The 72,089-nt window shown below is 42.4% G+C and overlaps 1 protein-coding gene across 1 annotated transcript; it reads left to right on the plus strand.

Moving 5' to 3' along the window:
• Positions 1 to 12,449: 12,449 nt before the first annotated feature.
• Positions 12,450 to 50,865, plus strand: LOC115123011 (zinc finger protein 618-like). Its single transcript, XM_029652307.2, is given in 16 exon segments — positions 12,450 to 12,807; positions 17,472 to 17,562; positions 23,619 to 23,884; positions 24,576 to 24,653; positions 25,524 to 25,568; positions 34,512 to 34,601; positions 36,265 to 36,348; positions 41,519 to 41,608; positions 41,781 to 41,876; positions 43,086 to 43,163; positions 43,583 to 43,627; positions 44,048 to 44,131; positions 44,334 to 44,411; positions 45,051 to 45,221; positions 45,409 to 46,142; positions 46,145 to 50,865. Coding segments are annotated over 14 exon segments (2,802 nt in total). The 5' UTR covers positions 12,450 to 12,807; positions 17,472 to 17,562; positions 23,619 to 23,649; the 3' UTR covers positions 47,039 to 50,865.
• Positions 50,866 to 72,089: the final 21,224 nt, after the last annotated feature.

Here is a 72,089-nt window from a genome sequence, read left to right on the forward strand (position 1 = left end):
CTTTTTCCACATTCTGTTACGTTACAACTTTATTCTAAAATTGATTAAATAAAACAAATCCTCATCAATCCACACACAATACCCTATAATGACAAAGTGAAAACAAGTTTTTAGAAATGTTTGTACATTTATTAAAAATAAAAAACAGAAATGCCTTACTTCCATAAGCATTCAGACCCTTTGCTATGAGACTCGGTGGTAAATTCAATTGATTGGACATGATTTGGAAAGGCACACACCTGTCTATTTAAAAGGTCCCACAGTTGACAGTGCATGTCAGAGCAAAAACCAAGTCATGAGGTCTAAGGAATTGTCCGTAGAGCTCCGAGACAGGATTGTGTCATGGTACAGATCTGGGGAAGTGTACCAAAACAATTCTGCAGCATTGAAGGTCCCCAAGTGGCCTCCATCATTCTTAAATGGAAGACGTTTGGAACCACCAAGACTCTTCCTAGAGCTGGCCGCCCAGCCCAAACTGAGCAATCGGAGGAGAAGGACCTTGGTCAAGGAGGTGACCAAGAACCTGATGGTCACTCAGACAGAGCTCCAGAGTTCCTCTATGGTGATGGGAGAACATTCCAGAAGAACAACCACCTCTGCAGCGCTCCACCAATCAGGCCTTTTTGATAGAGTGGCCAGACGGAAGCCGCTCCTCAGTGAAAGGCACATGACAGCCCGCTTGGAGTTTGCCAAAAGGCACCTAAAGGACTTTATATGTTATGTTTGTAAAAATACAATCAAGTATATGGCAATATCTGTTAGATTACAGATTGCAGCTGTTAACCTTCAAGCAAATGAAGAAGCAGCATACCCACAAATGTGTTTTTAAATGGCAAGAGCACATACTTTAGAAGGCTTTCATCTACCTTGACATATTTCAGATTTAAAGACATATCTGACAGAAGGAAGACTCCCAAATGTGATGATTTAACTGGGTAGTCAAAAAAGTATGTGACAGAAGTGAACTCATTATATACAACATAGGAACCCCATTATGGGCTATTGTGTGTATATTGATGAGTAAAAAAAATGATGTAATCCATTTTAGAATAAGGCTGTAACGTAATAAAATGTGGTAAAAGTAATGTGGTCTGAATACTTTCCAAAAGCACTGTATATGCTGTATTCTAGTCATGACTCATCCTATATAACTACAGCTGTACACACTGTTCATACCCTCTATATATTTATATACATTATATGTATATATAGATATATTTATATTCCGGTGTCTGACATTTTTCTGGATTATGTGTGTATAGTTTTATTTGTAGGAGTGCTAGGTATTACTGCACTGTTGGAGCTAGAAACACAAGCATTTCGCTGCTCCTGTGATAACATTATGCAAATCTGTGTACGCGACCAAATGTTGATTTGATTAGATTTAAGGAGTCCCAGGAATAATGATATAATCAAACACAGGCTTGTATCAAACACAAGAGAGTATGAGATGACAACAAAGAGATACAACTTCTCGTTGTATCTACACCTGCATTGCTTGCTGTTTGGGGTTTTAGGCTGGGTTTCTGTACAGCACTTTGAGATATCAGCTGATGTACGAAGGGCTATATAAATACATTTGATTTGATTGGATTTGATTTGAAGTAACCCACTCAGGCTGCAGCTATATGGGAGTTAACATGGATTTCTTCAGTTATCATGGCAGAGCTACAGGCTTTTGACCGGAGAGCTGATCCTCGTAGTTGGAACTTTTATAGTTTGCTGCTCTCTACTGGGCAAAAACTATACTAGCTCAGCTGGATTGACTTGCTACAGTACTAAGGCCAAGTTGTCAGCTCTGAGGCCTTAAGATGAATTCCCCACCATTTACACTAGCATTGCATCATGATTATTCACTGTCAAGCCATTGACATGCTTTCATAGGTTTGATGTAATCATTTCAATATTACAACCGATGGTTTAGGAAATCATAGTTGACAATCTAAACGGTGCTGTGATTTGGAATGAGCAATTCAAAGCATGTCAGCCGTAGTAATGTGCCATGACCATATGGAAACGTGACTTGTGTGTGTTGATACAGTCCTATTTCAGAACATGACATACTTGGGTTTCTGGATTTTACTTACAGGATTTGAACATACCTGGTCTACAGTAGATAACATGACAGAAGTATGAAGTTCTTACCTCAAAACGATTCTGGAGGTTCTGGAAGTAATGTTTTCTTAGACAGAGATACTCCTGTGATGTACACTTCACATCCTGGAAAAAGACAAGACATGCAGAATCATTTCAGAGACTGTTTTGATTGCCTATGTACTGTATGATATTTTATATTACCTTATGTTATTGACCCTAATTGTCATTGGCTATTGAAGCCAATACATGCATGGCTGCTTATACATTTGTCCCCCATTGTAGTACATTTATCAGCCAAAACATGACACCTACCCTGTATTCAAGAGCATGTTGTGTCTCAGCTGATGCCGGGCACAACAGAAAAACCTTCCATGATGTAAAATAGGTTCTACGCGGTTTTGCTTAGTAGCCATTGATTCATGAATAATATAACTTATAAATGTCTCATGAGCTTAGTTCAACTGCAGAGTCGTACAGGACCCAAAATATAAGCTTGTTTAACTCCAATGTTTGTAAACAAAGTAAATGTATACAAATACTATATAGCCTCAAAACATGGTTTCAACTATAATTTTGAGATGGTCAAACCATAGTTTACAAGTTTTTAGATAATTGCCATTAAAGGTAAAAAATATATATATATATAATTTTAATAAAAATATACATATTTCTAGAAATTCTAAAATAGTTTGACTAGCTAAGTGTTGCACATTAGTAGGGCTAACTAGCCAATACAGTAGCAGAAGGAGAGAGATTTTTCTAGTTAGGACCCACCTGGGTCTGAGCATGGCACAGCATCACCACACGGGCAAAACAACAACACACGACAATCAATGCAGCAGAGATGGGGAACTGACGAATATAGTGGAGGTAATAACAGGTGATTGAGTCCAATAATACACTGACGCGCCTGACGAGGAAAGGCAGGTGTGCATAATGCTGGGGAGCCTGGCGCTCAAGCCAGGGATGGGGAGTAGGCGTGACACAGAGGTACGTTTAACCCTAACCTTAAACCGACACGGTTCTTGTACTATAAAGCTACAAACATTTAAATATATTTTGTTCTTGAAGAAAAGTTTAAGATTTCAAGTCAATTTTCTTCTGATGTTCTTTTCAGCATAATGTCACTGCAGGTATACCTTTCAGTCAATCACCTGCATTCTTATGCCACAAATATCACATCAGGCAAACCATTTGGAACATTGAGATTGTTGAATATTATTGATATATTGAATATTGTAGAAATGTCCTTTTATCCAATAAATCGTAGCAATTTGACCCAATCTACCCATACAATGCAGACTTGATTGTTGAATTATGGGGAAGCAGTCCTGATCGCAGTGAGGTAATCAAGTCCCTAAACCTCAAATCCAACTAAGTCCCTAGTGTTTGAGTCCCGAGTCCTATAGATAGAGTACCAAGTTGAGTCGTAAGTCCCTTGAAAGGCTAAAGATGTGGTTCAGCAATCTTTGAAGCTACATTTCATAATGTTGAAGGCTAGCTGACTTACAGTGATGCACATTAGTAGGGCTAACTACAGTAGGTACTGTTTAACAAGGGAGAGGTTTTCTGATAAAATCACTACTGGTTGAGTTCGAGTGACAACTGGTCGAGTCCGAATCGAGTCACGGGAAAACTGAATTAGATCTGAGTGAAATCTGATTCCTGGAGTGTATTCATTAGACCAAGACCGTAGCAAAATGTTAAAAACAATTGCAAAAAGTTTTGTAACGGAAACCGGTTACTACAAAAACGGTTCATGTTGGACAAATGCAGGTAGGTCCCTCCCCGTTTCGTTACGTTTGCTTCTGCTGGATTCCATTTGGTTCCTAGTGAATACACCCCTGTGGTGCGTTCAGTTTGGTTCAATGTTTGGACGTAAAACACAAATTCCCCAAAATGGTTCGCACTGTTATACAATAGCTTTTGAAGTATGTTTGCTCCCCGTGGGTGTGGTGAGGTATGGCCTGATCAATATGGGTGTGACCATTTGAAATCGCAAAACTAGTGAGGCACACCATACACCATCTGGGTTATCATTATCACGCCATTCTTCAACTAGTCGTTCAGTACGGTCTCTGTTGAATTGAACATGTACTAAACACACCCCAGGGGTTTGCTTAATATAAGGAAGTTGAAAGGGTTTATACTTTTACTTTTGATACTTAAGTCGTTAACGCGTTTGGGCCAGTAACTTGAAGTCTGCTGGATCGAATCCCCGAGCTGACAAGGTAAAAAATCTGTCGTTCTGCCCGAGCAAGGCAGTTAACCCACTGTTTCCCAGGAGCAGAAGACGTGGATGTCGATTAAGGCAGCCCCCCGCACCTCTAAGAATTAGAGGGGTTGGGTTAAATGCGGAAGACACATTTCAGTTGAATACGTTCAGTTGTACAACTGACTAGGTATCCCCCTTTCCCTTAAGTATCAAAAGTAAATGGAATTGCTAAAATGTACTTAAGTATATTTAAAACCAAATACTTTTAGACTTTTACTCAAGTAGTATTTTACTGGGTGACTTTCCCTTTTACGTGAGTAATTTTCTGTTAAAGTATCTTTACTTTTACTCAAGTATGACCAATTGTTCCAGATGACTGTGCGATCACGCTCTCCGCAGCTGATGTAAGACCTTTAAACAGGTCAACATTCACAAGGCCGCGGGGCCAGACGGATTACCAGGACGTGTACTCCGAGCACGCACTGACCAACTGGCAAGTGTCTTCACTGACATTTTCAATCTCTCCCTGTCTGAGTCTGTAATACCAACATGTTTCAAGCAGACCACCATAGTCCCTGTGCCCAAGAACACTAAGGTAACCTGTCTAAATGACTATCGACACGCAGCACTCACGTCTGTAGCCATGAAATGCTTTGAAAGGCTGGTCATGGCTCACATCAACACCATTATCGCAGAAACCCTAGACCCACTCCAATTTGCAGACCGCGCCAATCCCTATTGCACTCCACACTGCCCTTTCCCACCTGGACAAAAGAAACACCTATGTGAGAATGCTGTTCAATGACTACAGCTCAGCGTTCAACACCATAGTACCCACAAAGCTCATCACTAAGCTAAGGACCCTGGGACTAAGCACCTCCCTCTGCAACTGGATCCTGGACTTCTTGATGGGCCGCCCAAATGTGGTAATGGTAGGTAATAACACATCCGACACGCTGATCCTCAACACGGGGGCCCCTCTGGGGTGCTTGCTCAGCCCCCTCCTGTACTCCCTGTTCACTCATGATTGCACGGCCAGGCACGACTCCAACACCATCATTAAGTTTGCCGATGACACAACAGTGGTAGGCCTGATCATCGACAACGATGAGACAGCCTATAGGGAGGGCAAAGACCTGGACGCGTGGCGTAAGGACAACATCCTCTCCCTCAACGTGATCAAGACAAAGGAGATGATTGTGGACTACAGGAAAAGGAGGACTGAGCACGCCCCCATTCTCATCAACAGGCTGTTGTGGAGCAGGTTGAGAGCTTCAAGTTCCTTGGCATCCACATCACCTACAAACTAACATGGTCCAAGCACACCAAGACAGTTTTGAAGAGGGCACGACAAAACCTATTCCCCCTCAGCAGACTGAAACGATTTGTCATGGGTCCTCAGATCCTCAAAAGGTTTTACAGCTGCACCATCGACAGCATCCTGACGGGTTGCATCACTGCCTGAAATGGCAACTGCTCCGCCTCCGACCACAAGGCACTACAGAGGGTAGTGCGTATGGCCCATTACATCACCGAAGCTAAGCTTCCTGCCTTCCAGGACCTCAATACTAGGTGGTGTCAGAGGCAGGCACTAAAAATAGTCAGACTCCAGCCACCCTAGTCATTAGACTGCTCTGTTTGATAACGCACGGCAAGCGGTACCGGAGCACCAAGTCTAGCTCCAAGAGGCTTCTAAACAGCCTCTACCCCCAAGCCATAAGACTCCTGAACAGCTAATCAAATGGCTACCGAGACTATTTTAGCTATAGGAATGTTTGTTTGCAGGAAAAGGATTGTCCTGACTTTCAAGAATGTCTGAATTGTTTCACTTTGCTTTTCTGGTGGGCTGTCAAGTTTCACCATCCAATGAATTCAGATCTATAAGGGTGCATGTCTTACCATGGAACAGACCTTGGTGATATGTTGGCATGTGAGATTTATTAGCATATGGCAAATATTTGTAAATGATTGCATTCTATCCATGCTGGCTTTCGTGGCTACCTGAGACATGAAACAAATGCATGGGAGGCCTTACAGGTTGTCGCCAATTTATTAATGTGTAATTTGTCTAAATGGGTAATGGAAACACTTCAACCACTACATTTTTATTCGACACTAGCTAGGTTTTCCTCCATTTGGCGACACATTTTCATGCAAATATTAAAAAATCTGTATATAGAAAATGTTCCCATTTTCCCCATCAGTGGTGTGTTTCCACCAAACTGACTTGTTGCAGATAAAAATCAGTGTGTGATGACGTGGTGCACACAATGTACTTGTTCACTTAAGTTTTCATGTACTGAATAAAAATCTAAAGTTCAATGTATTTCCATTGCATTTTCAACCCTACTGATTTACTTTTGTCACACAAACTGTTGCATTAAATAGCTAATGTTCCTACTCTGGTCTAGCCAACAGCTCAAAGACGTGCAGGTAGACTAGTCTACATGATGAGACTCTTATGGATGAGAGGAATTATATTTTTATTTATCAAACCGCAGTCAAGCATCAATCATCATGCCACCAGAATAAAACCCTCAATATTTATTGGAAAGGAGCATCAAGATCACCGTGCACTTTCACAACTCTGTGAAGTTCATAACTTATTTCATCTGTTGCCCAATAACCTGAATGGTTTCCCGAGCCGTAGTGGGAGGACTACATACACCGTGTTATCTCGTGGCTCCCAATTTTACTTTGATATGATGGTTGTTATATCAATACCATATCATTTTTCGCATAATTCATTTTACAGACACAAAAGGATCCTGCCATGTCGAACAAACAAATGATCTGACTGCATTTATAACATCACAGCTGTCATGTTTTATTTATCTGGTATGACTTTACTTGCATTAATACATCTGGATGGAAACGTGGTTACTGTAGGTTGTGAAAAATCATTTTCTGTCCATCTGTTTTTATCGATACAAGATAGTGAAATGGACAGGCCTCCTAGCAGACAATTGTCTCATCTATTTTCTATACAAACTTTCTGTTGACAAAAACAATCACTGGGTAACTTTTTTTTCTTTTTACCTTTATGTAACCAGGTAGGCCAGTTGAGAACAAGTTCTCATTTACAACTGCGCCCTTGCCAAGATAAAGCAAACAGTGCGACAAAAACAACAGAGTTACACATAAACAAACGTACAGTCAATAACACAATATAATTTTTTTAAATGGAAAAATAGCTAGTGTTAGGGAGGAGATGGGGCTGCTGCGATGACCCTATTACCGCCACACCGGCGGTCACGAGTCATGAAGGCAGTCAAATTACAATTAGGCTTCTCCAAGCTCTGATGCTGCTGATGGTCATTGGTAGCCTACCAAACTTGCTAACTGCCTCACTCTATTGTCCCTCTAATCACATCAATGCAAATGTTTTCGAAAAATCTAATCAAACAAACCATTAGAGCCCATGAGCTCATGTTGCGCAACATTTCTATAGGCTATGCAATTGTGCAAGAAAACAGAGTGATGACCTCTACTAAAAAGAGGAGACTCTCATCAGCTTTCTATAGGCTAGGCCCACTACATATTTATTTATCTACTTCCCTAATATTAAGCACATTGTTTATCGTTACAACAGGAGTGTAGCCTACCTGGCTGGCATGAAAATGAACCATGGGAAAGGTGTCCTCCATTTGCTAATTAAGTGCATAGATGACATTGATTTTTTTCCCCTGCTGCCCCTGTTTCGAGGTATATGTAAAGACGAGATTACATCAAGAATAGTCTGATGGGACAATATTAGCCTATCACTTGTGAATGAAATATTACCACTTGTGAGTGATGCCAAGCATAAAACTACCTTTTTTTGGCTATTTTTTCTAATCATAGTCACACACCTCATGTAGCCTAGCCCATGGGCTTATATGTTTTTATAAGGTTTGTATCACAACTAAAGTGGTCAATTAACTTCTTCAAATTAAACACATTAGTCTGCTTTACAAGGGGTTTAGAGCACACATAAGGCACAAATAAGCAGCGAGTGAGTTTCAAGTTTGGTGAAGATCATTTTCACCATACAAATGCACCTTTATAATAAAAGCATTACATGCATAATTGCATTTGCAGTCACATTTCATAATGGTGTTTTCCCGCTAGTGGAACATTTGCATTCATAGCCTCCTGCCATGTGTGCATTGCTGCGCTTATAATGTGAAGAAATATCCTAATAGTTTATCAAAATTGTAATAAGCTAAATGTTCTGATCTGTTGCGTCAGCCACATTGCGTAAGAAATATTTTTTGATGCTAGTGGTTGTATTAATTTGGGATCTATTACATCCCACAACTGTCCCAGACTGTTTGAAATATTTATTTCTCGCATAGAATAGAATAGGTTAACTTTTGTACTGACATAGGCTAGTGCTTTTGCTGTTCGTTAGGCCTACTCATCTTGTTGGCTAACGAAAAGTAAATGTGGACAGTTCTTCCAAGATCTTCAATATGCACCTCGGAATTGGATCGTAGTACGAGCGTAGTTGCATCACCGATGTGTCTGTCTTCACTTGTAGCCTGTGAGAAAGACCCGATCACATGATGGAGAGGCATGTGAGTGAGAGGTGCTTAGGAGGGCGTAGCACTCAGGGAGAAGGGCACAATGCAGCACTCCGGGCCAAGGGCACAATGGCCACTGGGTGCAAAAGGCATGGATTTTCTTAGGGTGCATTACGGCCACAAAGGGGATGTCGCCGTGAAATTTGAGGCATTATCAACTGCTTGTCAAATTGTGAATGAGAGGCTGATGAAGTGTGTACAGCCTGCGCAAAAAAACAAAGCAGAGCTCATGCCTTTCAAGCGAGTCACATCGTGCAGCCTTACACTGTGTTAAAAATCAAAACATATAGCCCAACAAATTATATTAACAACTCTAAATTAAATGTGGAAGCCAGAAGATGATAAATGTGTTTATGTTAAGTAACGGTCAATTACTGTGAGACTGACAGTTATTTGCTTGACAATCACCGGCTGATTAAATTTCATGATCTCAAATGTGTTCAACATGGTTGAGGTCAGGGCTCTGTGCATGCCAGTCAAATTCTTCCACACCAATCTCGACAAACCATTTCTGTATGGACCTCACTTTGTGCACGGGGGCATTTGTATCAAGACTTACCAAATATGCCTAATTGGTATATTAATACATTTTCAAGTTCCTAACTGTGCACTCTCCTCAAACAATAGCATGGTATTATTTAACTGCAATAGCTACTGCAAATTGGACAGTGCAGTTAGATTAACAAGAATGTAAGATATCTGCCCATATCAGATATGTCTATGTCTTGGGAGGGGGGTCCCATAGAGTTATAAAATGCTAAAATTAAGCTAATTAATGTAAACGCTGATTTGTTTGTCCTATAATTGTATAGAGTGGTTCTTCATGTTTCCAGGTCAAAGATGGTGACAGGCAATCGGAAGTAAGTTTGAGAGCTCAATACACGTTTTTTTGGTTGATGCCAACCTTTTGATTGACCGGGTGGAATTGAAATGTTGGTATGTTCCATAGAAAATTATAGAGGCCTCTAGTGGCCAAAAGGCTGTATTAGCATGGGCAGTGCAATTGAGGGCTTCCACCATTTTAACTCAGTCAACTGAGTGGGACTTCCTACTTCATTGGCTGATCCCTCCTGGTGACCCTGTTGGAGTCTTGTCAAACCGGGTGGGAGGGATCAGCCAATCGTTTAAAATGCTGTCACAGATGCTATAATGGCACAGATACAAAGATGAGTCCTCTAGCTCTAGGGTATGTTCCATTCTGAAATGCATTATTGGTAAAAGGTCTTAAAATAATTCAAACCCCTCATTTATCTGGGGTGTAACCATTACTCCAGACTAGTGTTTCCATTGAACAGGTTCAGCAAACAGGGAGGGACCTTTTATCAACAGTTTGGAGTAATGATTACACCCCTGTAGTGGCCAGACAGGGAAGGTTGGGTTGTTCCTGCTGCTGCAATTACTAAGGCAATGGTTGCGTTCTCCTGCTCAGATGTTGCATGCATCAACCAATGGTTGCGTGCCATTTCATCGACTGTGTCATCAACTGACTGATCGATACGATGTGGTTAGCTGCTACCTAAAATACATTCCAGACGTTGTAAGATGTAGCAGACATCAGCAACTCCTGTGCAGAGGAACGCTCAACTTGGCATTACTGAGGCCTTGCTAAGTTAGTTCAGTGCATGGATATGAAGCGAAATCAGTACCAACATAAATTGAATTTAGTAATTTTGAATTTGTTATGTGCAAATTGAATCATTGAGTTAAAAAATTTAACTTGTATTTCATGATTTGAAACTTAACTGAAAGAATATTGCATTCAGTTTTAACAAGTAATTTCAAGTTAATCGAATATTCAAATTCAATTAAATGTATATACTCAGTTTCAATATGGTCGATATTACATTAATTCCAGGGTTTGAATGCAACATGTTGCCTGTGGTTTTGAATCTGAATTTAGAGAACTGAATTAGAAAACTGAATCTGAAAGCATGCATATTTAAAATTGTGGAATTCAAATACAATTTCTGTTGACACTGAAATCGCTCCATACTCTGACTTATTACATTAAATTTGTGTTGATTTATAGGTTTCAGGTTATTTGTCATATTTATTGTAAATATTGTACTGTAAGTACTGTTGACGCAGGCATAGTACTTTTAGGCCCAATGCTTTTAGGCCTATTTTATTCTTCATTTTGCAAATAAAAGCCCTCAGAGGTAGAGGAAAAAGTGAGGGAATGGGATGGGACAGAAACAGATAAGAGGATCAGTTGATCACACAATAGTGAAATCAAGTTTTTAACAATGCTGTGGTATAAAACAATGTGCATTAGTAATAATAACAATAATAGGGCTATATAGTGCCATAATAGGCTATATGTTTTTTTTGTTTTGTGTAAAGGGTAGGCCTATTGTTAAATTGGGTCTTATTTCAGTTACTTCCTGAAGTATGCAGCGAATTCCGGCTAAGCATGACTAGGCTGGTATATTACAAAGCCCTATGAGCATGACATCCTGGCATTTAAAGCACACAATATTTTGCAGAACAGCCTAGGCCTACTACCCTTGTACATTCCTGTGTGGCTTAGTTGGTAGAGCATGGCACTTGCAACACCAGGGTTGTGGGTTTGATTCCCATGGGAGACCAGTATGAATGAATTTAATTCACTCACTACTGTAAATTGCTCTGGATAAGAGTGTCTGCTAAAATGTATTTTAAAAAGTACATGTACTTAGCCTAGGACATTGTATGAGCATTTGGACTGAAACTAATGCAGCATTCATAACTAAGTGGGAAGGTGGAACTTACCAGTTGGATGTATTCTCAAGCTTTAAACTTGTTGACTAAGGCTGATTGGCTTTGGACAAGCTGTCATTCATCAACTAAAAGTACATGCTTGTAAAATGAAAAATGGCGTTCAAAAACAATATTGATATATTGGGTTTTATAAATAATATTATGTTGCATTTAACTGCCTAAAATGCTGTTATCAAGGTAATTTCCTTAGTAGGTGATGTCAGCATGTGGGAGAAGTCGGAGCTCAGGGATGTAATTACCAGTTGGGGCGTTCAAGTGGATTTTCAGTTATATGTTACAAATATCACCTTCCCACTTGATTATGAATGCAGGGTCAGCATACTCTTTGAAATGGAAATCTTCTAAAGTGTTGGCCAACCAAGAAGTCAGCAATTCTCATCTAGTTTCATTAGCCTAGCAAGCTAATAGTGGGGTTTTTTTCAACAACAGTCTGAAAAAATACATCACTACACAGATGCATATACACACGTGTGTATGTATGTCTGAATTATATATATATATATATTTATTTCAGACATAGTTAACTTTATTGACTAAAAAAATGGCGTGAGTGACAAAATATACAACATAATATCCTCATCTGTCTTATGGACGTATAGACTATAATTTGGGAAAAACGGACAAAGTGTGCATTTCACTGAATATTTAGAATGTTCAACATAATTTGTAATCATGTGTGTCATGAAGATGTTACTTGTTTCAACTCCAATTCAACTTTCACATTATTAGATGCAGAAATGTTATTCTGCATGTGATTTCTAGTCTCTAATTCCCTGCGCAACTTTACAGTCGTTCGACCTTTTTTCGCTCTGCCCAGAATCATTTTGATATAACTAGCAGGCGTAGCAATTTCGGAATCTGTCCTTGTATGATGGCGGACGACGAAAATTTCCACTGGAGAAACCGCAACGCATAGCCTACCCTGAATACTGGAAAAGCTGAGCCTGGGCGGACTAGCCTGCACCTTCGTCAACACAATCATACATTCGAGTTCATGCCGGAAGATGTCAAGGTTGCAATATCGAAAATAAAGCAGTTTTAGTTAAGATAATTTGAGAATTAATAACTAATTTTTATTTCAAAGCGCTAGTTGTGCAGTCACCTTTGGTGTCCGAGGAGGATTTTGGAGCTCGAGCTATCCTACTCGCATGTGCTGCATCATTTTGGGAGGTAACGTCAAACCATTCTTAATCGTTTTTTTCTGATTTAGAAATCCAAAATTTGTAAATTTTATACAGGCCGCGGTTGCTGATAGTTTTTTCGACTCTCTCTTCATAATTAGTGAGGGTGTGTGTTTTCACCATTTGGCTTTCACGCTAATGCATGTTTGGTGAGCTTTATCAAAAGCAAGGGTGCTGGCTTTAGTTTCCGTCGCAAATAATCTGTTGATTTTAGACAGCGATTTCGAAGAAAGTTTGAGTAAACTCAGTTGTCTACACTGGCTAATTAACCCAGTGATACTTTGTAAAATGTAGCTTTAAAAGCGCGTGGGAAATGAGCAGTGGTGGTTAAATGAAGGACGAAGAACAATCTAAAAACACAACCTTGCAGCCATGTTTTGGGAATTTGCTTTAAATTTCTGTCAACATGTTCTAATCGCACCAATTGAGTCGTCCTTGTTTGTTGTGTTAAAGCGAAGGTAGGCTATTTGGTTCCGTTTCAATCGGTCGATATGAAGAATTTCCCCATTTCGAATATAATTTCTACTTCTGTTTTCAAAATGGTTGTAGGATTTAAATTAATTTCATTTTGAAATTGGCGCCACCTGTTGGCGGTTATTTTGTGAAATTAAGAAATTCCAATTAATTTGACTTGTTTAAGCATTTTATTCTAACCTTTTTTAGTTTTGTGACTTTGTTTTTGTCGAACGTGTTTGTAAATATAAGTAGGCTACATTGGTAGCCAATGATAAGATCCCTTGACTGTGGACCCTTTAGAGGATAATTAGTAGATTGCAGGAGCAGCTCTGTTTGAGTGCATGAAAAACGATAAAAATTGATACCAGTTACAAAATTACCTCCGTTTAGAAACAGATTAGTTTTATCACCATGCGCTATTTGATGTTGAATGTGAGCAACGATAGGACTAGGCTACAGTTTGAAACCGGGTGTGTAGACTCATTTGAATGTCTTATCTCAGTTTGGACTATTTTGTTTAATAGTAACAATATGTCCTTAATTCAAATACTCTACTAATTAGCAGGCTCCTACTTAAAATAAGCCATTATAAACTCATTATATTACAGTGAAACTGTTTTACCCAATCATAACCCAAGATCTAGGCTGTATTAATCCATTGATGTTTTTGTCATTTGACAACAATGTAGGCTATAGCTTCAAAATCAGTTTAGAACTAATCCTTGTTTCCACAGCTTAGATGCATTTGAGTGGTTACATTTACCCAGCCCCACCCAGCTGTACCAAACAGTGGCAGGCAGGGCCTGGCTGTTGGAATGGTAGATTTAAGCAATAAGGCCCAAGGAGGTGTGGTATATGGCCAATATTCCACAGCTAAGGGCTGTACTTACACACAAAGCAATGCAGAGTGCCTGGACACAGCCCTTAGCTGTGGTATATTGGCCACATATCACAACCCCCAAGGTGCCTTATTGCTATTAAACTGGTTACCAACATAATTAGAGCAGTAAAACATATTGTTTTGTCATACTGTGGTATACGGTCTGATATACCATGGCTGTCAGCTAATCAGCATTCAGGTCTCGAACCACCCAGTTTATAATATGTCTTTGATACTACTAACATCCTCTCTGATGTTGCTGGTAACTGTGAAGCGGTGTTTAGTAGGCTACCAAATAAAGTAACAATCAGCCTAATCTGTCGGCTTGTTGTGCATTTCCATAATATTAAAGAAATGATGACCGGGTATGACACATCTAAGCCCTTAGATGTACATTAGAAGAGAGGGTAAAGAGATGGAAAACACCACTGTACATTCAAGTAAGAGATTCTGCATGTCACCCATTCTAAGATTCTTCTATAAGAATTCCCTTTGCAATAAACAATAGAAATGCAGTGTTTGAAAGGTCAAGGTTGGTCATCTTCAATTAGTTTTTTTTGTGTATTTTGAGAAATGATAGAGTGAATTCATGGCCTGCTCAAATGGTGAAAAAAGGAATGCACCGGACTTGTTATGTCTAAACTTAGGGTGGAAGAAAACCCTGACCAAACAAAAGGGAACAGTACACGAAAGAGGACAAATGCAGAGGAGGACAGAGGTGACACATTTTAAGAAAAGGAAAAACAATCATTACCAATCTCTGCTTTTTACAATCTTGTAGACGCAAAACAATTTTCTGTCTTGCATGGTTTGTTATTGTATGTAGATCTCGCCGAGCCATTTTACTTTGTTAATTTTGAAGCTGACCTTCAGAACTGTAGTATGAATTTGAAGTGTTTGTGGAATTTATTTGGTGTGTATGCTAAATTGGAACCCTGACCTTTTCCCTCCACATTCAGTGTAATCAAATGCAGGCTATGAATTACATTAGGAAATTCCATGTTTTTAATAGAAGAGCATGAATGCATGAATGACAGAATGTTGTTTATTATTATTTATTATTAAATGTCAGAGCAGCCAAGTAATAAAATGCATTTAGTATTTGTTTTGGAGGAAGGTTGCATTGAAGTGAAAGGTGCATATAGTACCAGTCTCAGAAGTTTGGACACACCTACTCATTCAATGGTTTCTTTATATTTTACTATTTTCTACATTGCAAAATAATGGTGAAGACCTCAACTATGAAATAACACATGGAATCATGTAGTAACCAAAAACGTGTTAAACAAATCAAATATATTTGAGATTCTTCAAAGTAGCCACCCTTTACCTTGATGACCGCTTTGCACACTCTTGGCATTCTCTCATCCAGCTTCACCTGAAATGCTTTCCCATTGCAGCACTCCATCACTCTCCTTGGTCAAATAGCCCTTACACAGCCTGGAGGTGTGTTGGGTCATTGTCCTGTTGAAAAACACATGATTATTCCACTAAGCGCAAACCAGATGGGATGGTGTATCGCTGCAGAATGCTGTGGTAGCCATGCTGGTTAAGTGTGCCCTGAATTCTAAATAAATCACGACAGTGTCACCAGTAAAGCAACATCACTCCACCTCCATGCTTCACAGTGAGAACCACACATGTGGAGATCATCTGTTCACTTACTGTGTCTCACAAAGACAGGACGGTTGGAAACAAAAATCTCAAATTTGGACTCATCAGACCAAAGGACAGATTTCCACCAGTCTAATGTCCATTGCTTGTGTTTCTTGGCCCAAGCAAGTCTCTTCTTATCGGTGTACTTCAGTAGTGGTTTCTTTGGAACCATTTGTCTATGAACGCCTGATTTGACGGAGTCTGCTCTGAGCAGTTGCTGTTAAGATGTGTCTGTTACTTGAACTCTGAAGCATTTATTTGGGCTGCAATTTCTGAGGCTGGTAACTAATGAACTTATCCTCTGCGGCAGAGGTAACTCTGGGGCTGTGGTCCAAACACTTAAAAGACACACCCTTTTCCACTTACCCTCACCTTCTGCCCTTGGGGAATCCCTGTCGCCATCTTGGAGGGCAGTCCAAATGATTAGTCAAGCAATGGAAATTTGCAATGTATGCCCTCAGCCCTCGTTTTTAGTCGGCTTTGTGAGTGTACAATTCTGTTCACTCCGGGGCCTGAAACTCCCCATAATTCAGTTTGTGCCGATTGTACATCCGCTAAGAAAAGTCGGCGAAAACTTAAACAACATCAATGGAGAAGTCAACATGTATGTAAGTAAAAACAAATGCAAATAAGTTAAATTGTGCTACTAATGCACATGACTGCACGAACACGTCTCGTAAAAAGCAAAAAAAAAATTGTTTGGTCATCTTTTGGAAATTGTAGAAATAAAACATTTTCCTTCAGAGGTTCCAGCTAGGCAGTCTAATGTTAGCTAATTTATTTGCTAGCTATCATACAGTAGGCGTATATTTACTATAAGTAGATATGCATTCATAATTGACTAGTGCATATAAAGCACCCACAAGCTACCGGTAGCTGAAAAAACAATCATCGCGGGATGGACGAGTGACGAATTTCCGGCAAAGGGTGGTCCATTTAAAAAATAATAATAATAATTCCTTCCTTCCCTTGCCCTACAAGTATATACTCGTCAGACGTCATGATACGTCATCAGAAGTGTCCCCTCTAATTTGAGGGATAGGGTGTGTCTTGAAGTGTTTTGACCGCAACCTGGGTCTTCCTTTCCTGTGGCGGTCCTCGTGAGAGCCAGTTTCACCATGGCGCTTGATGGTTTTTGAGACTGCACTTTTTTGGGGGGGGTTGTCTGACCTTCATGTCTTAAAGTAATGATGGACTGTTGTTTATCTTTGCTTATTTGAGCTGTTCTTGCCATAATATGGACTTAGCCCTATTTGGTAAAATACCATCTTCTGTATACCCCCCAACACAACTGATTGGTTCAAACGCATTAAGAAGGAAAGAAATTCAACAAACTAACATTTAACAAAGCACACCTGTTCATTGAAATGCATTCCAGGTGACTACCTCATGAAGCCGGAGAGAATGCCAAGTGTGTGCAAAGCTGTCGAGGCAGAAGGTGGCTACTTTTGAAGAATCTCAAATATAAAATATATTTTGAAAAAAAAAAACGTTTTATTTGGGGGGTTACTACATGATTCCATATGTTTCGTAGTTTTGATGTCTTCACAATTTTACAATGTAGAAGATAGACACAATAAAGAAACCCTGTGTTCTAACTTTTGTGTGTGAATTCATAGTAGTTTGACACCTTCTCAGACCTAAACACTCTACCCACCCAGGTCACACTGGCTTGCGGGACTCTGCAAGAGGGGAGACTGAAGACTGAGCAGGACAGGGCTATTTGCACCTTCAGACACTGATCACCAAGAGGTAGGATGTCCTGGTCTGCTTGTGAACCAAAAAATATCTGCCACCCCAATTAAAACAAAACTCAATAGGTCTGGAAAGAATGATGGACAACAAGATGGTAAACCATCTTGTCAGTTCATAACAATCCATGAAGGCTTCCCTAGACCATATATGTCACTAGCCAGGACTTGGTGTCATTTATTTCTATTGCCTAGAGTGCAGTCACAAACATTATGTAGGCATACCTGTCGTTCAGTAGACCTTGTTGAAATGCAGATAGATGTAATCCTTATGATGTTCTTGCTGAGACCTGCAAAAGTTAAGCAATTGTAGTTTATAGTGTGTATTTATTGGGCTTCTGTCCAAATCTGCTAAATGTATCAACATTTACCTTCCTTATATAAGCATCGTTGTCCTGATAAATCTCTGAAAATCATACCACTCAAATTAGGGCCAGCAGGATGGTAATTTCAGGTTTGGATGGCTACATGAAGAGCTTTTGGCATTTGGGGGAATATGTGCATTCTGTGCATATTTCCTTCCCCTTCTCTACTTAAAATGGACCTTATTGGTCTCATGAATAATGCACAGGGACGTTCAATTGCTGCAGCAAAGATGATTTAAGGGCCGTCTTTGTGGTTATATGCACATAGGGTGTTTTTGTCAGTTTTCTAAACGTTTCAGAGCTCAGTTTGCCTTTTCAAAAAATATACATTTTTACAAAGGGAAATCTCATTTCTGTGAAAGGGGAGGGGGGGTCTTCTTGCTCTAATGAATCCATAAATCACAAAGGAGCAGGTTTACCAGACCTGCCTCAGACTGCACTGCAATTTAGATGTTCACTAAAATAAAATCTGCTAGTGTGCAAGGGCTTAGCGGCAGACCGGATGCTGCCCTGAATTTCAAATTTTAGGGCTGCTCTTTCAGGATTTATTTTTTGTATAATTCAAGGCCACTTTTCAATATCTAGTTATTAAATTTTAATTCACAGCATTAACATATAAATTGAAAAGATTTTATGGGGTTTCGGACTGCATGCGGATGTAATTTCAAGAGTTGACACAGTTCTGTTTCTATACCATTCCGGCTAATAGAAGGAAATGTAGAAAGGGGAGGGGGGTAATTCTCCCATTTCTCTGCATTATTGCTTTTTTGAAATCGTTGGTTGGAAGCAATTTTGAGAGACATTACACAGAGGAGGCTAGGAAAATGTGCTTCTGATTTTAAGGAGCGGGGGAAAGCATTCAGGCTGAAATAGGATTTGTTCATCCCTGTGGCAGATAATATTCTACTCTGATACTCCCCTCTGCATAGCAGGAATATAGCAAACCAATGTATTGATCTAATTTACATTAGTATTCACACCCTTTTGCTATGACACTCCAAATTGAGGTCCGGTGAATCCAATTTCCCTTAATCATAATTTTTAGATGTCTCTGCACTCTTGATTGCAGTCTACCTGTGGCCAATTTAAATTGTTTGGACACGATTTAGAAAGGAACACATCTGTCTATGTAAGTTCCACAGTTGACAGTGCATGTCAGAGCAAAAACCGTACCACGAAGTCCAGGAACTGCCCATAGATCTGAGAATTGTGGTGAGGCATATATCTGGGTATGGGTATAAAACAATTTCTAGAGTGTTGAAAGTTTCCAAGAGCACAGTTGTCTCAGTCTGTGGGAAATGGAAAAAATTATGGAACTACCCAGACTGCCAAGAGCTGACCATCTGACTAAACTGGGCAAGAAGGACCTTGGTCAGGGAGGTGACCAAGAACCCAATGACTACTGACAGAAGTGGAGTTCCTTGGCTGAGATGGGAGAACCTGCCAGGAGGACCACAGTCTCTACAGCACTTCACCAATCTGGGCTGTACAGGCGAGACGGAAGCCACTCCTGAGAAAAAGGCACATGACAGCACGTCTGGAGTTTGCAAAAAGGCATGTGAAAGACTGAGATCATAAGGCATAAGATTCTGTGGTCTGATGAGACAAAAATGTCAATGGCCTGAATGCAAAGTGCTATGTCTAGAGAACCAGGCACAGCTCATCACCAGCCTAACACCATCCTTACTGTGAAGCATGGTGCTGGAAGCATCATGCTCTGGGAATGCTTTTCAGCGGCAGGGATTGGGAGTCTGGTAAGACTAGAGGGAACAATGAATGGACCAAATGCAGGCAAATCCTTGACGAGAACTTGCTTCAGAGTGCAAACGACCTTAACCCCCCCCACTCTATGATCCAACAGGACAATGACCCTAAGCATACAGCCAAAGCAAAACTGGAATGGCTTTAGAACAAGAATGCGAAAGTCATTGAGTGGCCCAGCCAAAGCCCAGACTTGAATCCCATTAGAAAATCTGTGCAAAGACTTGAAGATTGCTGTTCACCGCCGCTCCCCATTTAACTTAACAGAGCTTGGGAAAATCTGCAAGGAACGAGGGGAGAAAATCCCCAAATCCAGATGTGCAAAGCTTAAACAGACATACCCAAGACGACTCAAAGCTATAAATCACCGCCAAAGGTGCTTTACCAAGTATTGACTTGGGGGTGTGAATAGTTCTGTTTCATTTTCTATAAATGTGCACAAATTTCTCAACATGTTTTCAATTTGTCATTATGGGGCATTGTGTGTAGATGGGTAAGAAAAAACATATATCTAATCCATTTTGAATTCAGGCCTTAACAACAAAATGTGGAATAAGTTAAGGGGTATGAATACTTTCTGAAGGCACTGTAATTTGTTATCGTATTAGCCAATGTACATTCCACATATTGCCTAGTATTTTTACAGTATCTTAATAAATCAGTACTGTTAAAGAAATATTAATTCATTTATTTCCCCTCCAATGTTGACCTTTCCGACATCGCTAGCATTGAGACTGATTCGCTTAGGGCTGTAGTCCAGCACAATATGTTTAATATCCATGCAGTGACATTAACTGAACCACTGCCCTCAATCTTAAGGAAAGCAGTCTATTCAAATGGGTTCGTTTCAAACTATTTTCATAACATGCAGTCTCACATACACACAGGGCCTATTGCCCCCCAAAAAACCTTCAGCTTGTATTAATGCTGATTTTATCCAAGGAATAATAAAATGTTCAAATTACTATTGTATTAGGGCTGGGAACTGCCAGGGGCCTCTTGTTTATTTCTTTTGTCAATACATTTTCAGAAGGATCTGGTCATGTGTTCCTATTTCATAGACATTTTTCCTATCAGCCATGGAATGGGAACATTTTAACCATGACATTCATTTTAACGTTTTTATTAAATAGGAATATCATTGACGTTTTGTGTCAACAAGGTTGAAAAACATTTTTTTTATAGATGCAACATAAATGATTTATGATCAATGAAAGATGGTGGTTTCACATTTTCAATTCAATAAAAGATACAGCAAGCCATTTTGTTTGCAGAGTATCCATTCTATATACATGAAAGTTATACTCACTGGAAACATTCTATGGGTGCCAAAACAATTCATTGAAATTCTGAGATTCCTGACAGAATTTGACCTAGTTAGAAGCCCAAAGCAAGCATTTGTTCAATAATTTGAATAAGTAAATTCTTTAGTTTTTATTTGATTTCCTTTTTCTCTCAGGGTAAATTTACCATTTTTAGTCTCCATTTTAGCAAAACCTTATGTAATGGGCTGTACTAAGGCATGAGAAATGTGCTCAATACCTGACCTTTTGGCCATTGATTTTTCATCCATTTCAACCAAATTGGGGGGGGTTGGGATCAATGCTGCCTTGCCTTCCCAGAATTCATTTGTCAATGTCCATGAATGCTATTTCCAGGCTGTGTTCAGTGTTGTGCTTACCGACACCATGTTAGAGTTAGCTTCAATTCTGTTTCACCGCATTAGATTATTTGGACACATTCTGTGGTATGTTTTTGTTCCTGGTATTGAATCTTGGAAAGGATATTGTCAAATTCCATGATGTGAATAGCAAGAGGTCTAAATCCTCCATTTTGAATGTAGAGGAAAAAATGTCATGTGACTATCATGCCTCTGTAGTTATGTGATGGAATTATTTAAACGGTGATGAAATGGAATAACCAAATTAGGCTTACATGAGGCCTATAAATTAAGTTATTTCTCATTTATATATGCAGGTGAAAATAACTATCATTGTATGGCTTATGAGAGAAATTCCCTGAAACGGCACAATGTTTTCTAAAATATGGTTTGTTTGCTTTTTCCACCATGAGATTTCACAAGCTTGATTAGATTTATTACATGGTGGTTCCAGCACAGAAGCAAACACACAAATAGACGGGGCTAACTCACAATCGCATAGCAGCCGACCAAGCAGCACAGCATTAATGCCTACGTGTGCTAAAAGGAATTTTGTGGAGAAATTAATCACATTCTGCCATTAGGGTATGAAATCCAATCATGTCCAGCTCTGAGAGGGATTTCACTTTTCTGCTTTTTCCTCTCAGCTGATATTCCCCTCCATGTAGCTTCCTACCCCCACCTGTTCCTGATGGGGCTGTTTTTGTAAAAAAAAAAAAAAAAACTCTTGTCATAATTTCCAACACAACATGGCGCATGGCGGTGACACGGCTGCTGCTGAAATGAACACTCAGCCGTTCCCTTCGCTTCCCAAATTAGCTTTTATGGCCTCCAATCTGCCCAGGCTTGTTGAATTGGCCTCTTTTGAGGGAGATTAGAATTTTCAATATTTAGATTGTCGGCTAGCTATTTCTTTGCATGCATCATTTTATCAAGTAGGCTAATAGATGTCTGAGGTGGTTAGTCGTTTTGCATGTATTCTAATGCTATATGAGGTTAGTATAGCATCATCCCCTTAAACTGTTGCACCCATGCTGATATGAAAACATGGAGGTTCTGCCATTGTCCATTTCTCTACCAGATTAGGAATGTTTTCTCTACCACGACAAGCCAATGTAGGCTAGATTGCAGAAATGGGGCATGAAACAGTGGAGCAGGTAACACCTTTTTTTAAAAATTAATATTTAACAAAGTTGGAGTAACTGGGAATTGTTTAATGTTTTAATGACCTGCCTACTTGCAATGAGCTTCTTCCCTTTTACGATGTTGCCAGCTTTCTAAGTAACTCCTGACTAACTAATTGCCATCCAGAAATACTCCCTCCACAGCTTAGGAATGTAAAAGTTCTGCACAATTCATATTTAGGGTGACAAACAAACATAGTAATGCTGTATTTTTGGGAACAACAGCTGTCCATGTATCCATGATCTGTTTTAATCATTAGTGCCAATGTCAATCAGTAATCCCTTCCAAGAAAAGGTGTTGCCCATGAAAGGTCATTTCTCTTTACACCAAATCCTGGTTATAACTCTGTTTTGCTTGGTTGCATTTGACTTTATTTGAGCCCCCTCATTATAGTCCTAGTGTACAATGGTACTTACTGTAGAAGGCTGGGTAATTTGGATTTTTCTGGAATTAGAACACCTGGGTGCTGTGGATTTATTGTCAAAGGTCACCCATACAAAATTAATCACTGCACTGTAGGGCAAATAATGGGTAATAATGCATATCTCCCATCTATTCCCCTCCTATTTTGGACAAACCCCATTTGTCACGAGTAGAGATGGTATTGAAATATTCTTTGTTTTTTAAAAGTATTTAACTAGACAATGTCCTAAATAATGTCATTATGGAGACAATTTATAGACTCATTAAATTGCACTTTCTCTCATTGGTATGCCGGACTACCTCTAACTTTTTGATGTACCTTGGTCAGGCATATGGCAATCTGAGTGTCAAGTGCCTTGCTTTAGAACTGGCTAAAGATATGGTTTGGCAGAGCTCTCTCTGCTTTAGAACTGGCTAAAGACATGGTTTGGCAGAGCTCTGCTTTAGAACTGGCTAAAGACATGGTTTGGCAGAGCTCTGCTTTAGAACTGGCTAAAGACATGGTTTGGCAGAGCTCTGCTTTCTTGATGTTATCCCTTGCTATATTTGAACTGCACCCGTTTCAAAGGTGCTGTTTCTTGAGAGTTGTATTAGTAATTCTGACTTGTTTTGTTTCTTCCTCCTTCTACCTTTTGCCTGGCTGTCTGTTGCACTCACTCGCAGTCCCAGGAGCGCTGGCCCTGAGCAGTCAGTCATGAGTGCTCAGGAGGTGCCCACCAATCCTGGACAGGAGCAGGTTGACGCGGGGGGTGGAGTCCCAGATGGCCCCTCTCCTACCACCACCACCACCACCACCCTTGCTGTCCCGGTCACAATAAAGAAGGAGCCTGACATGCAGGGAGCCAGTAACGGGAAAGATGTGCCAGCCGAGATCTGTGTGGTCCTCGGAGGAGCAGGAGGAGGAAGGTCGCGCAATGACCAGACCCAGGGTACGACCCCCCCCCCCCCCCCCCCCCCAACACGTCACCTCCCACTCCACACACAACGGGCATGTTCATTTTGCATCGCCATCTGTGCTCCAGGTTGTTGGAGTTTGCACATTTTAGACCATGATGGAAAAACGGGTGATGCAAATCGAATGCATCCACTCTCTCCATCATGCACCTGTCGTTTTAACTTCTCCCTCTGTATCTGTCTTCTTCCAAACCTGTGCACCTGCACCTGGCCATGCAAATGTCCTCATCTCAGCTGCTTCCTTTTTACCTAGTCCCAACATCTGGGTTCGTTACACAAAACTGTTTTGCACCGGTGAGCAACTACCTCACCCTTTTCACAGACTGCCCTCATTCACACTGGCCCCCTGACATTGAACATTAACTATCTCAGCTGGTATTTACTGTGAAATTACAGGCTAGGAAACCGGTACATTTCTGTACCTAATACATTTCTGTACCTATTTACAAGAAAAGGTAATCATTAGGATATTATGTCGTAACTGTCTGACCATGTAATATATTGATAAATACATGTGAATCTGGACTGGTCACCTATTTTACAGTCTTAAATGATTGCACAAGGTTTGTCTTAGTGAAGTTCCATGTTACACACCAATGATATCGATGCAGTTAACTCTTGTAGCTTTTGCAGCGCTCTCTATTTAGCTTTTCCTCTCTCATACAGGCTCCTACGTTTGCGGGATTTGTGGGAAGAAATACAAGTACTACAACTGCTTTCAAACACATGTCCGTGCACACAGAGGTAAGGAAGGCCTACCCTGAAACACTAAGGCTTTGTGTGACGACATGGGAATTGTTTGATACACAACATGATCAAAGGTATGCGGACACCTGCTCGTTGTACATCTCATTCTAAAATCATGGGCATTAATATGGAATTGGTCCCCCCCTTGGCTGCAATAACACAATAACAGCCTCCACTCTTCTGGGAAGGCTTTCCACTAGATGTTACATTGCTGCAGGGACTTGCTCTCATTCAGCCACAAGAGCATTGGTGAGGTCGGGCACTGATGTTGGGCGATTAGGCCTGGCTCGGAGTTGGCATTCCAATTCATCCCAAAGGGGTTCGATGGGGTTGAGGTCAGAGCTCTTTGCCTGCCAGTCAAGTTCTCCCACGTCGATCTCAACAAACCATTTCTGTATGGCTCTTGCTTTGTGAACATGCTGAAACAAGAAAGGACCGGTGATTTTCAAAACCTCCAATGAGTTTCTAGCCAGATGGAGGGTATTTTCTTGCTCCCCCACGTCACAGGGAATATCAGTGTTTGAACATTTGTTTGAACATTTGATGTCATTGGGTAGAACCTTTTTTACTTTTATATTTTGTTCTACAAAACATAGAAATGTGGGGATTTCACATATTTAGACACTGGCATGGTGAATTTGAGGTTGAAAAATGGTGGAGTTGCCCTCTAACTTGTCAGCTGCATTCATCTGCTAATACTTGTCAAGTAGTCTCTACTTTCCTGACATCCATTATCTTTCATGTGATCAATGCCAAATGTTGTGTGTGTGAGAGATCTGAGTGAGTCGAGTTGTTAAGCGTTGGCGCCACGCCAACAGCAGATCTTTTATGCATGTGCCTTTCTATCTCTCTCCCCCCCTCCCGCAGAGTCCGACAGCATGCCAGGAGAGGGGGCACCAACAACTCCCAACAGTGAGTACACAGATGTGTATGCACACTAGGGTTGTGAACGTTTAAATGAAATGTAATAGTTAACGTTAAGAAAAATCCCTAACGGAAAAACCATGTCGTCCCCTCACGAAATGTTAATCACAGTGCAGTTATCAAAAAGGTACACCATCCTCACAAATGGGAAAAAATAAGAAGTAGGCCTACATAATAGGCTTGGACGGTATACCGAGGTATTTGGGAATAGCCATGGGTATGTTTTTCTACATCTTCAAAGTTTTTCAATACATTTTAATATTTTTAGCTACTTTTTTAAAGTAAATACCTGCAGTCAACTTGTGCATACACTAGGATAAAGCATATTGTGTTCATCTACCCCCCAAAAAGGATGCATTTTTCATTTGACCTGTCACATTATTTTACATTATGAAGCTTACTGTAGTTCCCCAGAACAGTTGAGCCAGTCACGTGTGTGTTTTGTAAATAGCACAATGGGAGAAAGCAGGAGCAGGTGTGTCCAGCTGTGCAGTGTTTCTATTTTTTTATATTTTTTATATATCTATATCTTTTTTTATTAATAGAGTTATCAGAGATGTGCTACTGTAGTTTTTATTCAAAGAAAATACATTAGTGCAACACATTCTACAAAAAATAGCATCATTTTCATCCGATGACAACAAAGTGCAACGCTATTTGGCTGGCAGCCACACGTCAACTCTTACGTATTAGCAAGGTCTTGTTTATCATAGAAAGAATGTAGCCAGCTACATTTCCTTAAAGTAAACTTGCATTTTACCGGTGAAAAGTAGGCTGGCTAAACCTAGAAAAGTAGCTACACATCAGTCAGTGCTCTCTGCTGATAGAATGCGCATTCGTGAGTTTAGGAGTGCAGCTGAAGCATGAATTGAGTCTGATTCCGAGTAGAAATTACTATAAGAAGCATTTTACGTCTGCTTTTACAAAACGCAGCAAGATATTTCTTGGTTGGTATTTTTTTCTTATTTTTTGTGAAAAATGCAAGATTCTGCATTAACATGACCCCTAACTTTAACTTGCTAGTTAATTATCTGAGTAAGTGGCTGAAATAATGTGATTGCATCATATTGTCTTAGCTTTCTGCTGTGTTTTAGAAGTCAAAGCCCTTTAGATGCATTATTTTGTACAGCTGCCTCTCTTGATTTCTTTTCCTCTCTGGTTCTCAACCCCCTCAGTCTGCTCCTCCCCCCCTCTTCTCAGAGCAGGCAGGCCCGTTGCCTTAGCACAGCATTCCCCAAACATTTTGGTTTTTGCCCTTGCACTACACAAGTGATTTTTAAATAATCAACTAATCAGCTAGCTTTGATTATTTGAATCAGTTGTGTAGTGCTAGGACTACGTGAACGAGGCGTTGTATAACGCCTCGTTCACGTTCGCTTGCAAATGTCCGAACTCACCAAAAATGACATTCGGTTGTGTGTGTGTGCTCAGTATAAAAAGAAACGTAACTTTTTCAGGACCCTATCTTTCAAAGATAATTCGTAAAAAATCAAAATCACTTCACAGATCTTCATTGTAAAGGGTTTAATCACTGTTTCCCATGCTTGGTCAATGAACAAACAATTAATGAACATGAACCTGTGGAATGGTCATTAAGACACTGACAGCTTACAGACTGTAGTCAATTAAGGTCACAGTTATGAAAACTTAGGACACTAAAGAGGCCTTTCTACTGACTCTGAAAAATACCAAAAGAAAGATGCCCAGGGTCCCTACTCATTTGTGTGAATGTGCAAATTAGGCATGCTGCAAGGAGGCACGAGGACTGTAGATGTGGCCAGGGCAATAAATTGCAATGTCCGTACTGTGAGACAGGTACAGGATGGCAACAACAGCTACAACTGCCCGAGTTACACCAGGAATGCACAATACCTCCATCAATGCTCAGACTGTCCGCGGTAGGCTGAGAGATGCTGGACTGAAGGCTTGTAGGCCTGTTGTCTGGTGAGGACCTGCCTTACATCATCCGGCAACAATGTTGCCTATGGGCACAAACCCACCGTCGCTGGACCAGACAGGACTGGAAAATAGTGCTCTTCACTGATGAGTCGTGGTTTTGTCTTACCAGGGGTGATGGTCCGATTCACGTTTATCGTCCAAGGAATGAGCTTTACTCCGAGGCCTGTACTCTGGAGCAGGATCGATTTGGAGATGGAGTGTCCGTCATGGTCTGGGGCGGTGTGTTACACCATCATCGGACGGAACTTGTTGTCATTGCAGGCAATCTCAACTCTGTGCGTTACAGGGAAGACATCCTCTTCCCTCCTGTGGTGCCCTTCCTGCAGGCTCATCCTGACATGACCCTTCAGCATGACAATGCCATCACGCACAGAACGAGCAGTATGGCTGATTTCCTGCAAGACAGGAATATCAGTGTTCTGCCATGGCCAGCGAAGAGCCGGGATCTCAATCCCATTGAGCACGTCTGGGACCTGTTGGATCGGAGGGTGAGGGCTAGGGCCATTTCCCCCCAGAAATGTTTGGGAACTTGCAGGTGCCTTGGTGGAAGAGTGGGGTAACATCTCACAGCAAGAACTGGCAAAACTGGTGCAGTCCATAAGGAGAAGTTTCACTGCAGTACTTAATGCACCGGATACTGACTATTACTTTTGATTTTGCCCCCCTGTTGAGGGACACATTATTCAATTCCTGTTAGTCACATGCCTGTGGAACTTGCTCAGTTTGTCTCAGTTGTTGACTCTTGTGTAAATATTTGTATTAACACAACATGTTAAGTTTGCTGAAAATAAACGCAGTTGACAGTGGGAGGACGTTTCTTTTTTTGCTGAGTTTTTGTATGCATATACGTGTGTGTGTGTGTGTATAGGTATAACTTAATGAGTTGTATTATCGGTCTTTTCAATTTCTTTATTTTCATTTGCGCTTGTTAGAATATTTAGCTAGCAGCCTCTATTGAAATGTTCTCTTACTTGGTAGCATTCTGGTAATAGACGCCCAATGTTTTTTTTTGTCCCTTTTGGTCCCCCCTTGTATACTAAGCTGGTAATTATGTATATCCCGGTATGAGAGAAGGACAGTATGATGAGTTGAATCTGCATACCGCCCAGCCTTACTACCTAACGCTACAATTCCTGTAAGGTTAGTAAGAGGGGATATGCATCTTTAAAATTCTATAAGCACATTGTCATTAACAGTTGGAAAAAAGTGTTAATTACAGAAATGATTATAGTTGAAATGCAGCCACTGTCATTGGCCTACTTGAGTTGCGAGGTAATTTGCTAATTGAAAGACTGCAAGTGCCATTTGAGCCGCGACTCACTACTGAAACAGGTGCGTCTTTCTCACCAAAAACACTTCAAATCAAATCAAATCAAATTTATTTATATAGCCCTTCGTACATCAGCTGATATCTCAAAGTGCTGTACAGAAACCCAGCCTAAAACCCCAAACAGCAAACAATGCAGGTGTAAAAGCACGGTGGCTAGGAAAAACTCCCTAGAAAGGCCAAAACCTAGGAAGAAACCTAGAGAGGAACCAGGCTATGTGGGGTGGCCAGTCCTCTTCTGGCTGTGCCGGGTAGAGATTATAACAGAACATGACCAAGATGTTCAAATGTTCATAAATGACCAGCATGGTCGAATAATAATAAGGCAGAACAGTTGAAACTGGAGCAGCAGCACAGTCAGGTGGACTGGGGACAGCAAGGAGTCATCATGTCAGGTAGTCCTGGGGCACGGTCCTAGGGCTCAGGTCCTCCGAGAGAGAGAAAGAAAGAGAGAATTAGAGAGAGCATATGTGGGGTGGCCAGTCCTCTTCTGGCTGTGCCGGGTGGAGATTATAACAGAACGTGGCCAAGATGTTCAAATGTTCATAAATGACCAGCATGGTTGAATAATAGTAAGGCAGAACAGTTGAAACTGGAGCAGCAGCATGGCCAGGTGGACTGGGGACAGCAAGGAGTCATCATGTCAGGTAGTCCTGGGACATGGTCCTAGGGCCCAGGCCAGTTGAAACTGGAGCAGCAGCATGGCCAGGTGGACTGGGGACAGCAAGGAGTCATCATGTCAGGTAGTCCTGGGGCATGGTCCTAGGGCTCAAGTCCTCCGAGAGAGAGAAAGAAAGAGAGAAGGAGAGAATTAGAGAACGCACACTTAGATTCACACAGGACACCGAATAGGACAGGAGAAGTACTCCAGATATAACAAACTGACCCTAGCCCCCGACACATAAACTAATGCAGCATAAATACTGGAGGCTGAGACAGGAGGGGTCAGGAGACACTGTGGCCCCATCCGAGGACACCCCGGACAGGGCCAAACAGGAAGGATATAACCCCACCCACTTTGCCAAAGCACAGCCCCCACACCACTAGAGGGATATCTTCAACCACCAACTTACCATCCTGAGACAAGGCCGAGTATAGCCCACAAAGATCTCCGCCACAGCTCAACCCAAGGGGGGCGCCAACCCAGACAGGCCGACCACAACAGTGAATCAACCCACCCAGGTGACGCACCCCCCCAGGGACGGCATGAGAGAGCCCCAGTAAGCCAGTGACTCAGCCCCGTAACAGGGTAGAGGCAGAGAATCCCAGTGGAAAGAGGGGAATCGGCCAGGCAGAGACAGCAAGGGCGGTTCGTTGCTCCAGAGCCTTTCCGTTCACCTTCCCACTCCTGGGCCAGACTACACTCAATCATATGACCCACTGAAGAGATGAGTCTTCAGTAAAGACTTAAAGGTTGAGACCGAGTTTGCGTCTCTGACATGGGTAGGCAGACCGTTCCATAAAAATGGAGCTCTATAGGAGAAAGCCCTGCCTCCAGCTGTTTGCTTAGAAATTCTAGGGACAATTAGGAGGCCTGCGTCTTGTGACCGTAGCGTACGTGTAGGTATGTACGGCAGGACCAAATCAGAGAGATAGGTAGGAGCAAGCCCATGTAATGCTTTGTAGGTTAGCAGTAAAACCTTGAAATCAGCCCTTGCTTTGACAGGAAGCCAGTGTAGAGAGGCTAGCACTGGAGTAATATGATCAAATTTTTGGTTCTAGTCAGGATTCTAGCAGCCGTATTCAGCACTAACTGAAGTTTATTTAGTGCTTTATCCGGGTAGCCGGAAAATAGAGCATTGCAGTAGTCTAACCTAGAAGTGACAAAAGCATGGATTAATTTTTCTGCATCATTTTTGGACAGAAAGTTTCTGATTTTTGCAATGTTACGTAGATGGAAAAAAGCTGTCCTCGAAATGGTCTTGATATGTTCTTCAAAAGAGAGATCAGGGTCCAGAGTAACGCCGAGGTCCTTCACAGTTTTATTTGAGACGACTGTACAACCATTAAGATTAATTGTCAGATTCAACAGAAGATCTCTTTGTTTCTTGGGACCTAGAACAAGCATCTCTGTTTTGTCCGAGTTTAATAGTAGAAAGTTTGCAGCCATCCACTTCCTTATGTCTGAAACACATGCTTCTAGCGAGGGCAATTTTGGGGCTTCACCATGTTTCATTGAAATGTACAGCTGTGTGTCATCCGCATAGCAGTGAAAGTTTACATTATGTTTTCGAATAACATCCCCAAGAGGTAAAATATATAGTGAAAACAATAGTGGTCCTAAAACAGAACCTTGAGGAACACCGAAATTTACAGTTGATTTGTCAGAGGACAAACCATTCACAGAGACAAACTGATATCTTTCCGACAGATAAGATCTAAACCAGGCCAGAACATGTCCGTGTAGACCAATTTGGGTTTCCAATCTCTCCAAAAGAATGTGGTGATCGATGGTATCAAAAGCAGCACTAAGGTCTAGGAGCACGAGGACAGATGCAGAGCCTCGGTCCGTTGCCATTAAAATGTCATTTACCACCTTCACAAGTGCCGTCTCAGTGCTATGATGGGGTCTAAAACCAGACTGAAGCATTTCGTATACATTGTTTGTCTTCAGGAAGACAGTGAGTTGCTGCGCAACAGCCTTCTCTAAAATTTTTGAGAGGAATGGAAGATTCGATATAGGCCGATAGTTTTTTATATTTTCTGGGTCAAGGTTTGGCTTTTTCAAGAGAGGCTTTATTACTGCCACTTTTAGTGAGTTTGGTACACATCCAGTGGATAGAGAGCCGTTTATTATGTTCAACATAGGAGGGCCAAGCACAGGAAGCAGCTCTTTCAGTAGTTTAGTTGGAATAGGGTCCAGTATGCAGCTTGAAGGTTTAGAGGCCATGATTATTTTCATCATTGTGTCAAGAGATATAGTACTAAAAGACTTGAGCGTCTCTCTTGATCCTAGGTCCTGGCAGAGTTGTGCAGACTCAGGACAACTGAGGTTTGGAGGAATACGCAGGTTTAAAGAGGAGTCCGTAATTTGCTTTCTAATAATCATAATCTTTTCCTCAAAGAAGTTCATGAATTTATCACTGCTAAAGTGAAAGTCATCCTCTCTTGGGGAATGCTGCTTTTTAGTTAGCTTTGCGACAGTATCAAAAAGATTTGTGAGATTTATTTGATTTGCTGCTTTTTAGTTAGCTTTGCGACAGTATCAAAAAGATTTGAAAGATTTATTTGATTTGTGACCTTCTACTTGGTGGACAGCTTTTGTTAAACATGAAACAAAGTATGTCCCTAGACTGATAAATCTGTCGTGATTTGGCAAGGAATGTAGTGGTCGGATCGAAATTGAATGATACTCGTAACTGAGGGAAAAGAGAATGTAGGGAGAAGAGTTGTGATCACTTGGCTAAGTTTCTTTTTTGTTGTTGTGAGTTGCTAATGCGCATAAAAAATGGAACACTGAAGTCGACGTGAATTAAGGGTTGGCTTTGGGACAATTTCAGCTGTATGTTCAGGCAGGCACAAAGCAGATTGCAGATGCTTAAGCCTACTGTATGACTGACAACTAGCCTTACTGTATGACTGACAACTAGCCTTACTGTATGACTGACAACTAGCCTTACTGTATGACTGACAACTTCATTGTCCCTTACACTTCAGCTCCATTATAAGTGTTTTGTTGCTTTGCCATCAGCATTGTCAATCGTCGTAGGGGTGTTGAGGGTGCTGCAACACACCCTGAAAATGAACAAAATTATATATAAACGCGATTTATGCATATCGGGTCCGGGTGAAAAAGCACCAGGTCCATTACGGAACGGGACCATTTCGAAAGGCATTTGCACCTTCATCCTCCAATTTACACCAGAGATCTATATATGATGAGATGCTCATGTCTCCGCCCTAACAATGGGAGTCATTGTCCCAAAGGTGGGAAGGCAGGCAACAAGCTTACGTCCAAAATAAACCCATAGAAACGCATTGGGCTTGTCTTTGGACAGATTTTGGCGTGAGTGAAACCTCTTCCTCTCTGTTAAAACACACACACACACACACAACAAGCCCCTGCCACTCACAACAAAGTTGTCACTTCTTCACCTCTAACAAGCTGTTTCAGCTCGCTATTTGCAGTTGAGGTTTGGTCCAACAGAATGGGTCACATGGACACAAACACAGAGACATTATTTTACTGTAATAGAGAAGTTACCTTTTTGAACCATACCCTTTTTATTGGGTCTCAGCTCCTTAAATTGCTCGCAGAGCAGACAATACTAAAACAGTAGTATCAATGAACATTGATTCTGGAAAATCAATGCTCAGTTTGTCTTGTGCCCATTGCTGTACCATGCTCCGCTAGCAGCATTTTAGTAAAGGATTCTTATATTAGCTGTCTAGTCTGTTTTTATAAATAAGCATAAAACACTTTATAAGGAGTTGGCAACTCATTCTCATTCTGAGAAATAAGGTAGCTAAGCCACTTGATTTCAACATCTGAACAAAGTGGACAGGCCAGCATGTTGTTCAAACAGTTGGAGACGGACAGAATGCTGTGCAGATAGAGCCAAGTTAGCTCAACTTGAAATATTAAGGTTAGCTGGCTACTCACTAGCTCGTGGGCTTGTGCTTGAAAATTGTTTGAGACCTGTGCTCATTTTCTATAATGCCTTCTATAAAAAGTTAGTCATTATTAGTGAATGTGTTCTATGCATGGTTCTGGTTGAATTTGTAACAAAAAGGTCATTTTCGTAGACCGACTTGAAAGCCAGATCGGTGATTATTGCAAAAAATCAGGTTAAACTACTGTATTATGATGATACAAAATATATTATGATTGGGTCTTATGGTTGTGGAAGGCTTATATTTACCCTATATAATGTCACAAACCCAGAATTCAATAGATTACTCTTGACTGTTTGAAATGCAGTGTATTTGACCTTTTAATTGTACAGTATAGCTTATTTAGAGAGAACATTACAAAAAAATCGACACGTATTGTGAATCGCCCATAAGTTTGGTGGGGGGGGGAATAAAACATATTATTTTTAGGCCCTATCATCCAGCCCTATCCAAAACACCATCTTAATCATTTTGCCAGTAAGACATAGGGCTGGGAATTGGGAGAGACCCCTGATACAATATTATCACAATATTTTGGTGCCGATACATACAGAATGGCAATACCTATCATATCACAATTTATCAGGTACAAGAGAGAGCAATAATAAATGCTGGGAGTCATGGAAATAAAAGTGCTGAAAGCATTTTGTCTCAGCTATAAGATGAGAAATACTGAAGTCTTGGTGCAGTTACAGCCAATTAGCGCAAACTAATGTTAACTACCTGGCAATTTTTTTTTGAGAGAGAATCTGTACTTTGAGTCAGACTCGATATGTTATAAAAAAAATACTGCAATACTCAACTGTGTTGATTCCATCCCTAGTAAGAGAATAGGTCTACATGCCAACACTACACACAAGCAAAGTCGATGGACCCATAACACAGCAAACCATCCACTGGTTTTTATACCTTACTGAGTGATATGAAACAAATCGGTGCTGTGCGCTAGACTATGACCAGCAGGATGTGATGTCATTGAATGCCAGTGTGCCACAGACCAGACAATGCGATCTCTGTGTATCCGAATGCAGATAGCTTCCGCTACTCCTGTGACATCTGCGGGAAGAAGTACAAATACTACAGCTGCTTCCAGGAGCACCGCGACCTGCACGCTGTGGACGGTAACTGACTACCTACCTACCTACCTACCCTCTTCTCATTTACTCTCCATTATTGCATTCCTACTAGGCCTTTTCTATTCTTTGTCTGTTTGGATTCGAATGGTAGCTTGTTCTGCCTTAGACCTGGCACTGCAGTCGGCGTTCCAATTAATCCCAAAGGTGTTCGATGGGGTTGAGGTCAGCTCTTTGGAGGCCACAGTCATGTTCTTCCACACCGATATCGACAAACCATTACTGTATGGACCTCGCTTTGTAAATGGGGGCATTCTCATGCTGAAACAGGAAAGAGCCTTCCACAAAGTTGGAAGCACAGAATCGTCTAGAATGTATGCTGAACCGTTAAGATGTTCCTTCAATGGAACTAAGGTGTGGGGGGAAAAGCAGCCCCAGACCATTTATTCCTCCTTCACTAAACTTTACAGTTGGCACTATGTGTTGGGGCAGGTAGCGTTCTCCTGGCATCTGCCAAACCCACATTTGTCCGTCGGACTCCCAGATGGTGAAGCGTGATTTGTCAATCCAGAGAACGCGTTCCCAGTCCCATGGCGGCAACCTTTGCACCACTACATCCAACGCTTGGCATGGTGATCTTAGGCTTGTGTGCGGCTGCAACCTTTCGGTTACTGGCCCAATGCTCGAACCACTAGGCTACCTGTCTCCCCTTACAGTTGACCGGGGCAGAAATCTGACATACCGACTTGTTGGAAAGGTGGCATCCTATGTAGGTGCCATGTTGAAAGCGACTGAGCTCTTCAGTAAGGCAATTCTACTGCCAATGTTTGTCTACGGATTGGCTGTTAATACCTAGCACTGCCTAGCCTGCTTTCTAGCACCTACCTGATGGCAACGCTAACGTGGCTATCCAAATTATCGTGTTGTGGAAATGTACTGTATACCGGACACAAACGCACCAATCGCAATCACAACACGCAGGTTGAAATATCAAAATAAACTCTGAACCAATTATATTAATTTGGAGACAGGTTGAAAAGCATTGAACTTGTATGGCAATTTAGCTAGCTAGCTTGCAGTTGCTAGCTAATTTGTCCTATTTAGCTAGCTAGCATTGTTGCTAGCTAATTTTTCCTGGGATATAAACATTGAGTTATTTTACCTGAAATGCACAAGGTCCTCTACTCCGACAATTAATCCACACATAAAACGGTCAGCTGAATCGTTTCTAGTCATCGCTCCTCCTTCCAGGCTTTTTCTTTGAACTTTGTGACTATTGGCAACTTTCATAATAATGTGCATTACCACAACCGACCTCAAGTTCATCTATCAATCACCCACGTGGGTATAACCAAAGAGGAGATGGCACATGTGTATATGCTTCCAAAAGCCAATAAGGAGTGGGAGAGGCAGGACTTGAATCGCATTCTGCATCACAAATAAAAGCGACTTCTATTTTTGCGCCTGGCAACGCTGACGCTTGTTGGCGCCATGATTGAATAACATGCATGTGTACATTTATTTTGAAATGCTCGCGCATGCGACCTGAGCGGTCTGGTCAGCATGTAAGCATAAGTATCATTGTTGCCCTAAGAAAAACAGATTTCATTAACTTCCACTCATGGTTACTGCTGCTTTAAATAAAGTAACCTCTGTCAATTAACTTGACCTCTCTCTCCATATATCTTTGTCGCCCCCCCTTTCACCCCAGACCCATACGAGCAGGTTGTTCTAGGACCTGTGGAAGACGTCAAGGAGGAGGAGCCAGTGGAACCCTTCCAGAAAGTAGGGCCAAGTAAGGCTGCACTGTATGCTGGTCTACTGTTGCTTGGCAGATTAGGGGTTTGTGACTGGGCACATCGTACTTTGCTTTATATACACTACAGTTCAAAAGTTTGGGGTCACTTAGAAATGTCATTGTTTTCCATGAAAACATACATGAAATGAGTAGCAAAATGAACAGGAAATATAGTCAAGACGTTGACAAAGTTATAAATAATGATTTTTTAAAATTGAAATATGAATTGTGTCAAAGAATCCTCCATTTGCAGCAATTACAGCCTTGTAAACCTTTGGCATTCTAGTTAATTTGTTGAGATAATCTGAAGAGATTTCACCCCATGCTTCATGCAGCACCTCCCACAAATTGGATTGGCTTGATGGGCACTTAGGTTCCATACGGTCAAGCTGCTCCCACAACAGCTCAATAGGGTTGAGATCCGGTGACTTTGCTGGCCACTCCATTGTAGACAGAATAGCAGCAGACTGCTTCCCTAAATAGTTCTTGCATAGTTTAGAGCTGTGCTTTGGGTCATTTTCCTGTTGTAGGAGGAAATTGGCTGCAATTAAGCACTGTCCACAGGGTATGGAGTGATAGCCTTCCTTCTTCAAGATCCCTTTTACCCTGTACAAATCTCTCACTTTACCACCATCAAAGCATCCCCAGACTATCACATTGCCTCCACCATGCTTGACAGATGGTGTCAAGCGCTCCTCCAGCATCTTCATTAATTTCTGCGTCTCACGAATGTTCTTCTTTGTGATCTGAACACCTCAAACTTAGATTTGTCTGTCCAAAAAAATTTTCCAATCTTCCTCTGTCCAGTGTCTGTGTCCTTTTTGCCCATCTTAATCTTTTCTTTTTATTGGCCAGTCTGAGATATGGCTTTTTCTTTGTAACTCTGCCTAGAAGGCCAGCATCCCGGAGTCGCCTCTTCACTGTTGACATTGAGACTGGTGTTTTCCGGGTCCTATTTAATGAAGCTACCAGTTGAGGACTTGTGAGGCATCTGTTTCTCAAACTAGACACTCTAATGTACTTGTCCTCTAGCTCAGTTGTACACCGGGGCCTCCCACTCTCTATTCAGGTTAGAGACAGTTTGCACTGTTCTGTGAAGGGAGTAGTACACAGAATTGTATGAGATCTTCAGTTTCTTGGCAATTTCTCACATGGAATAGCCTTCATTTCTCAGAACAAGAATAGACTGAAGAAAGTTCTTTGTTTCTGGCCATTTTGAGCCGGTAATCGAACCCACAAATGCTGATGCTCCAGATACTCAACAAGTCTAAAGAAGGTCAGTTTTATTGCTTCTTTAATCAGAACAACAGTTTTTAGCTGTGCTAACATAATTGCAAAAGGGTTTTCTAATGATCAATTAGCCTTTATAAAATGATAAACTTGGATTAGCTAACACAATGTGCCATTAGGACACAGGAGTGATGGTTGCTAATAATGGGCCTCTACGCCCATGTAGATATTCCATAAAAAATCAGTAGTTTCCAGCTACAATAGTCATTTACAACATTAACAATGTCTACACTGTATTTCTGTTCAATTTGATGCTATTTTAATGGGCAGGTGACCCCAAACTTTGAAAGGTTGTGTGAGAGATATGTAGATATATCTATGTAGAGAAATATATCTCTATATATATATATACACACACACACACACACACACACACACACAGTGGTTCTTCCTATAAAAGTTGGCGTACTGCTTGCAGGCTGCTGCAAAATTCTATGGCATGTTATTTGTCAGCCATTGTTCCCATTAATGGTAGTACTAGTTTGCCCACCAGAGGGCATCTTTGAGACACTAAGTTATAGAAATGACTTGGAGCTGGTGGCCTAAGAGTCAAAGGGAGCCTTGAATAGCACAGACTATATGGGATAGATTTTTTTGATTTGATAATTTGATGAATATTATGGGTTTTCTATTCCAAGAAAACAAATGCATTTCTTACTGTAGCTGTTTTAGCGTAACTTATTTGCAGCAAGGCCTACTTAAATATACAGTATATCAATCATTAATTTGTGCATGTCATCACACAGCATACAAGTCATCCATGTCTTTAAATACAGTCAAGCATTTTAGTTATAAAACTAAATAACAAAGGGAGCCTTGATTAATTTTACAATCACAGCTAAAGTGATTTAATTAAGGGTTTGAGTTAGGAAAATATGGTGCTGTACAACGTGACCGGTTGGAGTAGGCCTAGGCTATTAAGTGACTGCGAGTGAAGAGCAAAATAATCCTTACATTTCCACATAAAAATCAGATTTTTAAAGACCAGTCCCCATGCTCTGTCATTCAGTGATTTTATTCCCATAGTAATTTGTTATGGAGCCATCCAGATGTGGTTAGAAAACAGTGCATTTGGTGTGCTATGCAAAAGAGATGGGAGAATTGACATGCCTCGCAAAACATTGATTAATACTGTACATTTAAAGTCCCTAAACTCGGCAAGTCTATTGTCCTGCTGAGAGCTCACCGGTGTGCCTGGAATGGATTGTGACTCAATTTTGTTCTTCGCAATCTTCAACGTGTAATTTTCCGCCTGGCTCTCCGCCAATGACGCCTGGCTCTCCGCCAATGCATCGTATTGCTACCCTCAGAATTTCGTTTTGTAGCTTAATTCATTTGATTAATATTATGGTGTTTCTATTCCATGAAAAAACCTTTCTTATTGTAGCCGATGTAGGCCTAAGTGTTTCCGTTAGGAAAATATGGCACTATTCCGTGACATTTATTCCCTAGTGTCCTGCTGATAGTTGAAATAAACATCTGCATTTTGAAAGTGGTTTTAGAATTTTATTAACAAAAGCATGAAGATGTTGATGAACAAATACTGTACAGTATATGCTTTATCCAACATTTTGCAGTTGCATGAGGTTTGGAGTTAGAAATGTAAAACTTTCGAGTACTTAATACATTGCAAGTTGCGGGGATTTTCTTTTCACACCTAGCTGAGCTATTAGACTATCCTTTTTGTAAAAGTATGAAGTCTATTGTCCTGCTAATAGCCCATCATGGAATCATTGTTTGCAGAATTCACAGCTTGCTACGCTTGTGAAAAACAAAAATGCCTTCAGCTGTCCATCACTACTGTAAATAAAAACACAGCATCGACAGTGGCACAAATATATAATGGAATTTGATAAAAAGGTTAATGCACATCATTTTCAATCTTATACTAACAAGTGGTTGCCATGGTGAATAATCCAATAATAATTGGTATGACACGGTTCTCGGAACTCATTATGGGGCAGTTTCTAAATGAAAATACTTGTAGATCAATAATATGTCCCTGTAGATCTAATTAAATTGAGGATTGGAGGATTCTAAATTAATATCTAAGGGGCATTTTTCATTAGGGCAAATCTGGTATGTGATATTGAGTTAGATATTCTCTAAGATTATACATTTCTTAGGGGCATTTCTATAATTATAATGCAGGAATAATAAAAAGAATCATCATCATAATAATAATCCCACAAGTCATTAACTGGCTACTATCTTCAATATAATCGTTAATTCAGAAGGTTAAACCCATAGGTTTTAGGCCTGCAGTAGGTTGTAATAATCCCTGCCTTCTGGGAATGTTACATCCAAAAGGTATGGGTGACGATAGAATGTTGGCTGTCAGAAGTATTAGAATCAAACAATGTCAGCCTTTTTAAATGCTCTATTATCCAAATGTTTTTAAAGTGGGTGTGGGCGATGGAGAGAAACAAAATGGTGCAGTTTGAGGCCATGAGGTGGAGAGTTATGCGGGTGCTGGATATAAAATGAGTGCAAAAGAAAATAAGGAAAAATGAAGCTTGCAACACGCATCTGATTTATTCATTACGAATAGGGTTTTGTTTACATTCTTCACTGTAACCACAGTGTCACAAATTATTGAACACACACATGAGCAGATTACACACATGAGCAGATTAATTTGGTAAAAACATGTATTAATTAAGACTATCAGAAAGAATGTTGATACTTGTGTATTTTGATCCAAAGCCATGAATGAGTGAGTCACTCACTGACAAATCCTCGTTGGACTTTCATTCCGTTTCTTCATCACATCAGCAAAGGACTCTGTGTTTCAGAAACTCCCTTTTATATAGAGGGGTTATCACTTGTTCACACTGGTAAATAAAGACAGTTTGTTATTTATAATGTTTTTAGAGGAAGATAAACCAAAACCTTTTTTTGTTGAAAATCAAGGGTTTTTCTTTATTTTTCTATTTTCTACATTGTAGAATAATAGTGAAGACATCAACTGTGAAATAACACATGGAATCATGTAGTAACCAAACAAGTGTTAAACTAATTCTAGATGAGAGCCAGTTTCATCATAGGCGCTTAATGGTTTTTGTGACTGCACTTGAAGAAACTTTCAAAGTTCATCATTTTCTGGATTCACTGACCTTCATGTCTTAAAGTAATGATGGACTCTCTTTCCTTATTTGAGCTGTTCATGCCATATATGGACTTGGTCTTTTACCAAATAGGGCTATCTTCTGTTTACCACCCATACCATGTCACAACACAACTGATTGGCTCAAATGCATTAAGAAGGGAAGGAAAGAAATTCCACAAATGTACTTTTAACAAGGCACACCTGTTAATTGAAATGCATTCCATGTGACTACCTCATGAAGCTGGTTGAGAGAATGCCAAGAGTGAGCCTAGCTCTCAAGGCAAAGGGTGAAGAATCTCAAATATAAAATATATTTCTTTTTGGTTCAGGTTACTACATGACTCCATGTGTTATTTCATAGTTTTGATGTCTTCACTATTCTACAATGTTAAAAATAATTGAAATCCTTGAATGAGTAGGTGTAAACTTTTGACTGGTACTGTATATTTTATTTATATTCAAAGTAGTTTTTTTTATATCTGAAATCCTACTTTTGCAGTGTGTTAAGGAAATGTTTTTAGTTTTATCCTCATTTAAATTGCAATGCAATTTTGCTCTCAAGATAGATGTAATTAGTACATATAATTTATGACAGTAATAACATATTATTTAGATGTCTATCAATGTCCCAACTATTGAAAATGAAGGAAACCATTTCAGTGAACTACCAAGGATGCTACTCTTACCATTGCAGAATGAGATTTTGTATATTTATCGCATGCAAATGTGATATTTTATGTAACCACTTTTTCTCATTGTCCCCCACAGAAACTGGAAGCTACGAGTGTGAGTTCTGTGGGAAGCAGTATAAGTACTTCAACCCATACCAGGAGCATGTGGCTCTTCACCAACCAATGAGTAAGTCATCTCACAGGTGTACAAAAGGGACTAGTCGTCTGTTGTAGTCAATAACCTCCCTCTCTTACCTATCAAATTCACCGGTGTCCTCAAATCACTTCTCATTGGTTCATGTAAAGTAAAATAATGAACCACTATTTATTTGATGATAATGACAACTCTCTTCCCACAGATTTCTCCTTTGATAATATGAAGTCGCCTCGATCACGTGGAAGTGTGGATGGAAACATGGACGTTAGCAAATACAGTGCCACTAAATTAGAAACAGGTATGGAGAACTGGCCTGGGATCTGTGCTTAAGCAGCTCTCGCACTCTCACAACTGAGACTTTAGCAATCACTGCGCGTGAACGAATACAGTATAATGTATACCACTTAAAGGTGTAAACTTTTAGACCATCAAATAGACTTGCAAGTTTACCCAAATCGTGGGTAGGTTCAATCAAACCCCACAAACCGTTAGTTGTAACATCTTTTGACATCACTGTAATCCCGCGGAACTATTCCCCTCAACCCCACCTATTGGTAGCTGGGTAAAAAATATTTAAATATTGAATGTCTGCTTTTTTTTTTTGAGCATGGAGAAGTTATTCTTACTTTCTTAAGGCACTGTATCTAAACTTGTAGTATTCATGGTCAAATTACCGGGGCCCACATTGATTTTATTAGCCACTCTCACTGTGATGTCATATTATGGCAGAATGAGTAGAATTGCATGAAATTAGTTATACAATTGCAAAATCTTCTCTCCGTCCCATGGCAAAATGTGTAGAATGGCAGCGAACTTGCATTTAAACTAACATTTTCACTTTTTTTCTCTCCGCTGTTATTAAGATAGGGGCCGCTGGAAAGGTGGGTTGGGGTGGGGCACTACAGCCCCTCATGAGGAGGTCACATTTATTGTAGTCTCCATCCCTGCCATAAACCAAGGCTACAATCTCCTGCCGTGATCTGAAACGCTGCCTTTGCACCTCTTATCTATCATATCGCTCACCTGATCAGTTCCTATCTCTCTCCACTGAGCAGTTTGTCTATGGAGAGCTAATTAAAGCTTGACAGTCTCTCCTAGCGCACAAATATGGGTCAAAAGAGAGAGTGGAGAGGAGTACTCGGACCCATATTTAAACGCTATGGGTGAATTCTCATTTTATTTTCAAAAATTGTGAAGAAAAGGGAGTGAATCATACCAAGGACATGATAGAATTCAATACACAGAGTATAGTGGGCGTTTCGCTATGGATTGGTATTGTGTAGGCTTCGGAAATCATCTATTGCATCAATATCCCCTTGTATGATATGTATCCACCTGCTTTTCACCCATGTGTTGTCAGTCACTCAAAAAATACAGTAGGTCTGCACTCAGGTATTTTTATTGTGTGTGGACTAACTGGTTCTACGCACCAGGTAGGAAATGTTTCGGGAGCGCGCCATGGTTTTCCTTTTTCCTTGTCAGTTCAAACATTTTTTATCTTTCACAGACAGTTCCTTTAGTCGTAAAATGGAAAGCAAGACCCAGTCCAGCCTGGTGGACACCAACAGTTCCCAGAACTCAAGCGGTAAGCACCGAGGCACTTCTCATAAGCTGTGTGCCTGTGTGTTTTATGAATGTCTTTCTGCACAGATGTGTTCTTACTGAGACCTGGGTACAACACTGCGGTAGATGGAGAGTGAATCAGACAGGAGTGTGAGTGTTGGTTTAGTGTCCAAGCACATTCAAATTGAGGCCTTGGTTTGATTCTCTACCCCTCTCCCTGAAGTACACACTTATTTTCTCCCCCTTGTGGATAAACAAAATAATTGATTGGCTTAGAAATATGGGGTAACATTCTCTAGCCAATGCTTACATCAATCGAATGCTTTTAACTCCACAAGGGGAGGAGAACAAGTGCACACTCTGAAATTGTTGACAAGTAGGGAATCCTATCTAAAAATCCATGCAATGTCTGTGATGTCACTTTCTCACGCTCTCCCTCAGGTACTCCAAGCCCCCTGGTGGCCGGTTCGTTCCCTGCATCACAGAGTGAGTCCACCTCTCTCGCTGCCTGCCTGAAAACACAAATGTGACCATTTCACCCTCTCCGTGTTTTCCTACTCACTTGTCATTTCTTATCAGTCTCCCTGTTAATTTGGGCTTGTCACACTTGCACCTCCATTTTGTAATTGTTTGTGATCCTGTAGTAGTTGATGTGAAGGTTTGGATTTGGGCAGGTTACTCCATGGTGAATTGGAAGAGACTATGTTGGCATAACTGTTTTTTTTAGTGTTGTCGTGGCAGCAGATGACTTATACATTACTTCAGCTGGCCATACTGCTTCTGTGCCCTTCAGCAAAAACCTGTTACTATTGACAAGCCAGTTGGGAAATGTCATGAAAAAGGTATTCAATTAAGCAAGCAATCAAATGATGTTTATTTATTTACATCTTTTTGCAAATGCATTAGTCACAAAGTGCTTCACAACAATCCGGGCCTACAGCCCCCAAAACCCCAAAGACAAGGCGACAGTGGCAGAGACCAAGTCTCTAGGTAGGAAGACTCAATCACTCCTCAATGGCATAGATAGATGATATTAAGTAGGTTTAACATGTGTTTTATATGTGTTAAAATTAAACATCTTGTCACAGTGGCCTAGATCTTGGACCACTCAGGGGATAGACTGGGCAGGTCCACAGTGGATGTGCTCTTGTTACAATACGGGAACCCTTTTTTCTGGGCCTTGTGTTTCTAGAACCCTACACATGTGGCGCCTGTGGCATCCCGTTCCAGTTCTACAACAACCTGCTGGAGCACATGCAGTCCCACGCTGGTGAGTTACCTGCACCTCGAGGGACAGATACAGCACCAGACTGGCTGTAGCCCAAGTGTAACACTAAAGTGTAACACTATCAGTCAAATGGGTTGGAGAGGGGCTTTCAGCAGAAGTGGAAATGTACTGTTGTAATGGCTGAATACTTCAGATACTGTATTTCCAGCTATTGGAATTGCTTATTCCTTTGCACAAAGCTCAGCCAAATTAGGTGGCCGAAATAGCTGCTGGTACAGCACTCCAAGCTAAAACGTACAAATTCCTAGGAGAGCGAAGGGATATTTTCATCTACACTTTGATTTTTGCATTTTCTAATTTCATTTTTTGCATATTAAATTGAGTATGCTCTTTGTTACAACCATTTCACCCCTGTTGTTTTATAATGTGTAGCCACTATTAGAGGCTAGTGGTTGTTTCCTAACCCTATGTAACTATCTGTTAACTTTCGAGCTAGTAGCCAATAGCCAACCCTTTGGTTATTAACTTTTAGCTAAATCCACTGTAGCTCGTTGCTAGCTGGCCCATTAACAATTAGTCATTAGTTAACCCTTTAGCCAACCTCATGTTATTATTAGCAATTTACCGACTTTTAGCTGTTGACCTTCTCTATCACAGAATGCTAACCCTCTATCCCCCCAGCGGATAATGAGAACCACACCAAAGGGGGGTCTCCAAAGACATCACCAGGCCCAGCCTCACAGGACCAACTGTGGAGGTCCCCCCAGCCCCAGCATCAGGCCCAAGCTCAAATAGTTCAAGTCCAGATACAGGCTCAGCCCCAGCCAACACAGAGAAACCACTACACCAACCGTGAGTAGGCTACTATTCATGAATGTCATAGTCATGCTGCTTATGAATGAACACACTTAGGCCACATTGCCTATGAAAACGCACTCAAACTCGTTCTCCTCTACCTCATTTTCCATCTATTTTTCTATTTCTCCTTTCACTCTCTCCTTTCTCACTGCTCCTCTCCTATGCCTCTCTCTATCCACAGAGAACAGTGGTGGACTACCAGAGAAGGAAAGGCAGCAGGTGGCTGAGCGTCTCCTCAGGGTGATGTGTACAGACCTGGGCGTGCTCAACATGCTCAACAGCAAGGACTTCCTGAAGCTGGCCCAGACTCTAGTGGACACGGGCGCCCGCCACGGTGCCTACTCCACCCGCGAAGCCCTGGGCAACATGAGCTCACTGGCCCTGCGCCAGCTTCCCCGCATGTACAACCAGATCAAGGTGAAGGTGACCTGCGCCCTGGGCTCCAACACCTCACTGGGCATCGCCGTCACCTGCCACTCCCAGACAGTGGGGCCTGACGCCTGCCTAGTGCTGACAGCCTACCAGGTGGAGGGATCCAGGCTCAAACGCTATGTTCTAGGTGTCAAGGAGGCAGACCTGAGGGAGGGACCTGAGCAGGTACACCAGTGGACCCAGAACGTGCTGTCGGAGTTTGTCATGTCGGACATCCGCACGGTGTACGTGACTGAGCCGAGGGTGTCGGGGGTGGGGGGCTCGCCGCTGGGTGGAGGCGGGCGGGGGAGGGTGTGTCTGCGATGCGCTGGGTGCTCGCTGGGTGTAGTGGTCCAGGCGGTGCTTGGGAAGCGCAGCCTGCAGGCGCGGGGGCTCCACGAATTGACTGAGCTGCTGGCTACCTGCCGTGACATTGCTGCCTCCACCAGCCTCTCGTTACGTGACGACTCCACCAGTGCCACTATCGACGAGGGCACGTCTAACCCCTCCGCTCCCCCAGGCCTAGCCCCACCCCTCCCTGCTGGGACCCCACGGCTGAGGCCCTGCTTCAGGTGCATGCCCACTTTGAGCAGATATGTGAGGCATACGGGAGGAGCAAGGCCACAGCTTCTACGCTGCAGGGCCTCAACAAACACCTGCTGGGGACGCTGGCCTGCCTGCTGGCCCCTCTACGCCTTGCCGCCCTGGAGCTCAGCAGTCAGAGGAGGCCCACCCTGCAGCAGGTGCTACCTGTCTACCTGCGACTGGAGAAACTGTTCACTTCCAAGGCTGGGGAGGTGGGGACCGCCAGCAAGCTCTGCCACTACTTCCTGGAAGCCCTGAAGGAGAACTTTAAGGTGGAGAAAGCCCACCAGGTAGCCATGGTCCTGGATCCTCAGCTGAAGCTGCGTCCCGTCCCAGCCTACCAGCATGAGGAGATCATCGCCCGCGCCTGCGAGATGGCCACAGACCCCCACGATGGGGTACAAGCCACCGGTGGGGGGTCCGGAGGTGAGGATGTGGATGGACCCTCAACACCCAAACGGCTTAGAGTGAACGTCCCCGGGGGTGGAGTGAACACCAGAGGGGTAGTAGCTGTGTCATCGGAGGCATCGTCAGATGAAAGCCAGACCCAGGTGAGACAGGAGGTTTTCCAGTATCTGGCTGAACCACTCCTCCAGGGCACCACCCCAGACCTCTTCCACTACTGGAGCACCGTGGTGGGTGACCGCTTCCCCAGACTGGCACGCCTAGCACTGTGGCTGCTGGCCGTGCCCGCCGTGGGCATCCGCAGCGAGTGTGTGAGTGTGTGTGAGCAGAGCCTGGCCATGAAGAGGAGACAGCAGGTCACCACTGAGGAGATGAGCAAACTCATCTTCCTGCGCTCCAACATGGCCTGATCGTTAGCCTGACCACCAACGCTGACCTAACCATGACCTCTCCACCAATGACTACAGACCATCTACATAGGGATAGGGGAACCCTGAGGGGCCATACTCGTAAACTTTTGCTTGGACCCAAGGTTTATACCTGTTGTCTAAAATGGCTAGCTGCTAGCTTTTCTCATAGGCCAACCTGGCACAATTAGTTATGATGCTGAGGTCAACCAGCTGAGCACATCATTAAATTATGTAAAAGATTCTGTATCGGCCAATTCAAATCATTGACATAGTTGGATGTGATCCAGCACATTTTCACGAAAGCGTCCTTGCCAGAAGTCCACAGGCAAGTTAGTAACTAGCTAGTTCACAGTGTAGAGCGTCTGGTTCCTGACAATTGTCACAACTTGCGGCGTAGGTTCGAATCCCCCATGGGATGTTTTATTTTATCAAACACCTGGACTGGTTGGATACTGTTCAAGAAGGTGAGGAATAGGGGGATCTTCTCAAGATGCTGATCTGGTTAGTGCCAAATGCAACAACCAAGAATTATCAGCAGTTGAATGGCTTAAAAGTCCTAGGATAAATGTCAAGGATGTTAAGGGTGTTGCATATGGTGCTAGCTAGTAACCTCTATTATTAGTTGAGCCTTAAAGAACTTTCTGTCTTTCGCTGAATCACTTCTAGCCTAGTCTCGTCCACCAGCCGGCTCTGCTTCTGTCGAGCAGTATGGTTTCACAGCGCCTCAGAATGAGACTTGATTGGAAGTCTATGGCAGGAGCAGATGAAACGAGCACTGGTTTTAATTGACTGGTCTCTTTCCATCACCATCTAACCATTAGTTAGATCCTCTTCCCTACATAGTGGACTTCAAAGCATGAGCAGCTTTGACAAGGAAGTAATTTCAGAAAATCTGAAAGTATGCATCTTATAAATGGTTTTCACATATCAAAGTCATATGCCCGAACTCTGACTCGACTGGATTTCCCAAAAGTAATATGGTCAATGTGATAACATTTTATTTAGATATTTTAAAATGTCCCATGTAATACAGCTGTAGCGGCTCTCTACATTGACATATAATTCATTTAGCAGACATTCTTATCCACAGCGACTTATAGTACTGGGTGTATACATTTGTATACTTTTTTTTCATACTGGTCACCCGTGGGACTTGAACCCCCAGTCCTGGCATTGCAAGTGCCATGCTCTGCCAACCAAGCTACATGGGATCACAGGACCGCTCTCTCCTCGATTTTAACCACACACACTTTTCAAGTCCCACTTTATTGCACTGTGTTACCAGGCGAGGTTACTTCTGACCTTAGACGTCATAGTCAACATCATGCCTTCACATTATCAAATTGCCTTCTTTTCATCCATGGCTTAAAGTTGTCTGACTTTAGTAACTACTTGAAGGACTAAGCTAGGCATACATTAGACAACGATACAAATCTTTACGTCGTTGGCCCACTCACATTATGCAAATTGTCTGCATAATCTTGTCACCCTGATGTCTGCGACAGGTGTGCTCACATTACACCAGTTTGCTCACATTGCGACATGTCTAGACCCCTCCTTGTCCTATTTCCAGATGTGTCATGGCCACCTCCTACTATGTGGCTGTAGCTGAGCAACGGAGGACAAGTTGCAAGTCACATTGTAGCACCCCCCTCACTACGCAAGATACGACAGAAAATTTTGTGCAGAAAAATAATTGGGACCTAGAATGTGGATCGGGACTGTGCAAAACCCATAATCGCACCCAATCACATTATGCGACCTACGGCATGGTTGGAGCTTACAACATCACGATTTACCTGCAATTGTAGTGGATCCCAAATTGTGGCAAAATCCCAGTTTATTATCAAATGATGTATGGTCAGCTTAAGGTGAGCGTGGCCTCCGGTGGTTGTGTATGGCCTGGCCTCAGATTCGTTTTGGACAATGTTGCGATTCAACTCCACTGTGTTACTGAGTGACTATACTGAATGACTTAACAGTTGGGGTGGGTATGTTTGGGAACTCGTTGGTCTGATTGCCCCTGGCTTGTTAGTGGCATCTTTCTACTTTTTCATTGTGGTGTCTTTCAGTCTGGTCCTCAATTGTCTTTAGCCATGTTGTTTTTAGACCGTCTTCCACTACACTAAGCATCATGTGTCTTTATGTACTATGTCAGTTTCTCATATTTATTAGTCTTTCTTAGACTTCATTTGTTGTTTGTACTTTTTACATCAAAGATAGACCCATGTGTTAATTTATCCAAAAGCAAATAGTCCAAAGAAACGTACTGGTGTGGCTGTTATGGTTTCATGCTTTTAATTAATGCACTGGATTTGTTTATGATTTCGATTGAAGGATTAAATGTTTTGCCAATGTATGTTCAACCTTCCCCGCACTTGAATTTTGTCTATCCTCCGTTCAGAGAGAAACTTTCTAATTTAGGAGTTGAGTGTGTGAAATCGTTGTTGCCTTTGTACAAACTTGCACAAATGAGTTGGAATGTGCATAACATCTGAAATGGCTTGACCAATGCTCTATTGGAAGTGAGTGTCACACAGCGAGGTACATCTATAACCTTCCCATTCAGTATAGATAGTTCAGACTTAACTTTCCTCTGTCCAAAGCAGTGGTGTGCTTTTTTTTAACCTCAAATTCTATGACTGAAGGACATGCAGTAAAGGCTCTGGTCTGTCCGACATGATGATTTTTGGATCTGTCCAATACGATCAAATAGTAAGTGTAGCATATAGATAATGGAACTGAAATTGATGTTTTAGTTTGGTCTTTTCTTTTTTTTTTGCAACCGTAGTGAATGGATTTTACCTGTAGATCTTAAATTAGGATTTCAAGCAAAAAATGATCCTGAACACGCAGTCGGTCGTTGATGTCGGTATCTCCAATACTACTACTACGATTGTCTCATACGCTTTCTTTGGTAAGATTAGAATTATTACAAGATATGCATGTAATCAATATTAGAGTACTGATCTATTCTATCATATAAGCCAGTGTTTCTTCTAAGACGGAACAGTTTCAGGGGGTTAGAAGTTGCTCCTAGGCACAGATCTAAGATCTGCTTAACCTCCCAAAATCCTAGCTTTAAACATTAGGGGCAAAGGCACAAACTGACTTTAGCTCAGTCTAGGGGCAACTTTGACGTACTCCTTTCAGGGGTGGCAGTATGTAAATACAAGAGAACTGCTGTTTTATTCCACTAGAGGGAGCAAGTGTTGCAGAAATGGGGAGCACCGTTGATAACACCATACCTCTTTTTATAAACTAGCATTTCAAAGGTTTTGATACTCACAACTCAAGCTAAATACTGTTATAGAGAACTAAATTCAAACTTAAAAGAATACAAAAAAAAATGCTGCTAACCTATGGCTTCACAGGAACACAGGTCGCAATCTTTTTCCATTAGGTGTGTTGAAAGAAGATGCAAATGTTAACTGTAAATACAAGATGGCTAACATGAATAGTCTTTCCCTCATGTTCACAATTTTTGATGCTCAATTGGAATTGAGAATAGTCTGTTGTGTTATTTTATGGAGACTTGTCATTCTTTTCTTTTTATACTCTGCTGGGCTGCAAAAAAAAATATTTCAAGTTTCTTATTTTGATTCCATAATTTGTCATTTTATCACGCTTTGGCAAATAGTTTTGTTCCGTTTTTGTGGATTTGAGTTGTCTTATCGGTAGGCTTAATTTATACTTTTGTAGTGACACTATTTTTATACTACTGATAGGATCAAGAGTCTTTTGTCAGGCGTGACAGCGCTGTACAATGTTATGAAATGCATTACCCACTGTAGTATGTGCTGTGTGAATAAACTGGCTGAATTGAACCTCTGGCTGTGCAGTGTCCATGCATTGAGTGGAGTGTGTGTAAAAGACAGAAAGGGCTCTTAACATATAGACCAAGTTAGTTATCCCCTCCATTCAGATATGAACATGATGAGAGACTGGTGGCTGCTTTTCAGTGGCATAGAAAGAGAGGGCTCCCACATGGAGAGGGAGAGCAAGGTCTTACACAGTGGCTGAGTGAGACTGAGGGGGCGAATAGGCCTTACATAAAGGCAGAGTGAGAGAGAGAAGACTCACTTGCAAGGAGAAAGAGAGTGAGGCCTTACAGAGAGGCTGGTTGGTTGGAGGTGCGTGCAAGGGTTCCCCGGGGGCCACTGGTGAGAGGGGGAGTGTGTGTGTCTCGGCCTGCTGTCTTTCTTCCTCCCTTCGCACCCGGGTCACTGAGCCCCTGAGGCACTGCAGACTGCAGCCATGCAGAAACACCCGTGCTGGTTTCCAAGGTTACTTCCACCACAAGCCTACCCGCGAAAGCTAATTCACAGCACATGCGCCCATCTTTGTCTCCCCTTCTCCCTCCCCGCCCCACTGCTGAAGGTGAGTTTTTCCACACCGTTTAACCACAGTTGGATGTTTGCTTAAAGCACAAAGTGTTGGGAAACTAATTTGAAGTCATTTAGAAAGAAAAGAGGTGGAGAAAAAAAACGACCCACCACTCAGACAATTATGTCCCATTATGCGCTAGTGGGAGAAGTTGTTGCAGATCGGCTCTCTCTAGGTGTAGTATCCAAATACAGGTAACTGCCAAAATAAAGGAACACATTCTTCCACGAGAAATTCAATAATTGTGTGTTTTTTTTGTTGATAGTGGTGGAATACGGTGTCTTGGGTACCGCTCCAGAACCTCCCATAAGTGTTCAATTGGATTGAGAACTTTTTTTATACCAAGATGGGATGTTTTAATGACTTAATTAACTCCGGAACCACGCCTGTGTGGAAACTGCAGCTTTCAATATACTTTATCCCTCTTTCAAGTGTTAACTTTTATTTTGGCAGTTACCTGTATGTTGTGTACATACAATTTGTGTTTTCACATGAATTTTAGCACCTCTCTACCTGTAGCTTTATAACTACTTTAACCGGCTAGTGCTTCATTACATTGGCAGGCAGAGGTTAGTTTTCCAGGACTCTGGGATTGAGGGGTTCCCCTGTTTACTCCCTGTGCCAGCAGGTGGCAGTACCAGGCTTTAGCTCGACTTAGCTCAAGCCATTCTTCAGGGGTGAACTGGGAACACGTTGATAGATAGCCCAACTCCAGGTAACCTTTGGCTTTGCTGAGCTGTGCTGTGTGTTATGGGGCAGGAAAAGGCGCATGGATCCCCCTTAGACATGTTTGTCAGGACTGGAAGCGGGAGGCAGATTTATTGAACAGGTAAACTGCTGCCAAGAGCGGAGGGCCATCCAATCATAGTTGTTTTGGCTTTGTTTTGCAGCCCCTGTCCAGCGTGTGTGTGTGTGTGTGTTTATTTAATATTCCATATACATGGAGACAGGAGTGAAAGCCGAAAGCCAGGATCAGGGAAGTGTGATGGATATAGGCACTCCTTCTGTGTTAACCTCTACAAAAACGTAAGATGACTCTCTTTTTCAGCCAGTAGTAGTTTGATGAATGAGAACTGATTATTATTGCACCCGGTACCGTGCAAAGTCTAATTAAGTAAGCAGCCCACACACTGGTTCAATCTGATGACTCTCTCTGGGCATTATGCCATGTCTTCTACAATACACAACACTACTAGCCCTTCACACTCACTCTCCACCATGGCTGTGCCTCAATAGTATCATCTGCGCTAACTTACTAACACTAGCGTGTGCCCCATTGTCATTTTCTAATAAAGTGTTAGCCAGATCCTGCCTCTCCAGTCGAAGGAGAGGAGAGGCACTTTGACTCACACAAGGTCACATCCCAAGTGGACTTCTTGACTGTTACCCAAGCAGAGCGAGAACCACAGCTTCAGCTTGTGTTCTGTACATGCATCTCATACCATGTGCCTGACAATGACAAGGGTGCTGGCATCTCCACCGGTGCCCACCTGTCCCTAGCTGTCTGTTCAGTGAGCACAGGGAGACCGAGGAGGACACAATAACCAAAATATATAGAACTCCTCCTGTCCCTGACCGTGGCAGCAGTGCTGTAGTTCTTCTTCACAGGTGCTGACTTTATCCGCGGTGACATGAATGTACAGAAGTGCCAGGGCGCATACACCCCACTGCTGTCAGGTGTCTCCCCTGTTAACACTCTACCTACCCCCCCCCCCGACCTCACAGGCACCCAATGTACCTTCCTGCCTGCTTGCCTGCCTACATCTCCCTCCCAGCACTCCAACAAACACACACACACACACCTTGGCCTGGATCCAACTAGCTTTTTGCAGACGATACAGTAAGGCAGAAAGATTGTCGATGTCCTTTCTGAAGACACACACAGGCTTTATACTCCTGCGTTACACACAGTACATCTACAACAAATGACAGAAGGTGCAGTGTGTTACGCAGTCTTGTCCTATAAGGACACCGCATTCAAGTATCACTGTCATGTTTGCAATCGACACTGCTTCTAATGGACACATTATGAAGGTGTATCTACCAACACTAATAGCTACTGTCTAGAGAGGAAGCACACAGGTCTATCGCTGTCCAGTGATGAAATACACAGGTGCTACTTTCCCCCATCCAACCCACCCTCCAAAATACAGTATGCTGGTGTTAATATTTCATAGTAAGGAGGTGAGCGGAAGGTGTGAAAGGATGATGTAGTGGTCTTTGCTTGAGGATGATGACTGTGGTCAGTGTGTGAAGTGAGGTCCAGGTTGAACTGTCTATAAATATAGCTGTGATCTCTACATTTTTAATCATAGTCATAATTTGGGGACTCGGGCTAGCTCCCTGCATGATGTCTGACAACCAATGAGAATGTCAAGATAGAGATGACAAGGAAGGAGAGTGAGCGTAATTGAGGTCTCAGTGGCCAAAGCTGCACAGATCATATCCCCAATCTTCATCAACATTTCATTTGAAAGTGAACTAATTTCCTACCCTTCCCCATGTCACTGGAGGGTGTGCTGCATATGAAATGGTCCATTTTAAGCAAATGTATTATGGAATTCAGCCACTTGGCCTGTAGTGTGTCTTTCTATGTAGAAAGAATGTAGGGTAATTGTGAGTTGCTGTCAATGAGTCAGTCAAGTTTGACACACAATAATGAAAATGCACAAGCATTTTTTTACTACTTGTTTTGTTGAGCTATACAGGATTCCTGTCATTTTCTTGTTCACCATGTCACTGCCAATCTCAGTGTTTTTGAAATTCACAATTTTTTTAATGTAAACTTTTTGTCATCAGGTAGAAATGTATATTTTCTTCTACATAACTTTGAAATGCATTGTTTTCATATATGTACACATTGGTATTGGCTGAAGATGATGAAAGTTGTAATGCGGAATTGCCTTTTCAAGTCTTGATGAATCTGACTTGAACCCATGTATGAGCCCCTGTGTCATAACACAAGTCTGCTTCAAAGAATTCAAACTTTAATATTATAAGACAGTAAAAGTGAAAGATGACCGAAACCCACTCAGAGCGATTTTGTCTGCTTCCATGATAGCGTCTGTGTTGTGAAGGTGGTTAATGCCTTCCACCTTTAACTGCCCAGCTCTTGGCTCCTGTCCATATTATGTCATCCTAGGGTCCCGCTTTGGACTCACCGTAATGCAAGTTCATTATTAATGATTTAGCAATGAGTGCCTTTCCTATTCCGTCATCTTATTTCTCTGATTTGTAACTACTGGTGCTCTGCAATTCATCTTTTGAGGAGCATAATTCATTCTTGGAACGAGAACACTGCCCTCAAAATACAACCTGTGCATTTTGTATTGGCAAAGATGCTGAAAAACAGCCCTTATCTGTCTTTTCTGATAATCAAAGCTGACAGATTATTTTGATTAGTGTTTAGACAATCATCAGAAACTGAAAATTAATCTGGACACATTTCATAATTCTGTCCATATGCATCGGCTAGCTCCCCATTTTTAGTTAGAAATCTACTTTGATAATGGTGATTTCTGGCTCTTCATTACATGCCAAATCTTTCATGTGTGTGATTATTCCATTAAAATCAATGCCTTATTGGCGATTAATGTTCATTTTACACACACACACACACACACACACACACACACACACACACACACACACACACACACACTGCAGCTTTATTTGGATTTGGCCCTAGGCACTTGCTCTGTACAGAATATCTCTGTTAGTCAAATAGGCTACCAATCTGGGTGAGAAGCGTAGTGAGTAAGTGTAAATGTCTGGAGATGTGGGTGTTTTTGCCATAAGGAAATAATTACCAACTGGAGAGCTACATCTCCTGTAAGACCCCTTTTTTAGTTCTACAACAAAAACAGCAGGACTCCATTGCAAGGCAGGTGCATCATGATGCACCGCTCATCAATGCCTAGTCCTTGACAATGTCAAAGCAAGACTCAAATACTTTAGGGATCCTAGAGGGAGGAAGGGAGGAGGCCTCTCGCCCCTGTCTCGTTCTATCCCCAGCTCTCTTGTTATACAGTGAGCTTGTATCTGGTTGGTGGAGAGAAAAGAAAAGGCAGTCTGATCGATCAGGCAGGGGGTTATTGATCAGTGATCCTCTGTGACCTTTGACATCAGCCCCATAAGGACTGTTCTCTCCAGAGTGAAGGATGGGGATTTGGGATCAGTGTTTGTGGGAAAGACCTAAGAGGACATGTATTTATTTTTAAATGCTGATTTAAAAACACAATCTGTCTATAGAAAGGAAGATATTAGGTCAGTGTTGACCTGGTTGGGATGAGGGGGAGGGGTTTTGTGAGTACTGCACGTTGATTGGCTTAAATGTTTTTGTTTGGAGCATTTCAGTCTGTGGCCACAAAGGCGCAATCCTTAATTTCTTTGATGTTACAAATGTAAATTTGTTCAAAGGTTGTACATTGTAGTCACACAACTCTTCAGACCTGTGGTTTGTCATGGTTTGGATGCAAGGATGTAAGAAATACCTCCAAGTATATTGTAGATAGGCTATTGTTTTCACTGTTTATCCCTTCCCTCTCACTGCATACTATACATACCACCGTCATTCAAATACGCTTATTCTTACACAAACAAACACAGCCTACCAGCAAGAACACCACAGATACACAGCAGACGCAGGCATCTGGGTCCAGGCTCGCCTCCAAACCCCTGACCATTAAGAATGCACAGGCTTACATAACAAACCAGAGACAGTGACTTGACTGAATTCTTTTGGCACTTGGAGCTCTCAGGTGGCTTGTTGGAAACCTTTCTGTTTGTCTCTTATGTTGTGGATGGGTAAGACAGAAATACTGTGTACTGGCCAATCGCAGTGCTGCTCAGAAATGATGGAATATTGACAGGAATTTAAGTTAAATCATTGGTGGTGAGTACCGTAAACTAAGTCCACTGTTCGCCTGCATGCACAAGCACACACTGCAATCTCCTGTGCACCTTTACACAATTCCCACACCCCCTCTCTCTTGATGGGAATTTCTCTTATTGCTTACGGGTCACACCGCCCCAGAAGGTCCTGTAGTACTTGTTCAAACAGACACATGGCGCTTGCTCTGGCGCCACTTGTGTAATCGGATGCTTTGTTAATAGCCGGCATTCAATTAATCTTTTATTGTTAGTATGAAGCGTAAAAATCTCCTGTGGGTCAAAATCTATCACCTCAAAGATACTATGCAGTGACTCTTGAAGGTATTAAAAGGGTACTTTTAATCCATGTATATTGACTGTCTGATAGGTTCCTGTGTTGAACTTCACCTTCTTTTGACAGCGACTGATTTACTAACTTGAATTCTTTCATCTGCTGGTAGACTGCGCACAGTCACACATTCAATGTTGCATATGGACATGCTTGCTTTGACAGATGTTCATACTTTAGGTATGCGCTCTCTTTCTTCCCGTCACACATACAAACACCCATACACGTGTGGCTGGACATCAATGTGCCACACACACACACACACACACACACACACACACACAGGCCTACTCTCCCGGACACACGCAATTGGCATCTGCAGGGAGTGGAAACGCCTCTCAATTGTCTGCGTTACATTGATATAACACCTAATAAAAAGCAAAGAGATCACTTTAATGAGTCTGTTTTCTGCATATATTTAGAAAAGGTCAGTGGATACCATGTGGTGACCCTCTCACCCTGGGTGGGTGTGTGTTTGTGTTAGAGAACATTTTGGCACAGAACAGAGGACGCCAGTATTGCAGTAATACCTCTGTATTGACCCCAATTACAACCTATTGTGGTTTTCATAAATACATATTTTATCTCTCTAGTGACTGAGGTTTTCACTTTTAATTGCCTTTGACAGTGTTACTATACGGCTCTGTGGATTCCGTTTTCCAACCGGATTCATCCAGAAGCTTCTCCAACAACCCTGCACTTACAGTAGGACGGCTCATTCCATGTCAGTGGCGATACAGTTGATAATTGTAGTCAAATCAATGCAAATACATAGTTTTATCTTTTGTTGTAAAGTTGCTCAAAGTTTACGGCTGTACAGTCGTGGCCAAAAGAGAATGACACTATTAATTTTCACAAAGTCTGCTGCCTCAGTTTGTATGATGACAATTTGCATATACTCCAGAATGTTATGAAGAGAGATAATTAATTGCAAGGTCCCTCTTTGCCATGCAAATTAACCCCAAAAAACATTTCCACTGCATTTCAGCCTTGCCACAAAAGGACCAGCTGACATCATCAGTGATTCTCTCATTAACACAGGTGTGAGTGTTGACGAGGAAAAGGCTGGAGATCACTCTGTCATGCTGATTGAGTTTGACTAACAGACTGGAAGCTTCAAAAGGAGGGTGGTGCTTGGAAACATTGTTCTTCCTCTGTCAAACATGATTACTTGCAAGGAAACACGTGCCATCATCATTGCTTTGCACAAAAAGGGCTTCACAGGCAAGGATATTGCTGCCAGTAAGATTGCACCTAAATCAACCATTTATCGGATCATCAAGAACTTCAAGGAGAGCGGTTCAATTGTTGTGAAGAAAGCTTCAGGGCGCCCAAGAAAGTCCAGCAAGCGCCACGACCGTCTCCTAAAGTTGATTCAGCTGCGGTATCGGGGTCCCACCAGTACAGAGCTTGTTCAGGAATGGCAGCAGGCAGGTGTGAGTGTATCTGCACGCACAGTGAGGCGAAGACTTTGAGGATGGCCTGGTGTCAAGAAGGGCAGCAAAGAAGCAACTTCTCTCCAAGAAAAACATCAGGGACAGACTGATATTCTGCAAAAGGTACAGAGATTGGACTGCTGTGGACTGAGGTAAAGTCATTTTCTCTGATGAATCCCCTTTCCGATTGTTTGGGGCATCCGGAAAAAAGCTTGTCCGGAGAAGACAAGGTGAGTGCTACCATCAGTCTTGTGTCATGCCAACAGTAAAGCATCCTCAGACCATTCATGTGTGGGGTAGCTTCTCAGCCAAGGGTGTGGGCTGATTCACAATTTTGCCTAAGAACAAGCCATGAATAAAGAATGGTACCAACACATCCTCCGAGAGCAACTTCTCCCAACCATCCAGGAACAGTTTGGTGACGAACAATGCCTTTTCCAGCATGATGGAGCACCTTGCCATAAGGCAAAAATGATAAGTAAGTGTTTCGGGGGAACAAAACATCGATATTTTGGGTCCATGGCCAGGAAACACCCCAAACCTTAATCCCATTGAGAACTTGTGGTCAATCCTCAAGAGGCGGGTGGACAAACAAACCCACAAATTCAGAGAAACTCCAAGCATTGATTATGCAAGAATGGGCTGCCACCAGTCAGGATGTGGCCCAGAAGTGAATTGACAGCATGCCAGGGCGTATTACAGAGGTCTTGAAAAAGAAGGGTCAACACTGCAAATATTGACTCTTTGCATCAACTTCATGTAATTGTCAATAAAAGCCTTTGACACTTATGAAATGCTGGTAATTATATTTCAGTATTCCATAGTAACATCTGGCAAAAATATCTAAAGACACTGAAGCAGTAAACTTTGTGGAAAATTAATATTTGTGTCATTCTCAAAACTTTTGGCCACGACTGTATAATATTTGTTTGGCAATAATTATTAAGACGAAAGGTGGGGTGGCAGGTAGTCTAGTGGTTAGAGCGTTGGACTAGTAACCGAAAGGGTACAAGATCGAATCCCGAGCTGACAAGGTACAAATCTGTTGTTCTGCCCCTGAACAAGGCAGTTAACCCACTGTTCCTAGGTCATCATTGAAAATAAGAATGTGTTCTTAACTGACTTGCATAGTTAAATAAAGGTAAAATAAATAAAGCTTCTCAATAAGAAATCAAATGTTCTTGTTTCAAGTGAACTGGTAATGAGGACACGCATACATACATGCGCGCACACACACACCATTAAAATTGGAGTGCTGTTTGATTATAAAACCTCTCAATAGCTCTGCATAATTTCTCCTGTGTGTAGATTTTTCAGGGAGTGGCTTTAGGCCTGCCCTTTTTCATATTGTCAGCTCACCAAACAGATCAGAACTTTTAGGGTCTGAATCAAACAGCCCAGCAAATCTCTCTCGAACACACTTTTGGGTAACATTATCCAACCCTCAAACTAACATACTTTAGCCATAAAGCTTCACGTATAGACACATATCCCTAACTTCAGAAGTTAGGGTGATTTAATGTCACCTGTTCAATACAGATGAAATGTCACATTGTAGATGGTTGTCCTATTGGTGGATCCTCTAGTTTTTAGACAGACAGAATTGTAAAAAATTATGTCGATCCAGTGAAAGATTTTGCCTTCCCTCAAGCTAGACTTTTGTAATACCATATGTTTTGAGTAAAACCAAGTCATTTTTCTTTCAATGGACCATATCCCATTGTAGGCTACCATACATTTTTTCTGAAAATGTTCCATCCTTCCTCACCCAAAGATGGATGAGTCTACTCCAACGAAAAGGTTCCAGAAACCTTCCAAGAAAACGTCCTTCCTTCTCCTTTCTTGGAATGCGTTCAGGTTTCAGCCATCACTCGAGCGAACGTGGCCTGTGCCAAGTCTCTGGGGTTCGATGCCTCGACCTGGTTAATGCCACCGCAGAAACCACTCTACTTTGTGCTTTTATGGACAAGCGTCACTGCGACTGTATTTCAAGTAGGCCGACTAATGAGGCTTTTAACCATCTCCATATGGACGAGCCCTACTGACTAGACGAGACGGAGTATGGGGCAGACGTGTGTGTGCTGCTGACTGGGCCAAAGTTTGACTCTGTGCCCCTTACACATGTAGTTAATTCGCTACAGGCAGGAAAGTTAAACCGAGAGCAAGTCCTTGAGTATTACTGTGTCCCACAGAGCACTACGGCGGTGGTGAAGTTGTAGTTTGATGACTAGAAACACGTTAGTTCTGTAGGTTCTGATTTAGAGATGTCACAATAGACACACAGTATCTTCAATGATTGGTGATCAATGATTGGTGAGAAAGTTCATTTTTAGAATTGGACACACGAGACATTGAAGCATATCAGCTTCTTTTTGTTCTTTTGTGTCAACTTCAAACGGCTCTCTGTGTTAGGTTTATTCCTGCATGTCTTTTGCCGTCACTTCAAACAAATCATAAATTCATCTAATTTGCACGTCTGGTTACTGTCTGAGGTCAAAACATTTCCCTCAAGGATAAACAGCAGTGACCCAACCAAGAATCTCCACCCTGTTACATTGTGAGCCTAATCTCTCCAGTAAAGACAACCTCACTTCTGATGCAATAGGGGTCAAATTTGTCCTGTCATGGCACTGGCTTGCGAGATAACTGATTGCTGAATGGATGGAGCTCATTGGATTTGTCTCTATCATGTGTTTGAGATTAGGGCAGCCTGCGAAGAGGTGAGGGTGCCAACAGTTTGGCCTTGTGATTCTGATTAGCTTGTTGATTCAGTGTTGATTGTGTCCAGGAGCAGAGGGGGCTAGAGAGGGAGGGAGAGAAGATAGAGATACGCCTCACTGAGCTTAACCGTTTTGCCAGCTCATCCTCCAAGGGATCTTTCTCTTTTTGTCTGCCTTTTCCTTATTTCTGCCTTTTCCATTTCTGTGTCTCTCTTGTGGTACCTCTTCTCATTTCCCTTCTACATTATGTCTGTCTATGTACAGTATCTCTCGTGTCTCTCTCTGCTATAAGGTGGAGTGTTTTATGCATCAGTCGTGCTTCAGTACCAGTGAATGATTTAAGGAAAGTATGTGGGCCATATTGTGAGGTAAAGGAGTGAGTGTGATTCTCCACTTCACCTGCCAGCTTCAATTCCTTTCTGCAGAGTTGATGTTGACTGAAATGACACTTTGTGTGTTGGTTGGTCAGTTTCCAGAATTGTTTGAGTGATAAATTAGGTGCCCAATGAAGGGGCACAGCAATCTAATAGTGCTTGTAATGAAAATGCATTTAATATGTTATGGGAAGCCACAATTAGTTTGATGGTATGTGTGTCGAGGCTATAACATTAAGTGTAACCTAATGAGAAAATGGAGCAACATTGGGTATAGGAATAATAGCAGCGTTTACCTCAGCATATTATGCTGTCATTGTGATCTGGTGAGCAGAGGACAAAATAAGAAAAGTTGTTTGTAAAAGACGTTGTCAAACATAATTTGTTTCCTTCAAATTGAGTTAGTGAGTGACTAAGCGGAAACTACGGTTTCTGTATTAACCTTTTTGAGGATGAGTTGTTGCGATTCGCTGCCAAAAAGCTTGGCCTTGTTTGGATGTGAGCAGGAAATGGGAGAGATATAATGTGATTGGAGTGTAGGATGTCAGGTATTCTCTCTGTGGCAGCCAAGATGAGAAGGAGATGGACAAAGCGGTCCCTGTCGCTCTGGGGCTAGCGGCTATGACTAATAATTGATGTATCGCTTGGATAAGGAAAGGACTGGAGGAGTTTGCGGGAAAAATAATGAGGAATTGGTCAAAGTGAAGGGTTGCAATGACTGCAGTGGGCATCTCCCAGGACTCTTGGGGTATAAATATGATTGTGTGATAGTCATGGGAAATGTCCAGATAAAGTAAAGTAATGAGTCATAACATAATTAGGAGTCATTTTTGAATTGCAGTGGTAAATGCTTTTCCTTTTTTACTTTGTCACCATTTTTATATAAGAACACTTTCAAATGAAAAATAACTTGTTGGGAAAACAATCTTTCATTGAACTTATTTAATAAGAAAACATAAGTCATTTTTATACTGCGAAACATATATTTGTATGTATTTTATAAACTACTGGGGGCTAGCAAATTGTCTTCACCCACTGGTGGAATCTCTGTAGAGGTGTAGTGACATGTTGGGATTTCAGAGAAATATATATTCTTTTGAAGGCTAAGCAGTGAAAAAGTATTTAATATACTGTATAGATAAAAAAAAAGGATATTTAAAATAGGTCGCATGAGTTAGAATACCTCATGATAAGCTGCAGACCATATTTACCAAGAGTTTATCTATATATTAGCTGCCCATTTACCACCACAAACCGATGCTGGCACTAAGACCAGACTCAACAAGCTGTATAGGGCCATAAGCAAACAAGAAAATGCACGTTCAGTTTCTTATGGCTGGTGATTTGAATGCAGGGAAACCGAAATCCGTTTTACCTCGTTTTTACCAGCTTGTCACCTGTGCAACTAGAAGCGACAAAACTCTAGATCACCTTTACTCCACACACACAAATGCATACAAGGATACAAGGACCTACCTCAACCTCCCTTTGGCAAATCAGACCATAACTCTATCCTCCTGCTTACAAGCAAAAAGTACCAGTGACACGCTGAATGCGGGAGTAGTCCAATGAAGCGGATGCTAAACTACAGGATTATTTCGCTAGCACAGACTGGAATGTTCCAGGATTCATCTGATAATTTTGAAGAGTTTACCACATCAGTCACCAGCTTAATTAATAAGTGGATCGACAACGTTGTCCCCACAGAGCATGTGCATACCCCATCCAGAATAGATTACAGGCAACGTCCGCACTGAGCTAAAGGCTAGAGCTGCCGCTTTCAAGGAGCAGGACGCTAATCCGGATGCTTATAAGAACTCATGCTACGACCTCCGAGCCATCAAACAGCAAAGCGTCTACAGGACTAAGATCGAATCCTACTACACTGACTCTGACGCTCGACCGATGTGGCAGGGTTTGCAAACTATCACGGATTACAAAGGGAAACCCAGCCGCAAGCTGCCCAGTTACTTGAACCAGCCAGATGAGCTAAATGCCTTTCTATGCTTGCTTCAAAGACCAGCAACACTGAACCATGCATGAGATTACCAGCTGTTCCAGCTGTGTGATCTCGTGTTCCATAGCCGATGTGATTAAGACCTTTTTTTAATAGGTTAACAAGGTTGCAGGGCCAGACCGAAAACCAGGACATACTCTGAAAATGCGCAGACCAGCTGGCAAGTGTCTTCACTGACATTTTCAACCTATCTCTGACCTGGTCTGAGATGCAAAATGTGTTTCAAGCAGACCACTACAGTCCCTGTGCCCAGGAATTCCCAGGTTACCTGCCTAAATGACTATCACCCCGTAGCACTCGCATCTATAGCTATGAAATGGTTGGTCATGGCTAACATCAACGCCATCATCCCAGACACCCTGGACCCACTCCAATTTGCATAATGCCCCAACAGATCCACAAATGACTCAATCACTGTTGCACTCCACACTGCCCTCACCCACCTGAATAAAAGGAATGCCTATTTAAGAATGCTGTCCATTGACTACATCTCAGCATTTAACACCATAGTCCCCTCCGAGCTCAGGACCCTGGGACTGAACACCTCCCTCTGCAACTGGATCCTGGACTCCCTAATGGGCCGACCCCAGGCGGTGAGGGCAACCCCCAGGCGGCAACACATCTTCCACACTGACCATCAACATGGGGGACCCTTGGTGTTTGCTTAGTTCCATCCTGTACTCCCTGTTCAACCACAACTGTGTGGTAGTAGCGCACAATTCCAACGTCAACATCAAGTTTGCAAACGACACGATGGTGGTAAGCCTGATCACCAATGACTGAAACAGCCTATAGGGAGGAGGTCTGAGACCTGGCAGTGTGGTGACAGGACAACAACCTCTCCCTTAACGTCAGCAAGACAAAGGCACTGATCATGGAATACAGGAAATGGAGAGGCGAGTATGTCCACATTGATGGGGCTGTAATGGAGTGGGACGAGAACTTCTACTTCTAACTTTTATTTGATTTATTTCACCTTCATTTAACCAGGTAGGCCAGTTGAGAACAAGTTCTCATTCACAACTGCGACCTGGCCAAGATAAAGCAATGCAGTGCGACAAAAACAGTTACAGATAAACAAACGTACAGTTAATAACACAAAATAAAAGTCTATGTACAGTGTGTCCAAATATGCCATAGAGGCAAAATAATTACAATTTAGCATTAACACTGGAGTGATAGATGTGCATGTAGAGATACTGGGGTGCAAGAGGATAAGTAACAATATGGGGATGAGGTGGTTGGGTGTGCTATTTACAGATTGTCTGTGTACAGGTACAGTGATCCGTAAGCTGCTCTGACAGCTGATGCTTAAAGTTAGAGAGTGAGATACAACACTCCAGTTTCAGTGATTTTTGCAATTTGTTCCAGTCATTGGCAGCAGAGAACTGGAAGAAAAGGCAGCCAAAGGATGTGTTTGCTTTGGGAATGACCAGTGAAATATACCTGCTGGAGTGTGTGCTACGGGTGGGTGTTTCTATGGTGACCAGTGAGCTACGATAAGGCGGGGCTTTACCTAGCAAAGACTTATAGATGACCTGGAGCCAGTGGGTTTGGCAACGAATATGTAGTGAGGGCCAACCAATGAGAGCATACAGTTCGCAGTGGTGGGTAGTATATGGGGCTTTGGTGATGAAACAAATGGCACTGTGATGGACTACATCCAGTTGGCTGAGTAGAGTGTTGGAGGCTATTTTGTAAATGACATAGCCAAAGTCAAGGATCGGTAGGATAGTCAGTTTTACGAGGGTATGTTTGGCAGCATGAGTGAAGGAGGCTTTGCGAAATAGGAAGCCGATTCTAGATTTACGTATCCGGGTTGGAGCGAGCGGTCGCATCTGCACTCGGTCCGCAGGTAGTAGGTAGTAGTACATTTCATTACATTTCATTATAGTACAACGGTTTGATTTGTCTAATCTTAGCAATTTTTCTTCTTAGCTAGCTACATTGCCGTCTTTGTATCATAGATAATTGCGTAATTATCGTATTTCGTCGTCCTAACGCAGTCTACACCGCCCTGCAGCTAGCTAGCTAGCTAACGTCTACCGTTAGCTAGTCCACCGTCTACCGATTAGCAGCACAACTTTCACTCAACTGAACGACTTGATTAGTGTAGTGTTAGCTAGCTACATAGTTGTCTTTGCTGTCTTCGTATCCAAGATAATTGTGTAGTTTAGAGTGTGTAGTTTTAGAGTGATTATCTTAATTTACCGAGGTTAGCTAGCCAGCTATTCGTCGTCCTTAACGTAACAGAACTTCCGCACTCAACAATCCGGTCGCATTTCGCTTCGCTCCACAGGTAGTATCACATTTTTCATTTCATTACAGTACAACGGCTTGATTTGTTTGATCGTAGCTAGCTACATAGCTAGCTACATAGCCGTCTTTGTATCAAAGATAATTGTGTAGTCTTGAGCGATTTCCTAGGTTAGCTAGCCAGCTATTGTCGTTCTTTTAACGCAACGTAACGTAGATCAACACTGCTAGCTAGCCAGCTAGCCCCGAATAGCAGCACAGTAGCACAGTAGAAACCATTACACTCAACGGAACAACTTGATTAGTGTAGTGTCAACAACGCAGACACTGCCAGCTAGCCTACATAGTCAACAACGCAGCCTCTGCCAGCTAGCCTACTTCAGCAGTACTGTATCATTTTAATCATTTTAGTCAATAAGATTCTTGCTACGTAAGCTTAACTTTCTGAACACTCGAGTCGTGTAGTCCACTTGTCATTCCAATCTCCTTTGCATTAGCGTAGCCTCTTATGTAGCCTGTCAACTATGTGTCTGTCTATCCCTGTTCTCTCCTCTCTGCACAGACCATACAAACGCTCCACACCGCGTGGCCGCGCCACCCTAATCTGGTGGTCCCAGCGCGACCCCCACGTGGAGTTCCAGGTCTCCGGTAGCCTCTGGAACTGCCGATCTGCAGCCAACAAGGCAGAGTTCATCTCAGCCTATGCCTCCCTCCAGTCCCTCGACTTCTTGGCACTGACGGAAACATGGATCACCACAGACAACACTGCTACTCCTACTGCTCTCTCTTCGTCTGCCCACGTGTTCTCGCACACCCCGAGAGCTTCTGGTCAGCGGGGTGGTGGCACCGGGATCCTCATCTCTCCCAAGTGGTCATTCTCTCTTTCTCCCCTTACCCATCTGTCTATCGCCTCCTTTGAATTCCATACTGTCACAGTTACCAGCCCTTTCAAGCTTAACATCCTTATCATTTATCGCCCTCCAGGTTCCCTCGGAGAGTTCATCAATGAGCTTGATGCCTTGATAAGCTCCTTTCCTGAGGACGGCTCACCTCTCACAGTTCTGGGCGACTTTAACCTCCCCACGTCTACCTTGGACTCATTCCTCTCTGCCTCCTTCTTTCCACTCCTCTCCTCTTTTGACCTCACCCTCTCACCTTCCCCCCCTACTCACAAGGCAGGAAATACGCTCGACCTCATCTTTACTAGATGCTGTTCTTCCACTAACCTCATTGCAACTCCCCTCCAAGTCTCCGACCACTACCTTGTATCCTTCTCCCTCTCGCTCTCATCCAACACTTCCCACACTGCCCCTACTCGGATGGTATCGCGCCGTCCCAACCTTCGCTCTCTCTCCCCCGCTACTCTCTCCTCTTCCATCCTATCATCTCTTCCCTCTGCTCAAACCTTCTCCAACCTATCTCCTGATTCTGCCTCCTCAACCCTCCTCTCCTCCCCCTTTCTGCATCCTTTGACTCTCTATGTCCCCTATCCTCCAGGCCGGCTCGGTCCTCCCCTCCCGCTCCGTGGCTCAACGACTCATTGCGAGCTCACAGAACAGGGCTCCGGGCAGCCGAGCGGAAATGGAGGAAAACTCGCCTCCCTGCGGACCTGACATCCTTTCACTCCCTCCTCTCTACATTTTCCTCTTCTCTCTCTGCTGCTAAAGCCACTTTCTACCACTCTAAATTCCAAGCATCTGCCTCTAACCCTAGGAAGCTCTTTGCAACCTTCTCCTCCCTCCTGAATCCTCCTCCCCCTCCCCCTCCTCCCTCTCTGCAGATGACTTCGTCAACCATTTTGAAAAGAAGGTCGATGACATCCGATCCTCGTTTGCTAAGTCAAACGACACCGCTGGTTCTGCTCACACTGCCCTACCCTGTGCTCTGACCTCTTTCTCCCCCTCTCTCCAGATGAAATCTCGCGTCTTGTGACGGCCGGCCGCCCAACAACCTGCCCGCTTGACCCTATCCCCTCCTCTCTTCTCCAGACCATTTCCGGAGACCTTCTCCCTTACCTCACCTCGCTCATCAACTCATCCCTGACCGCTGGCTACGTCCCTTCCGTCTTCAAGAGAGCGAGAGTTGCACCCCTTCTGAAAAAACCTACACTCGATCCCTCCGATGTCAACAACTACAGACCAGTATCCCTTCTTTCTTTTCTCTCCAAAACTCTTGAACGTGCCGTCCTTGGCCAGCTCTCCCGCTATCTCTCTCAGAATGACCTTCTTGATCCAAATCAGTCAGGTTTCAAGACTAGTCATTCAACTGAGACTGCTCTTCTCTGTATCACGGAGGCGCTCCGCACTGCTAAAGCTAACTCTCTCTCCTCTGCTCTCATCCTTCTAGACCTATCGGCTGCCTTCGATACTGTGAACCATCAGATCCTCCTCTCCACCCTCTCCGAGTTGGGCATCTCCGGCGCGGCCCACGCTTGGATTGCGTCCTACCTGACAGTTCGCTCCTACCAGGTGGCGTGGCGAGAATCCGTCTCCACACCACGTGCTCTCACCACTGGTGTCCCCCAGGGCTCTGTTCTAGGCCCTCTCCTATTCTCGCTATACACCAAGTCACTTGGCTCTGTCATAACCTCACATGGTCTCTCCTATCATTGCTATGCAGACGACACACAATTAATCTTCTCCTTTCCCCCTTCTGATGATCAGGTGGCGAATCGCATCTCTGCATGTCTGGCAGACATATCAGTGTGGATGACGGATCACCACCTCAAGCTGAACCTCGGCAAGACGGAGCTGCTCTTCCTCCCGGGGAAGGACTGCCCGTTCCATGATCTCGCCATCACGGTTGACAACTCCATTGTGTCCTCCTCCCAGAGCGCTAAGAACCTTGGCGTGATCCTGGACAACACCCTGTCGTTCTCAACTAACATCAAGGCGGTGGCCCGTTCCTGTAGGTTCATGCTCTACAACATCCGCAGAGTACGACCCTGCCTCACACAGGAAGCGGTGCAGGTCCTAATCCAGGCACTCGTCATCTCCCGTCTGGATTACTGCAACTCGCTGTTGGCTGGGCTCCCTGCCTGTGCCATTAAACCCCTACAACTCATCCAGAACGCCGCAGCCCGTCTGGTGTTCAACCTTCCCAAGTTCTCTCACGTCACCCCGCTCCTCCGCTCTCTCCACTGGCTTCCAGTTGAAGCTCGCATCCGCTACAAGACCATGGTGCTTGCCTACGGAGCTGTGAGGGGAACGGCACCTCAGTACCTCCAGGCTCTGATCAGGCCCTACACCCAAACAAGGGCACTGCGTTCATCCACCTCTGGCCTGCTCGCCTCCCTACCACTGAGGAAGTACAGTTCCCGCTCAGCCCAGTCAAAACTGTTCGCTGCTCTGGCCCCCCAATGGTGGAACAAACTCCCTCACGACGCCAGGACAGCGGAGTCAATCACCACCTTCCGGAGACACCTGAAACCCCACCTCTTTAAGGAATACCTAGGATAGGATAAAGTAATCCCTCTCACCCCCCTTAAAAGATTTAGATGCACTACTGTTCCACTGGATGTCATAAGGTGAATGCACCAATTTGTAAGTCGCTCTGGATAAGAGCGTCTGCTAAATGACTTAAATGTAAATTTAATTTTGGATTGAAGATGTGAGTCTGGAAGGAGAGTTTACAGTCTAACCAGACACCTAGGTAATTGTAGATCTCCACATATTCTAAGTTCAAACCGTCCAGAGTCGTGATGCTAGTTGGGTGGGAGAGTGCGGGCAGCAATCGATTGAAGCGCATGCACTTAGTTTTACTAGCATTTAAAAGCAGTTAGAGGCCACGGAAGTAGAGTTGTATGGCGTTGAAGCTTGTTTGGAGGTTTGTTAGCACAGTGTCCAAAGAAGGGCCAGATGTATACAGAATGGTGTCATCTGCGTAGAGGTGGATCAGAGAATCACCAGCAGCACGAGCAACATCATTTATATATACAGAAAAAAAGTTGTCCTGAGAATTGAACCCTGTGGCACCCCCAAAGACTGCCAGAGGTCCGGACAACAGGCCCTCCGATTTGACACACTGAACTCTGTCTGAGAAGTAGTTGGAGAACCAGGCGAGGCATTCATTTGAGAAGCCAAGGCTATTGAGTCTGCCGATAAGAATGCGGTGACTGACAGAGTCGAAAGCCTTGGCCAGGTCGATGGAGACAGTTGCACAGTACTGTCTTTTATAGATGGCGGTTATGATATCGTTTAGGACCTTTAGTGTGGAGACGGTACGGTGGGATTCGAAATGGCCAGTGATCTGTTTAACTTGGCTTTTGAAGATATTAGAAAGGCTGGGCAGGATGGATATACAGTTGAAGTCAGAAGATTACATATACCCCCCCCCCCCCCAAAAAAAGTAAATAAAAATGCTGGAACACAGCAAATATATCCAACAGATTTGTAGAGTCACAACCTTTATGTAGTCAATGTGTGCTATGAATATGGGACCAAATACTTAACTTTTCACTGCTTTAAAACACAAGTGAATTTGGCCAAATACTTTTGCTCCCCTAAAATGGGAGGGGGGAGGACTATGTACAAATACGGTTCAGCTGAAATAGATGAAAAGACCCTTAATTAAAGTGACAAGTCTCAAATGTAACAATGACTAACATTTTGAAGTATAGAGCCATAATTTTCAAAAGTTGCTTTACTTTCCCAATAATAGAGGGCACTGTATATCTTAAGTATGCCTACATTCAGATATACTGTTGAAGTCTGAAGTTTACATACACTTTAGCCAAATACATTTAAACTCAGTTTTTCACAATTCCTGACATTTAATCCTAGCAAAAAATTCCCTGTTTTAGGTCAGTTAGGATCACCACTTTATTTTAAGAATGTGAAATGTCAGAATAATAGATAATTATTTATTTCAGCTTTTATTTATTTCATCACATTTCCAGTGGGTCAGAAGTTTACATGCATACACTTAATTAGTATTTGGTAGGATTGCCTTTAAATTGTTTAAATTGGGTCAAACATTTTGGGTAGCCTTCCACAAGCTTCCCACAATAAGTTGGGTGAATTTTGGCCCATTCCTCCTGACAGAGCTGGTGTAATTGAGTCAGGTTTGTAGGCCTCCTTGCTCGCACACGCTTTTTCAGTTCTGCCCACAATTTCTTTTAAAGGATTGAGGTCAGGGCTTTACGATGGCCACTCCAATACCTTGACATTGTTGTCCTTAAGCCATTTTGCCACAACATTGGAAGTATGCTTGGGGTCATTGTCCATTTGGAAGACCCATTTTGTGACCAAGCTTTAACTCCCTGACTGATGTCTTGAGATGTTGCTTCAATACATACACATAATTGTCCTGCATCATGATGCCATCTATTTTGTGAAGTGCACCAGTCCCTCCTGCAGCAAAGCACCCCCACAACATGATGCTGCCACCCCTGTGCTTCACGGTTGGGATGGTGTTCTCCGGCTTGCAGGCCTCCCCCTTTTTCCTCCAAACATAACAATGGCCATTATGGCCAAATGGTTCTATTTTTGTTTCATCAGACCAGAGGACATTTCTCCAAAAAGTAGCATTGTTTCCATGTGGAGTTGCAAACCGTAGTCTGGCTTTTTATGGCGGTTTTGGAGCAGTGGCTTCTTCCTTGTAGAACGGCCTTTCAGGTTATGCCAATTATAGGACTCGTTTTACTGTGGGTATAGATACCCTTTGTACCGGTTTCCTCCAGCATCTTCACAAGGTCCTTTGCTGCTGTTCTGGGATTGATTTGCACTTTTCTCACCGAGGTACATTCATTTCTAGGAGACAGAACGCGTCTCCTTCCTGAACGGTATGAGGGCTGCGTAGTCCCATGGTGTTTATACTTGCGTACTATTGTTTGTACAGATGAATATGGTACCTTCAGGTGTTTGGAAATTGCTCCCAAGGATGAACCAGACTTGTGGAGGTCTTTGCTGCGTTCTTTTGATTTTCCCATGATGTTAAGCAAAGAGGCACTGAGTTTGAAGGTAGGCCTTGAAATACCTCCACAGGTACACCTCCAATTGACTCAAATGATGTCAATTAGCCTATCAGAAGCTTTAAAAGCCATGTCATCATTTTAGGGAATTTTCCAAACTGTTTAAAGGCACAGTCAACTTAGTGTATGTACACTTCTGACCCACTGGATTTTTGATACAGTGAATTATAAGTGAAATAATCTGTATTTAAACAATTGTTGGAAAAAGTACTTGTGTCATGCACAAAGTAGATGTCATAACAGACTTGCCAAAACTATAGTTTGTTAACAAGACATTTGTGGAGTGGTTGAAAAACGAGTTTTAATGACTCCAACCTAAGTGTATGTCAACTTCTGACTTCAACTGTAGGTCTTGAACAGTTTGGGTCTAGTGTGTCTCCCCCTTTTGAAGAGGGGGATGACCACGGCAGCTTTCCAATCTTTGGGGATCTCAGACGATAGGTTGAATAGGCTAGTAATAGGGGTTGCAACAATTTCGGCAGATAATTTTAGAAGGAGAAGGCATAGATTGTCTAGCTCAATCGGGAGATGACGTGGAAACTGGCCACTAGGGGCAACAGTGAGCAATATCTTCAAGTAGGTTTTGTTGTTTGTAGGACGTTGAGGACAGGGATGGTGGATAGGCGTAAGCCAAAGGTTCGCATGTTCGAATCCAGCAATAGAAAGTGGT

Source organism: Oncorhynchus nerka, linkage group LG4 (genome assembly GCF_034236695.1).
Source record: "Oncorhynchus nerka isolate Pitt River linkage group LG4, Oner_Uvic_2.0, whole genome shotgun sequence".
NCBI classification, from domain to species: domain Eukaryota; kingdom Metazoa; phylum Chordata; class Actinopteri; order Salmoniformes; family Salmonidae; genus Oncorhynchus; species Oncorhynchus nerka.